This window comes from Enhydra lutris, unplaced genomic scaffold (assembly GCF_002288905.1).
Source record: "Enhydra lutris kenyoni isolate GAN:26980312 unplaced genomic scaffold, ASM228890v2 scaffoldscaffold11, whole genome shotgun sequence".
NCBI lineage: Eukaryota > Metazoa > Chordata > Mammalia > Carnivora > Mustelidae > Enhydra > Enhydra lutris.
This window is the reverse complement of record NW_019154095.1, coordinates 34,756,366-34,826,687: the sequence shown is the minus strand read 5'-3', so window position 1 is coordinate 34,826,687 and position 70,322 is coordinate 34,756,366. Positions and strand designations below refer to the sequence as shown.

General features: G+C 46.2%; 3 protein-coding genes across 6 annotated transcripts in view; 2 read left to right on the top strand and 1 right to left on the bottom strand.

The window, feature by feature from the left end:
- Positions 1 to 25,963: 25,963 nt before the first annotated feature.
- Positions 25,964 to 57,307, top strand: LOC111144519 (RAB11 family interacting protein 1). Of its 2 annotated transcripts, XM_022498837.1 has the most exons (6): positions 26,010 to 26,386; positions 40,400 to 40,842; positions 42,023 to 42,827; positions 43,806 to 45,665; positions 46,426 to 46,534; positions 54,135 to 57,307. In XM_022498837.1, the coding sequence occupies exons 1-6, from the start codon at positions 26,010 to 26,012 to the stop codon at positions 54,351 to 54,353; spliced, it is 3,813 nt and encodes a 1,270-aa protein (XP_022354545.1). In that variant the 3' UTR covers positions 54,354 to 57,307. The 2 variants fall into 2 exon arrangements, with proteins under 2 accessions (XP_022354546.1, XP_022354545.1); XM_022498838.1 differs by lacking the exon at positions 43,806 to 45,665 and having other exon boundaries at positions 25,964 to 26,386.
- A 7,375-nt stretch (positions 57,308 to 64,682) lies between these two features.
- On the top strand, positions 64,683 to 68,807 carry LOC111144493 (BRF2, RNA polymerase III transcription initiation factor subunit). Its single transcript, XM_022498798.1, has 4 exons — positions 64,683 to 64,952; positions 65,654 to 65,713; positions 66,174 to 66,495; positions 67,332 to 68,807. The coding sequence occupies exons 1-4, from the start codon at positions 64,799 to 64,801 to the stop codon at positions 68,047 to 68,049; spliced, it is 1,254 nt and encodes a 417-aa protein (XP_022354506.1). The 5' UTR covers positions 64,683 to 64,798; the 3' UTR covers positions 68,050 to 68,807.
- Positions 68,808 to 68,812: 5 nt separating this feature from the next.
- Positions 68,813 to 70,322, bottom strand: part of LOC111144492 (adhesion G protein-coupled receptor A2) — a 33,883-nt gene continuing 32,373 nt past the window's right edge. For all 3 annotated transcript variants that reach the window (XM_022498794.1, XM_022498797.1, XM_022498795.1), the window contains one exon: positions 68,813 to 70,322. This exon is cut by the window's right edge and continues 1,149 nt beyond it. In XM_022498794.1, coding sequence (XP_022354502.1) covers positions 70,208 to 70,322 — 115 coding nt within the window. In that variant the 3' untranslated portion in view covers positions 68,813 to 70,207.

The window sequence follows — 70,322 nt, the reverse complement described above, 5'->3', positions numbered from 1 at the left end:
TGTCCTGCTGAGCATCCGTAACCTGCCCAACTCAGGCCACACAGCTAGTAACGGGTTGCAGGGATCCACGCGCATAGTACCTTGACCTTTGCTAAGGGTGCTGCCTTCCCCCACAGGCTGCTCCCATCACTCCTTCACTCTCGCCCTCCCCCCGCCCCAGAGCTCTTGCATCTAGCTCTGAGGAGGTAATAAGCCCACAGAACAGGGCCCAGAGGGACACTGGTCCCGGGCGAGAGGAGCCTCCAGGCTTAGCGCACCCAGAGCCAGCGGTAACCTGCGCCCTACGGAGAATGAGGAGCTGCACAGCTGCGTCCCCTCAGAGCAGATAAAATCCTCTGCGCGGGAGGAAAACCTGGCGCTCAGAGGGACTGATAAGGGAACAGGTAGGAAGGACGGAATGGTCGACAGCCTTTCTTCTAACGTGGAAAGCACGGCGAAGGGACGCGCGGCGCCACCAGCTGCTAGGAGCGCCCGGAGGGCGGGCAAGGCTGCAGAGTAGCCAGGGTTCGCCGCGGAGACTCGAGGCGGTGTCTGCACACACTCTGCGACTCCGCTTTTTCTCGTGACGGCCAACGTGGGCCACGCTAGCCTCTGCTGCTCGCATCTGTGCGTACGTGCACAGCGCCCCAGGGGATGTAATCCAAAGTGCAGTCATCTGCGCCCGGCGCTGAGCCCCGACCTGCCACCGGGGAGCTGGATCTTCAAGGGAATCTGCCTCTGAAGGTACCTGGCAACTCCGAGGTTCTCCCTGTAGGGGCGCTGAAATTCTAGAAGGTTCCGTGGCATCCCAAGGACGTGCGCCCTCGTGTTTATTCATGGGTGCTGGCTCCCAAGCCCAGCAGTTAGTGGGTGCGCGCGCTGAGCTTTACGCAGCATTTCTTGGGCTGCCTTCTCCCGTTTTCCGTCGGCCGTGGGTCTCAGCAAGACCTCGTACATAGTCAAAGAAAAGGAGGTGGGGCAGGTAGGCCTGCCCTGGTCAACAGATGGCTGCGGACGCACAGGAGGAAAGCCCGGCGCTGGGCGCTTTTTCCAGCCTGGGACCCCGCTCTCCACTCTCTGCAAGCAGTGATGGCTCCAGCCTCGGGGCCCAAATCCCCTGTGTGTGTGTGTCTGTGTGTTGGCTGGGGTGACCCCTCGCTTCAGGGTGACCCCGAGAAAAGCCGTGGATGGGGTTCTGGAGCGGAGCAAGGGCACGGCCTCCAGGGCTACCAGGACCGCACGGACCGCGGGGATGAAGGCGTGACTGCTGGCCGCGCTTCACACCTCGGGTGCTGGGGCGGACAACCAGCCTGCGGGGTAGGCGGGAGCCCAGGGGTGGGAGGAAGGCGTTTTCCACACAGGCACCTGCTTGGAGCCCGGGGCTAGCCAGAGCTGGGGCTCCTGTTTCCGGACAAGGACTGGAGGGCGAACCGCGGAGGAAGCCCCACAGCGGACCCGCGGAGGAAGCCCCACAGCGGACCCGCTTAAGGCTGGCGGTTAGGGGTGCGGATGGAGGACGGACTTGAGCGCCCCCAGCAGGCCTTCGCCTTTGCTCGAGGTTTCCATCCTGTCCTGGCTCTAGGGTGGTCCTGGGCAGCCGAATCCGCGTACTCGCCTACCCTTCTCCTTGGACCCGGAATAGGGATCCTCACCGTACTCTGTGATGCAAGATTTAAGCGCCTTCTCTCGCTTGTTCACCACACTGCAGCCACACCGAGCTTCTTTCAGTTGTTGGAACAGGTCTTCCTGTCTCAGGCCCTTTGCCCATGCTCTCTTTTATGCCGGTAACACTTTCTCTGCTTTGGGCAAGATCAGCTCTTTCTCGTCGTGTGGGTCTCACTTCTCAGCTGAAATGTCTCCCCCTCAGAAAAGCTGCTATGTAACCCTCCTACGAAGTAAGGTCTCCACTCCCCACGAACATATTTATTTCCTCTTTCTTGTTTCCCTTTATACCTGTTTGTGTACACTTTGTGTGTCTTTCATTTTATTCTCCGACTTTGACAATATAATGCAACATAAAGCAGGGAACATTTTTTGCCTTGTCAAGCCTGTGACGGGCACATAACAGGTTCTGAAATTTTTTTGTGATCGCACTTTTATTAATGAATTGGCTCCTTGCTCCATAGAATACTAGAGCCGGAAAAATGCCTCCTGGGACGGGGCAGCCTTCCCAGCTCTGCAGAAACCTGCTCTTCCGCGGCAGCTGCAGTCTATCAATATGTAAGTTTGGCTCGCAGGTCCAGTCTTCATTTTCTTAGAGACCTAAGTCAGCTACCTCTGTAGGGCAGTGTTCCTGGGACCTCATACAGGGTCCAGCACTCAGGAGCTCAATAAATATGGGACCCTGAGTCTGGGTGGGCCACCCACCACCCCCAGCCTTGGCTTTTCACCATTTGCCCTTTGAAGCAAATTCAGCATATCACCCTATTTCTTCAAAACTCATCTTACACCACAAAGCTGAAGCTGTCATGGGGACAGAGAAGTGAATTTACCCCATATGGAAAACTTTTTTTTAGGGGGGTGCCTTGAAACGCCAAGATATAATTGAGTAGCATTTTCTTAAAATCAAAAAATCGTTGATCCACCTAAAATCCTTTTCATCTTTTTGTGTTTAAGTTCACAGACCTTTATGTCTTTTTAAAATTAGTTTTGAGTTTTTCTTTTCTTTTCTTTTTTTTGAAGATTTTATTTATTTATTTGATAGAGAGGTAGAGAGAGAGCACAAGTAAGCAGAGCAGCAGGCAGAGGGAGAGGATCCTGGAATCATGACCTGAGCTGAAGGCAGCCGCTTAACCAAGCCACCCAGGCGCCCCAGTTTTGAAGTTTTAATTCCGATATAGTTAACATACAACATTTTGTTAGTTTCAGGTGTACAATATAGTGACTGAACACTTCTGTACGGCACCCAGTGCTCATCATGGTAAGTGCACTCTTAATCCCCTTCACCTGTTTCATGCTCTTAATTCCCCATTCCCCACCCACCTCCCCTCTGGTAACCAGCAGTGTGTTCTCTATAGTTCAGAGTGTGTTTCTTGGTTTCTCTCTCTCTCTTTTTGTCCTTCCCTGAATTGCTCACTTATTTTGTTTCTTAAATTCCACCTAGGAGTGAAACCAAAGGGTATTTTTCTTCTCTGGCTTATTTCACTTATTTCACTTAGCGTCACATTATTCACTTAGCTATTTTATTTCTTTTATGGCTGAATAGTATTCATTGTGTATCTATAGATACTGCCTCTTCTTTACCCATTCATCTGTTCATGGGCACTTGGGTTGCTTCCTTAATTAGGCTATTGTTGATAATGCTGCTATAAACATAGGGGTGCGGGTATCTCTTTGAATTAGTGTTTGTATTTTTTGGGTAAATACCCAGTAGTATGATTACTAGATCATAGAGTAGTTCTATTTTTAAATTTTTGAGGAAACTCCATACTCTTTTCCGCAGTGACTGCATCAGTTTTCTGTCCCACCAACAATGCACGAGGGTTCTTTTTTCTCCACATCCTCGCTAACACTTGCTGTTTCTTGGGTTTTTTATTTTGGCCATTCTGACAGGTGGGAGGTGATAACTCAAGAAGTTTTGATTTGCATTTCCCTAATGATGAGTGACGTTGAGCATCATTTCATGTGTCTGTTGGCCATCTGGATGCCTTCTTTGGAGACATGCCTGTTCATGGACTTCTGTCCTTTTTTAAATTGAATTATTTATTTTGGGTGTTGATTTCTGTAAGCTCTTTTTATATTTTTGATACTAACCCTTTATCAGAGATGTCATTTGCAAATATTGTCTCTCATTCTGTAGGTTGCCTTTTAGTTTTGTTGATTGTTCCCTTTGCTGTGCAGAAGCTTTTTATTGTGGTGTAGTCCCAGTAATTTATTTTTGCTTTAATTTTCTTGCTCCAAGAGACATATCTAGAAAAATGTTGCTAAAGCTGATGTCAGAGACATTACTGACTGTGCTCTCTTATAGGATTTTTATGGTTTTGGGTCTCACATTCAGATCTTTAACATATTTTGAGTTTATTTTTGTTCATGGTGAAAGAAAGTGTCCAGTTTCACTCTTCTTCATCTAGCTGTCCAGTTTTCCCAACACTGTTTGTTGAAGAGACTGTCTTTTTCCCATTGGATATTCTTTCCTGCTTTGTTGAAAATTAATTGGCCATATAATTGTGGGTTTGTTTCTGGGTTTCTATACTGTCCCAGTGATCTAGGTGTCTGTTTTTGTGCCAATACAATATTGTTTTGATTACTACAGCTTTGTAATATAACTTGAAATCCAAAATTGTGGTACCTCTGGTTTTGTTTTTCTTTTTCAAGATTGCTTTGGCTAGTTGGAGTCTTTTATTGTTCCATACAAATGTTAGGATTATTTGTTCTAGTTCTGTGAAAAATGTTGTTGATGTTTTGATAGGAATTAAATCTGTAGGTTGTTTTGGGTAGTATGGGCATTTTAACAATACTCGTTCTTCCAATCCATGAGCATGGGATGTCTTTCCATTTCTTTGTGTCATCCTCAGTTTCTTTCATTGGTGTGTTTTATAGATTTCTGATTACAGGTCTTTCACCTCTTTGGTTAAGTTTCTTCCTAGATATTTTATTATTTTGGGTGCAGTTGTAAATGGAATTGTTTTCTTAATTTCCCTTTCTGCTGCATTATTATTGTTGTATAGAAATGTAATAGATTTACCAAAGGCAACCAAAATATCTGTGAACAAGTGAATGGACAAATTGTGCCATTATCTACAATTAATGCAATAATACCATGAGGAGAAAATGAACCACTGATACATGAATCAACATGAATGAATTTCAAAATTATGTTAAGTGAAAGAAATCAGACAAAGAGAATTCAAACTAAATTACTTATTTTACTAATCTAGCATCACAACAGCCGTTTCCTGGGATGGAGAACAGGGAGGGAGGAGTAGGAGGGAAGAATTAGAAAGAAAAACTTTTTAGGAGTGACAGATAAGGGCATTGTATTGATTGTACTGGTGATTTCCTGAGTGTTTATATATGTCAACACCTACCAAATTGCATACTTTAAATATGTGTAATTTCTTATATTTTGATTATTTTTCAATAGATCTTTGTTTTAAAAGCTTGTCTGTGCACAATTAGATTTTCTTTTATACTGTGAGATACATTTTTTAATGTTTTTAAGAGTGTACTCTGAATCCGCTTTGATGACCCTGAGCATTTTCAAAAGTGGTAGAAGGCACCTTCACAGACACCCAGTGGATGTGCTCTGAAAGGGACAGGGTCTGTGGGGTCAGAAAATGTTAAGTAGAGTCCTTCTAAGATCTATTTCTGGCCCCAAGGGACTAGGAAAATGTGTAGCCATAGCTTCTAGAAGGAGAGTCAACTAATGCAGTACCAGTGTTTTTCCAGCTGTACCTCTCATCTCTGAAAGTGTCCCCAGCTAAAGTGATAATGGGACTAGTATTTGCCATCTTTTCTGTCTTTGGAGCATTCCAGAATCACATTCTTCTGCTTCACTTGCAAAGTGAAGGAGCTGCTTGCCCTGATTCTAACTACTGTTCAAAAGAAGAACATGAAACCTTTATGTCCAAATCTCTTCCTGGGATATTGCATTTGACATGTAACTATATGATGATTTTTAATGCAATTTTTTGTTTGAAGTTTATATTTATGAGTTTATAATTGTGACAATAATTGTATATCTAGTTCCTATTGAGTTATCTAAAATGGTTTATACATATTATCTCATTTTAACCTTAAAACAGTTCTGTACATAGTATTGTGTTATTTTTGCTCCATATTACAGATGAGGAAAACATAAGGATTAAAAGGTTATTTGCCCAAGGTAATACTGTGCTATTTTTGGAACAGGGATTTAAACTCAAACCCAGCTCACTACAAAGCCAATGATTCAATATACTTTTCTACTGTGTCTCATTTATTGACTTATTAATTTAATCCTTTTCTACAAAAAATTGAGATGTCTTATTGTAAACATAATATAAACTAGTAAATCTTTCATTTGAAGTCATACCCCAGAGGAAGTATGTGTATGCTTCTTCCCATGGTTTGTGAGGGTTGGGGGTACCTCTTTTTTATTTTTATTTTTTTAAATCACGCATGATTTATTTTTTGCTTTTTTTGCCAAATTACCAATGTATTGCATTCATATTTTGTATTAGATTTATAAAACATTTCCTTACCAAAAAAAAAAAAAAAGAAAAAAAGAAATGCAACAGATTTCTGAACAACAGATTTTGTATCCTGTGACTTTACTAAATTCATTTACCAGTTCTAATAGTTTCCTGATGAAGACTTTAGGGTTTTTTATATATAGTATCATATCATCTGCAAATAGTGAGAGTTTTACTTCTTCCTTAGCAGTTTGAATGCCTTTTATTTCTTTATGTTGTCTGGAGTGGTGGACCTTAGGTACTATGTTGGCTTCAAGTAGTGAGAATGGACATCCTTGTCTTGTTCCTGACCTTGGGAGAAAAGCTCTCAGTTTTTCCCATTGAGTATGATGTTTGCTGTGGGTTTTTCATATATAGCCTTTATTATGTTGAGGTATTTTCTTTCTAGACCTACCTTGTTGAGGATTTTTATCATGAATGGATGTTGTATTTGGGCAAATGCTTTTACTGGGTCTATAAAAATGATCATATGATTTTTATCCTTTCTCTTATTGATGTGATGTATCACACTGATTGATTTGCGAATATTAAACTACCTTGGGATTCTGGGGAACAAATCCCACCCATCATGGTGTATGATTTTTTTTAAATGTATTGTTGAATTCCACTTGCTAGTATTTTGTTGAGGATTTTTGAATCTATGTTCATCAGAAATACTGGCCTCTTTTTTGAGGTGTGTGGTGTCTCTATCTGCTTTTGGTAGCCCATATGGAAAACTTATTAAATTCCCTATTAGACTTCCCTGTTGCTCCCTGAAAAGTCCCCAGCTGGTTACTAGCTGGTTCCTTTTCCTCCCTTCCTCTCTCCTTTTTACACGTCACAAATTTCTTAATGATCTTGAGCAGCTTAGTTCACACACCAAGCTTATATTCTCTATTCAGCAGAGTCCCGCCTTTAGAAGGCAGTTTAGAAAGTACCTCTTGGGGCGCCTGGGTGGCTCAGTTGTTAAGCATCTGCCTTTGGCTCAGCTCATGATCCCAGGGTTGTGGGATTGAGACCCACATTGGGCTCCCTGCTCAGTGGGAAGCCTGCTTCTCCCTCTCCCACTCCCCCTGCTTGTGTTCACTCTCTCTGTGTCTCTCTTTGTCAAATAAGTAAATAAACTCTTAAAAAAAAAGAAAAGAAAAAGTACCTCTTGTTGGAGCACCTGGGGGTGTACCTGGGGGCAACTTACTTGTATTTCCCCAATGAAAATGGATTTCCATGGAGGGTGTGGAGAGGAGGTTGACTGTATTGTGCACTTAAGAGAAATGAGCTTTTCTCCATTTTATTACAATTAAAAAAAAAAACAACCCAAGGGATAGCCTCGTGATCAGGAGGATGTGCTTAGAAGTGAGGCAAACCTGGGTTCAAATCTGTGCTTTGACCTTGGAAAAATGACCTATTAGGCTCAGTTTTCTCCTCGGTAAAATGAGGATTAAAATACCCACTTATATGGGTTGTGGTGAGGATGAATAAGGTCATGTTTGTTAAGAGCGTAATAAGTGCTCAGCAGAAATCTTCCAGAGGTTCCTATAGGCACTAAAGTCACTAGGTGAGAACTCAAGGAGCCACCCAAGGCCGTGTGAGGTATGAAAGGCCTCTGTTTAGCCTCCTTACCTCTCTGGCTTCCCAGGAACATCTGCAGATTATAACCTTCCCCTTGTGATTCCACTTTAATCTTTCTTGCGAGTACTCTGCTGCAACTTTCCTTCTGGGATGTCCTTGCCACTCTTTGATGTCCTTACTCAGCCCACACTGGCCCATACAAGGCAAGGATACTGTTGGGCATCATGTGGTTCACAGCCATTGATTGTTCAAGGAAGGAGCTGGATAAAATGAAAGCTCCAGACGCTAATCTCCAAGGGTGGTGGTCGGTGGGTGGCTCCTAGCTTTTTCTGGCTTTTCCTAGCTTTCCTCTTTGAGAATCTGAGGAAAGGTAGAGAATGTCTCCCTAAATATACATATCTATATGTTCCTGGCAGGCTCATACAATCTGCGCACAATACTCAGGGAAGCCCAAGGATCCAGCGCCCCCTAGGGGACTAGTTCTCTAGCTCCTTCCCCGGGCCCAGTCTCTCAGAGCTGCAGCAGCAGAAAAATGAACAAACCTCTTTTCTCTTGTCCTGCCTTTTCTTTGTCAGGAGGTGTCAAAACAAGGAACTGAAACTGCTTTAAGAGGGGAGAAGGAAAAACAAAATAAACTAGTGTTTAAAGACAGCAGGTGGGAAATTGAGAGATGGCTAAACTAATGGAGTATATTTTGTGAGCTCCACGAGGATTCGAGAGATCAATTTTAAAATTATATGGCAATGAAGAAGAACTTGAGTTAGGGGAGGGGCAGGAGGGGTGGGAGTGGGGGGAGAATGGTGTGGAAAACGGTACCACGGTCAAGATGAAGAGTTGTGGACACTGAATTACCTGCCCCTACTGAACTGCACATTTGAAAATGTAAATTTCAGGGGCGCCTGGGTGGCTCAGTTGGTGAAACACCTGCCTTTGGCTCAGGTCATGATTCCAGGGTCCTGGGATCGAGCCCCACATCAGGCTCCCTGCTCAGCAGGAATCCTGCTTCTTCCTCTCCCCCCTCCCTCATAATCTCTCTCTCACTATCTCTCACTCTGTCAAATAAATAAAATCTTTTAAGGAAAAGAAAATGTAAATTTTGTTAGGTGTGCTTGACCATGATTAAAAAAAAAATTACTGGGGGCGCCTGGGTGGCTCAATGGGTTAAAGCCTTGGCCTTCAGCTCAGGTCATGATCCCACGGTCCTGGGATCCCTGGGATGGACCCCATGTCAGGCTCTCCGCTCAGCAGGGAGCCTGCTTCCCCTCCCCACTCTCTGCCTGCCTCTCTGCTTACTTGTGATTTCTGTCAAATAAATAAAATCTTAAAAAAAAAAATTACTGGGCAGCGTGTACCCCGCAAGAACATTTAGGGGTCTACCGCCCTACCAGACCCTAAGCAGTTAACCACCCCTTCCCACCAGGAAATGCTGAAGCCAGGGACAGATTTTGGGTCCAGGGCCTGCTTTATCAATGGTTAAGTGGGTGTCAGAGGGATGGTTGAGGTGGTGCTGGTGGTAGAATTAGCAGAAAGCTGTGGGAAATTGGTGGGTTTTGACAGGGGAGGACTGGTGTGGAGGAGGGAGGCAGGGGCCGTGGAGGAGAGGGCATAAATCGGGCCTGCAGGGGTGTCCTGCCTTCCCCCTGCTTTTCTAAGAGTCTTACAGGCCCTGTGAGGGAGAAACGTGTTCCATCCCAAGTGTTCATCTGCAAGGCTCACACACAGTGCGGCCCTTGCCTGTTACCTGACTTAGGAAACAGCAGGTGGTGCTGTTGAGTAAACTTGGGAGCCCGAGAAGGGGAAACCTGAACCTTGAACTGGAGAAGTCAGGCGTCTCTACCCTGGTAAGTCTCTCCTTTCCTGGGGCTGCAGCAGAGGAGGGTGTGGGAGATGGGAATCTTCCTTTCCAAGCTCTTCAGGGCTCCTCAGCTGGCCCCGGAAGGAGGGAGGGCTGGGATCTGTTCTCCAGTGTGGTTCCCACCTGTGCTGGTATCCCAAATGTCTTTGGAATGCGGCTCAGGTGAAATCCTGGGTGGTGGCCACCAGCAGTTTGGGAGGGGTAAAGAAATTCAGAGGCATTCTTCCACACCCCTCCATCAGCCGGGCTGACTCACCCTGGACCCAGCTTAAGGTAGCTTCCATGGCTTTGCCCGCTCCTCCAGCTCCTGGGATTCCCCCCTCCCCACTCTTTAGAAAGCTCAGGCTGCTCTGAGGAGTCTGGGACTCTGCCGTAAAACAGACCAAACCCTTGGGAAACCTCTCCTTAATTGTAGTTTTAAATGTGGGGCTCATATCCAGTGAGCTCAGGTTCCAGAAAGCATCCATGGGGACTAATTAGGGAACTGGGTGCTTTGTGCTTGGTTATGGCACTGGATGAGGTTGGAGGTCTCCCTCTATCCAGTGAATCTGGATTTGATTGTGTCGCTGGGCTTTGTCCCCGACAATGACAGGATTCTGGGGAATGCAAACACAACACTGGTTTGACAGCTTCAGCAAGTTTTTAAAAAGCCCAACATGCCAAAACCCAGTGTGCCTTTGGAACTCCACGCTTGCCTGTTTCACTCTCCATGCGTTCATGTCCCTATCCTTGTTTTTCTCTGCCTCACCTTTCTCAGGGTGTTCTAATTTATGCTGTTTGACCTCACTTACGTGATTTTGTAAACAATCTTAAATCCTTCTGGAGACAGGGCAGGGTACAAATAAACAGAAAGAAAAACCTGACTCCGAAAGGTCAGATGTTTTGATATTGGCTAAACCTTGTGCAAATGTAAGAAAATGACTGCACCCCTTAGTGACCATAGCATCCAGAATCTTCCACAACTCACAGTAGAGAAAAGATCTGTCTCCTCATGGAAAGAGTCGACAGGACCACAGACTTGACCTTAGACTCCTGGCATTCCCTGTGCCTCCCCCTGGGCATCTTGCTAGGGTTGCTGCTGTTACCCACCAGCTTTAGTGTGGGGTGAGGGCTGGGAATGCTGTGCCCCTTTAACCATTTGTTACTATGAACTCATGACCTTTCCCTAATGCTCCCTGCAGAGCTCTAAACTCATAGACCAGACCGTTTGAAATGACTTCGAAAAAGACCATTAGATGAGCAAAACATAAGTAGAAAATAACATGAAACTAGGTCATCTAAGTGGTAGCTCCAGATATTTTATTTTCCGTTACGCACCACGTGGTGACTTCAACATTCATATGAAAGCTGACCAGGCTGGTGGTCTTATTTATTTATTTATTTGAGAGAGAGAGGGAGAGCGTGCATGAGCAATGGGGAGGGGGAGAGGGAGGGAGAAGCAGACTCCCTGCCCAGCAGGGAATACGATGCAGGGCTCAATCCCAAGACCCTGAGATCATGACCTGAGCAGAAGGCAGACACTTAACGACTGAGGCCCTCCCCTTTTTAAAAAAGATTTTATTGATGTATTTGAGAGAGAGAGAGCACTGAGGGAGAATGAAAGGGAGAAGTAGGCTCTCTACTGAGCAGGGAGCCCTATGCGGGGCTTGATCCCAGGACCCTGAGATGATGACCTGAGCCAAAGGCAGATGCTTAATCAACTGAGCCACTCAGGTGCCCCAGTTGTCATATTCTTACACTAGGTACAAACTGAAACAATTGTCAAAGTGCAAGACTTCATGTTCCCCTTCCTCAACAGGGTGGTCCTTCTAGCACCCCTTCCTAGAGCAACTTCCAAACCACATGATGCTTTATAACTCCAGCACCAACGTTGGCTTTCAGTTTTAAGTCACACATTCTATACTCCCCCCACCTCCGCCCCAGCCCTCCTGCAATCTTAGAAGATGAATGTAGCCATACTCAATACTTAGAAGCATTTACTGCTTCCTCCGAGGTATTTCAATCAAAGGTTTGCAGTCGGAGGCATCGAAGTGTTGAAAAGCCATTTTTTACTATCAAATTGGATTTCAAAGGATCTTGGAGATGTAAGAGACCATAGAGACCATTTATCGCCATTTGTGCACAGTATTCAGGCTGGAAGAGATTAAATTACTTGCTGATGGTCCCAGAGCTGAAGAACATAAACTGAAATTTATGCCCGTTGTTACCCAGACCACTCCTTTTGTCACTGCACTACCCAGATTGGCCTCTTGTACATCTGAATAGAAGTATAATTGTGATTGGCACTTTCTTTAACAGAAGTAGATATATATAGATGTAAACACATACACACACACACACATTCTAGAATATGTGTATATATGTTACTTTAATTCCTAATTCTATTACCTTGAATGTTCACATATATATATTTTTATAAATAAATAAATGTTTATATATATAAACATGCAAGGTAATAGAATCAGGAATTAAAGTAACAAAGGAATGATTATTTGTGCTGTGTGCACAATTTTAGCTGTTGTGATGAGTGTCTTAAGGTATGCACAGATGCAAATCTGGACTCCTAATAAATGGAATGAGTGAATGAATCTGAGGGAGAAAAAAGTTTTAATTTTATCCATTGAATACAGAACTCGAGGGCAAACGATGAAATTTCGGCAAGGTCCTATCGTCCAGAAGTTCGTGATGAGTAGGCATAGGCTTAAATAATTCTAATATAAAGCATTGATATAATATAAACTAATATAAATATAATATATATTATGTATTATATATAATACATGATATAATATAAAATTTGATCATTATTGTCACAATTTAGGAAGTTTAGGATCACTAAAGAAAAAAATAGTAACACAAACAGGAAAACTTATCAGAAGTATAAGCAAATTACCTATGTACAGGTATGTCACAGGTATATATATACATGGGTACAGATGTGTAGCAACTGACCATTCATATAATGTGATTTTTCAGTGTATTGCAAGTATCCAGTAAGCAAGGATGGTGTCATTTGAGATGAATTCTTGCACAACTTCTACTCAGCTTTATACGCACAAAGACCCTTCCTTCATGGTGTGTTTCTTATCTCTTGGTTTGGTTCTAGGCTCAATGGAGAAAATACACTTATATTTCCAGGTCAGACCTCTCCTCTGAGTTCCAGACTCAAATTTCCAACAGTCTGTTTGCCATCCTCTTGGGGTATCTTAAAAGGACCTAAAGCTATATGTGTCCAAAATAGCCCCAATCCTTCTTCCAGGATTCCCTATCTCAGTCAATGGCATCATTGTCCGTGCAGTTATGCAAGCCAGAAACCTGGAGCCAAAACATCATCTCCCTGAGGGCAGCAACCTGGTCTGTCTTGTTTTCTGCTGTGTCTTCGTGACCCAGAACAGTGCATGGCCCAGAAAGGGTACTGATTATGTCCTGTGGAATTACTGTCTGCAATCTCGGGATTGCATTCATTTTCCTCCATCTCTACCATTCCCGTTCAGTCCAGGCTGCCATAACCTCTCACTGGCACTACTGCAATAGCGTCCTGACTAGTCTTCATCCAAGTTCAGCCCTATTTCTATATACCTTCCACTGTAGCCAGTGATCTTTTCAGAACCTGAGAGAAGTACTCTTGCTGTGGCCTCTGAGGTCATACATGGTCTGTATCCTATCACTCTTGTAGCCTCGTTTCATATCATGATCACCTTGGCTCTTTAGATTCCAGCCAGGTAGGCTTTTTTACAATGCCTATAATCACTTGCTCTGTCTTGCCACAGGGCCTTTGCACACACTTTCTCTGCTTGGACCATTCTTCTCCTCTTTACCCACTTAATTTCTACTCATCTTCCTGATGTTACTCTCAGAGCTTGGAGTACTAGTTCCTGTAGGTCCTGATATCAGATGTATTTGACAGGAAAGTCATAGTCAAAATAACTTGAAAAATACTGAAAAGAGATAGCTCTGTAGCACTTGTCATGGTTTAATTTTTATATTTGTTTGTATAATTGTTTTCTGCATAAAATTTTTCACAACTTGTAAGATGTTTTTGTCTGTCGTCCTTTATGAAGTCAAGGATCTAGTCAAGGACCATTAAAACATAAGTCATCCTTTCTTTCTTCATGTGTTTTTGGAAAGTACCACTGAATATATTTACCTGTATTCTTCTTTTCTTCCTATTAGATATAAATCCTCAGAAAATTACTAATGTTTGATAAAAATATCCCAGGTTGTTGTCATTTCAGTGAAGTCCTCCTTAGTTCATGAATGCCTTAGGGGATTGTTTAAGTGTAGTTTAGCTGGGGAGAGTGTATGGACCTTTAGAAGATAGTACCTTTTCTTGTGATATCAGAATTCAATAAAATCAAGCAAAGAAGTGTTTATCCAGGTTATCTTCTCCAATGTATGTCTTTTTTTTTCTTGAAAGTTCCTGAAATGGGTAAGCTGATGGGATCTTATATATTAAGATGGTTAGAATCACTCAGGCAGGGTAGGTGTTTCAAACAGACCTTGAAATACAGGAACTTATTACATGATAAGAAAGGATTATAGATCCAATTAGGGAAGGGTCAGTTTATTCAACAAATTATCTTTTAATATGTAATTAATAGTTCATGGGAAAAAGTAAAATTTATCTTTAAGCTACGTCATGTACCAATATAAATTCCAGAAGGGTTAACATGTAAAATAGTAAAAACTCAAGCCAAAAATGGCCATGTGAAAATGTAAGTGAATATTTATCTCATATCCAGAGGGAGGAAGACATTTTCAGCTTAAAGGCAATGGAAAACATTATTCCTGCCCCCCCAAAAGAAGATGTTTGACCACATAAAAATGGAAAATTAATGACCAAGTTAAAAGGTAAACAATAAAATGGAGGAAAAATAGATTATCAGAAACTATACAAAAGGTCAATGTCTGTATTACCTTAGGATGTTTATAATTTAGTAAATAAGTGCTAAGACCCCAGTGAAGAAATTGAACAAAGGATACGAACAGACACTTCATATGTAAAATATAAAGATTGACACATGAAAAAATTCAGTCTTGCTAGATATCAAAGAAATGCAAATTACACATTTTATAATTGCATAATGCAAAAATCACTCTTTTAATCTATCAAATTAACAGAAATAAAAAGTGTATAATACTCAGTATTGGAGAGGGATGGGGGAAATCACTTTTCCAATACATTGCTGGGGGAGGGGGAGTGATATTTGTCATTATGAATAATGAATATTAAAAATATACACAGCTTTTGACCTATTTCCCAGAATATATCATCAGCAAATATGTTAAGGAAATAAATCTAAGTATGGGCAGTGTTTTATGCACACTTTCATGAGAAGTATTACAGCATAATGTTTAATAAAAGGAGATCGTTAAAAAACTAGTATACATTCACATGATGAAATTAAATAACAGTTAGAAATTAAGTATATGAAATTTTCCAATAAAATGAGAAAACATGAGAAAAATAGGATACAAAAGTGTGTGTACAGTATAATCTCAACTGCGTGTAAAGACAAGTGTGTCTATAAAAACATTGGTTTTTTTGGCAGGGGGGTGCCTGGGTGGCACAGTCAGTTAGGTGTCTGCCTTAGGCTCAGGGCATGGTCCTGAAGTCCCAGGATTGAGCCCCCCATCAGGCTTCTTGCTCAATGGGGAGCCTGCTTCTCCCCCCCTTCTCCCTACTTATGCCCTCTCTCTCAAATAAATAAATGAAATCTAAGAAAAAAAACTTAAAAAAAAAAACTAAAAACTTCTGTAAAAAACAAACAAAGAAACATGCTTTTCTGTTCCTATTTTTCCAAGACAGAATATAAATTTTTTTGTTTGTTTTATGTTTTTCTACTTGTCTTTGCTTTCCAGATTTCCTAGGAACCAATCCTTGCTCCTTTCCCATGTGAGCACAGAGACAATGCCATAAAAACAGATCAAGTACTGACACGCGCTTGACTTAGATGAACCTTGAAAACCTGAGGGTAAGTGAAAGAAGCCAGACCCAAAAGGCCACAGACTGTATGATCCCACTTATAGGAAATGTCCAGAAAAGGCAAGTCCATAGAGACAGAAAGCAGGTTAGTGGTCACCAGGGGCTGGGGAGGAGGAACTGGGACTGAAGTCTCAGAGGCGTGGGGTTTCTTTTTTGGGTGATGGAATATTCTGGAACTAAAAGGTGGTGATGGTTGCACAATATAGTGACAATCCTAAAACACCCTGCACAGCACACTTAAGTGGTGAATTTCATGTTATATGAATAATAATATCTCAAATAAATACATAAATAAAGGGGGGCGCCTGGGTGGCTCAGTGGGTTAAGCTTCTGCCTTTGGCTCAGGTCATGATCCCAGGGTCCTGGGATCGAGCCCCACATTGGGCTCTCTGCTCAGCAGGGAGCCTGCTTCCTCCTCTCTGCCTACTTGTGATCTCTGTCTGTCAAATAAATAAATTAAAATAAATAAATAAATAAATAAATAAATAAATAAAGGAAGGAAGGAAGGAAGGAAGGAATGCTTGGTATTAAAAAAAAACCTGAAGCGAATGAAGGTTTTAGGTTAGGAATTTAATATGGTCCGTTTTCAAAGGGTCATCTCTTTGCATTCTCAAGGGAGCCCTCTTTTTCCTAGTCGGCCCCAAGGACCTCACTGGCTGGCGTATATGTCAGAGAAGAGAGGGAAAATGAAGGAGAAGAACTGAACATTGATTTTATTTTTGAATAATCTCTACATCCAACATGAGGCTTGTCCTTACAACCCTGAGATGAAGAGTTGCACACTCTACCAACTGAGCCAGCCAGGCACCCAGGATCAGAGAGGTCTTACAAATTATTACTGGCTATTAAAAATGAAAATGTATGGACACCTATGTGGCTCAGTCAGTTAAGTGTCTGCCTTTGGCTCAGGTCATGATCCCAGAGCCCTGGGATCGAGTCCCACATCAGGTTTCCTGCTCAGCAGGGAACCTACTTCTCTCTCTGCCTGCTACTCTTCCTGCTTGTGCTCACTCTTTTTTTCTGACAAATAAAATCTTTAAAAAAAAAGAAAGAAAATGTGAAATGATACTGTTTACAATAGCACCAAAACTTCAAATGCCTAGGAATAAATCTAACAAAAGATATATAAGACCTACATAGAAAGCTACAAATATTGAGAGAAATTAAATTTAAAAAGAATCTATCTTGTTCATTGTTTGAAAGATTCTATTATAAAGAAGTGAAGTTTCCCCCAAATTGATCTATAAATTCAATGCAATCTCAATCAAAATTTGAGCACATTTTTGTTGTTTTGTTTTGTCTTGTTGTATCTTAGAAATGAACAAGTTGAGGGTGCCTGGGTGGCTCAGTCACAGTTAAGCATCTGCCTTTGGTTCGGGTCATGATCTCAGGGTCCTGGGATCGAATCCTGCATTAGGCTCCTTGCTCTGTGGGGAGTCTGCTTCTCCCTCTGCCTCCGCTCCTCCCCCCATTTGTGCTTTCTCTCTCTCAAATAAATAAAATATCTTTAAAAAATGAACGCAAAGGGCCAAGAATAGCCAAGAAATCTGGATGGATGAAGGACAAAGCTAAAGTCTTTACATTAGTAGATATTGGGAAGTATTAGAAAGCTAAAATAATAAGTCAACGCGACATTGGCTCAAGTACAGACCAATAGAGAAATGGACCGGAATAGAGATCAGAAACAAACCCACACATAACCGTGATGGTGAAGAGCTAGTAGGGGGAAATTGTGTTTTTCAATAAATGGTGCTGGGTCTATGGGATATGTTTGTGAAAAACCGAAAGAATCCTGATTCCTATTTGATACTATATGTTGGGAAAATTTATGCTTCCATGGAAAACTGCATTTTTGCAGCACAACCTCTGGGTTATCTGATGGTGATTTTATGGCAACTATTTTATAACTCTGTAAATTGTAGATAGCTGATAGCAAAATTCATGAAAATAAATTCTGTCTGGTGGAGGGACACCATCCCCCCCACCCTCATGGAAAGACTTATTTTGCCTCAATTTGCATATTCATTTCAATATTCCTGACCTATGAATGTGTCTGTTCTTTGGACTCACTTTTGAACAGGTTGAAACACCTTGCGAGTTTTTCTTCTTAATAAGTTAAATAAATTTTTAACTTGTTCATTTTTATATCCGCGTGAGAGTCATGATTTTCTTTTCTGCTGCTCTGTCTACTTGTGATCTCTCTGTCAAATAAATAAAATAAAATCTTAAAAAAATATACTCAGTGGGAAGCCTGCTTCTCCCACTCCCACTATTTGTGTTCCCTCTATCACTGTGTCTCTCTCTGTCAAATAAATAAAATTTTTAAAACTAAAATTTTTAATTTTTTTTAAAGATTTTCTTTATTTATTTGACAGAGGAAGAGAGATCACAAGTAGGCAGAGAGGCAGGCAGAGAGGAGGAAGCAGGCTCCCTGCGGAGCAGAGAGCCTGACATGGGGCTCAATCCCAGGACCCTGGGACATGACCTGAGCCGAAGGCAGAGGCTTTAACCCACTGAGCCACTTAGGCGCCCCTAAAATTTTTAATTTTTAAAGATTTTATTTATTTGACAGAGATCACAAGTAGGCAGAGAGGCAGGCAGAGAGAGAGGGGGAAGCAGGCTCCCCGCTGAGCAGAGAGCCCGATGTGGGACTCCATCCCAGGACCCTGGGATCCATGACCTGAGCCGAAGGCAGAGGCTTTAACCCACTGAGCCACCTAGGCACCCCTATCTTTTAACAATTCATACAAATTAATTCCAAATGGATTGCTAACCTAAATGTGAAAGGTAAAGCAATAAAGCTTCTAGAATATGACAAAGGAGGGTATATTTGTGACTTTGGGGCAGCAAAGTTTTCTTAAACAGGACACAAAAAACACTAACCACAAAAGAAAAGACAAATAACTTAAATTTCATTAAACTGAAGTACTTTTCACCCAGGAAAGCCACGGAGAGTGAAAAAGAAAAAAAAAAAGCAAGCCACAGGGTGGGAGAAGGTATTTACAACGCATTTTTGGACAAAGGTATTTAATATGTATATAAATATATGTTGTATATATAATGGAAATATAGAAATTATATATTATATGTAATACAAATCTATAAATATTACAAATCAGTAAGAACATAGACAATAGAAAAGAAAAACAGACAAAAGACCTGCATAGCACATCACAAAAGACCAAATATCCCAATGGCCAATAAACAAGTGCCCAGCCTCACTAGTCATCAGGGAAATACAAATTAAAATTGGTACACATCTACCAGAAGGGCAAAATACAAAATTGACAATGCCGAGGTTGACAAAAATGTGGAGAAGCTGGATTTCTCAAACATCGCAAGTGGGAGTATAAATTGGTATAAATGTTTTGAAAAATTATTTGGCAATATCTATTAGCACTAAACATATACCCAACCCGATCCAGTAATCCCATTCTTAGGGGGTGTGTGTGTTTATGTATGTGTATACGTACAAAAAGACATTCGAGAATGTGCAGCAAGTTATTCTTAATACCTCTGTGTTAGATTCCTGTGGCTGCCGTAGCAAACTACCACAAATTCAGTGGTTTAAAAGAGTAATTTATTCTCCCGCTGTCAGTTCTGGAGGTCAGAAGTCTGAAATCAAGGTGTCAGGGCTAGACTCATTCCAGAACCTCTGGGGGAAATTCAGTTCCTTGTCTCTTCCAGCTTCTGCTGGCTATGGGCTTTCATTGGCATGTGGATCCCTTATTCCAACCTTTGCCTCCTTCTCTTGGTCTTGTCCCCTTCTGTGAAACCTCTGACTCATCCCTTTAAGGATGCCTGTCATTGGATCTAGGGCCTCTTGGACAATCCAGGATGAGCTCCTCATCTCAACATCTTTAATTAGATCTGCAAAAACTAACTTCCTTCCTTCCTTCCTTCCTTCCTTTCTTTCTCTCTCTCTCTTTCTTTCTTTCAAGACATACTCATTTGAGAGGGGGAGAGAGAGAGAGACTGGAGGGCATGGTAGAGGGAAAGAATCTTCAAGCAGCCTCCCCACTGAGCATGGAGCCCAACATGGGGTTCCATCTCATGACTGGTGAGATCATGACCTGAGCCGAAACCAGGAATCAGACCCTTAACTGACTGAGCCACCCAGTGCCCCTGCATAAACTTGATTTCTAAACAAGTAGCATTCACAGGTTCCCGGGATGAGGACATGCATATATTTGTGGGGGAAGCATTCAGCCCCCTACTAGCCCCAAACTAGAAGCAACCTAAATGTCTATCAGCTGTAGAATGAAAAATAAATTGTGATAGATGACTCTAAAACAGTAAAGATGAACACATCACTGCTACATGAACACCACTGTTGACTCTCATAACACTGAGTGAAAGGAGCCAGACCCCAAATAAATACCTAGTGTACAATTCATTTAGATAATGTTCAAAAATAGCAAGACTAACCTAGGGGACAGAAGCTGGGATGGTTGTTGCTTCCCAACGGAAAGAAGGGGGGCCTAGTGACCGAGAGGGACGCAAGCATGGTTTCTGTATGTGCCAATACTGCCCTCTTTCCTGATATGGGTGGTGAGGACTCACCACACCAAACATTTCTATGCACTTTTCTACAGATGATGTTTATAGCACATTTTCCTCTTCACCTTCTTCGCATTTTCTTTTACTTCCTGTATATATTATATTTCAATACCTATGTTTCTTAAAAATTGTGAATGATTAACACTATTTTCTTTCTCATTATGGGTTTAGGGACTATACCATCTCTCAGGACTGTCTCTTTGGGGATATATATATATATACACACACACACACACACACAGATACATACATACATATTAGTGTAACGGGTTTTGATGGAAACTTGAATGGGGGGGCCCAATGGTGCCAGAGACTGTGCTGTTCCGTAATTCCTTCTCAGACCTCTCTATAAGCCCTTAGTGTCACTGACTTTCCTGGCTGAAGGTGTCCCCCAAACTTGGAGGGCTGGTGGTTGGGATGGCAATGGGAAATGTTACTCCAGGGTGAATGATTAGGCTTAGGATAAGGGCTTAGACCTAGGAAAAGCATTATGCATTCCAGGATAGGTAAGGGATAGTGTTTCCTGAAGTCAGGCATTGATTTTTCAGAGGGACTATAAGGGCGGGTAAGAAGAGGGTATTTAAGGAAACTGGTTGGACCTGGGTTGCCTCTTAGAGGGGACCTCTCCGTAAGGAGTCTGATTCTTGTTGTGCCCACCTAGCCCCACCTCAGCCTTAGAATTGGTGAAATGTCAAACACTGGGCTTGCCTTGAGGCTTCCAGGCTTATATTATAATTCCTTAGGGTCAAAAGTCAACATACCCATCAGCCTCATGCTGTGCACTGTGGTGTCAAAAGGGAAGAGAAGAAAGGGGGGTTGGGGCTGCTCATACCACCTCTTGGCCAGCTCTGCCTCTGTGGCTCTGTGTTCAGAGGTCCCTGCAGTTGAGAAGGGGAGGCTCGTGGCTTACATGGAAGAGGCCAGAAGGAGAACAAGATCCTGAGGAGTGGTCTCCAATGGGATGATTCAAGGAGGAATAAACGCTCAGAGCTTCTGCTCTCCTCTCATATGTCATGAAACTGGTTCTGGAAAGGTGAAGGACAGCTAGGATCGATGAGGAACACATCTTTCTTTGATAATCAGAAAAAAATAAAGTTTTGAAAGGTGCTTATATCAGGTGGTGCTAAAAGGCTTCAGAGTTGTCTATGTCTCTCCCACTTAACCTGACCTGCCTTCTGTTTGCAAGGCCCTGGGAGAGCCGGAAATGGTGAGGACCACGTTTCCTGCCTTCGAGATGCTTACAGGGGAGTAAGTGCTGAATCAGAGTCTAAGAAAGAAGCTAGGAAACCAGAAGCCATTCTGAATGGGAGGGGCACAGCGGAAGGCTTAGTGGAGAAAGGGGAGGAAAATAGGGGTCCATATTCTCCCTCTACAGTCTGTAGTAGTAAGCTCCTTCTCTGGAGAGACTCGGCAAATTGGAAAGATAATATCTTTGTGTTATCTATGACGCAAGTCTTGTTAAACAGAGTAATAGGGGGAAAAGGGGAAATGTTAGCCATTGGCCTCTTGAGACCATCCTCTGTTCAGTGTGACTATAGCTGTTTTTTGTTTTTTTGTGTTTTTAGATTTATTTGAGGGAAAGAGAGAGGAGAATGTGCATGCACATCGGGGGAGAGGCAGGGGGAGAGATCTCCAGCAGACTTCCTGCTGAGTGTGGAGCCCTACACAGGGCTAGACTCCACAACCCATGAGATCATGACCTGAGCAGAAACCAAGAGTTGGACGCATAACCAGCAGAACCCCCCAGGCCCTCCAGTTTGGCCATAGTTTTAACTTCCACATTGCCACATCCACTGGAGCAATGGAAAGAGACCCAGATGTTGGGGACTTGTTCCCCTGGCTCACTGACCCCTGAGGTAGGAGCCCCTTGCTCCCAGAGCCGGCACCCGGAAAGTGGTCTCCTTGGTCAGCAGAGTGGGCAAGAGTCTGAGGCAGCTGGACCTGGAGAAGCCAGAAGACTATTTACAAGCACTCCAGCGAATGAGTCATGTGTGTGGACATTTGTCACCACACCCCAGAGTCCAAGGTAAAGGAGAAAGACAAGCAACCATTACCAGCCTCTTTCTGCTCCTCCCTTGGGACAGTACATTAGCCTGTTCAGAGCACCCAGAGGTGGTTTATTTATTTACTTTATTGTTTATTTTGAGGATGGGGAGGAGCAGGGGAGAGGGACCTGCAGACTCGTGCTGAGTGCAGAGCCTGATGCAGGGCTTACTCTCATGCCCCTGACATCATGACTCGAGCTGAAACCAAGAGTCAGAAGCTTAACTGACTGAGCCCCCCAGGTCCCCACCTCCAGGCGGTTTTTGAGTGAGTTCTCTTGCAGTTGGGGGTGTACTGAGGAGCTGTGGGCAGGAGTGATTGGCAGGGGCAGGGTGGTAAACATTTCTCCTTCTGCTGGCTCTTCCTCTTACCCCCAGCATGGCTCTACACGATGTCTTATCCTGCGGGACTGTTCCTGGTTGCTTCCCAAAGCAAATCTGCACTGGTCTTCTAACCACACAGCTGGTGTCTGGGAGTCCCGGCACGCTGTGCTCTGCTGCTCTGGGAGGAGGACAGGTGGCTAACCTGGCCAGTCCAACCTGCCAGGCACCTTGTCCACGTGCTCAGAGCCAACAGAAACTCTTTTCCTCCTTCAGTCAGGGCTAGAGGCGGGCCGGTGAGAGGAACCAGAAGTCAACTTGCCGCACCCTGGTTGTGGGAGGTGTCTATAAACACTCCCGGAATGCAGTGAGGGGTCAGCTGCGAGGGGTCAGCTGCCCCAGGACCGCCTGGCCTGTGGGAGAGGGTGGGAGGGATGCCCAGGTGTGTTCTTCTGAGGGCAGGTAGGGAACAGGACCTTGTGGAGCGCCAGCCCTCTCGTGCTCCTTGTCTTTACACCTGCACACCCCCCAGCCTGGACTGTGGGGCTCTAAAATTAGGGGGAAGACAGACTTACTTCCGGGCGGTCAGCAAGTGAGGTTGGAGGGACAATGTGCTCCGGCTGGAGGAGGGGAGAAAACAGCCACCAAGGCACTCAAGCACCAGGTACATCTGGGGATCTGCCTCCTGGCTTCGCTCTAGCTCCTGAGGTTATTTCTAATTCCAGCCTCTAGTGAGCCCCCACACCTCTGAGTTAACCCCTGCCAGCGTCCAGTGTCTGGAGAGATCTTGATCTTGCTTTCCTGGTGGTTGGGGGGGACAGCCTTACCCTCCCCCAACCCACCATCTCTGCTTTAACCACAAAGCCTGTGTGTGTCTGACAGAAACCCAAACACATGAGGTCACAAGGTACTCATAATTTTTCCTTCCCCTTCGCCCCCCCCCCCCTTGTCCTCTAATCCTTTCCATGAATAGAAGGATGCTTGGTGTCCTTCTCAGCCTGTGAGTCTGTCCGGCTAGGTGTCATTCCTTGCTATCTTTATTGTGGGGCAGCCCTAACCATGTGAGTGTGGGGGCAGACGGGAGAGCAGAGCTGAAAACCTTTACTCCCAGGGTCACGTTGGACCTCAGATCTCTGACTTTGTCCAGCTGGGATGTAATGGAGCAGTGCACAGGTAGGAAAACCAGGAGGGAAGTCAACGCCTTATTGAATACAGAACCAGCTAGGAATAGACAGCAAGTACGGATAAGGGGCATGCTGGAGTGGGGCCAGAGGTAGACAGGCCCCAGGTGAACATGAAGGCATCTGGCTGTGACCTGCCATGACACTGGCCGCTGGGTGACTTCTGCTCATACCTGCCTTATGACGTGAAACACAGCCTCCTCACACCACTGCTCAAAACCCTCGGAAGGCTGGCTCACCCCAGCCTAACGCTGTGGTATAACCTCCTTAGTCTGGTGTTCGTGATCTACGGGATCTGGGCCCACCTACCTGGGCTGTCTTATCTCTACCATCCACCCCAGTACCCTCCTAAAATAGTCCACATTCCAACCCAAGGGGGTACTCATAACCCCTAAACATGCCATGAACTTTCTTTCTGGCCACCATACTATTGCTTAGGCTGTTCTGTTCTCTCTTGCTGAAATGCTCCCCCCCCACCTCGTGTCCCCCTCTCTGCCTGTCAAATCTGGTATATGCTTCAGAGCCCAGCATAATGTCATTTCCTTCAAAAAAAATCCACCTACTTAGAGAAATAACTCCAACCTCAAAATCCCCAAAGCACTTTATTGGTATAGAACTTCCTCTTTTTTCTTTTTCTTTTTTTTTTTTTTGAAGATTTTGTCAGAGAGGAAGAGAGAGTGCACAAGTAAGGGGAGCAGCAGGCAGAGGGAGAAGCAGACTCTCCACTGAGCAGGGAGCCCCATGCGGGATTCCATCCCAGGCCCCCAGGATCGTGACCTGAGCCCACGCCAGACACTTAACTGAGCCACCCAGGTGCCCCTGGGACTTCCTTTATAGCATTTGTCATGGTGTGCCTTGGAACTGGATCTTGTTCAGAGGGCTTTGTGCTTTCCGTAGCTCTTAGCATGGGCACCAAGTAAGTTCTCAGTAAATCTTTATGGTAATGAATGGACCCATGAGGTTGAATGACACCAATAGATGGTCAAGAAGCAGAAGTGGCCCCAGAACAGCACAGTTCTTTTAGGGCTTGCCATCACTTACCTGTCTGATGCCTCCTTTCTTTCCCTTTTCTATCACCATTACATATTTATAACATACTGGGTATCAGGTCTTTCCCACACAGGAGCTACCCTCAGTTGCAAACCTCAGGCATCATGCCTCTTCTAACTTCCTCCATGGGAAAAGGATACACTATGTGCTCATGGTTGGCGGATGCAACCTGCACACTTTTCAATTCCATAGCAGTCCCTGGGGACCTACGGTGTACCAAGGTTTCTGCCAGGGGTTACGGAAGGAACAAGTTAAGTAAGTTACCACCTGGTCCCTGCCCTGACAGGGACTCCTGGAAGCTTACCCATGGGGTAAATGTGAATAACTCACCAGGATTTGGGAATGAAAGGAATCTGCCAACCCCATGGACATCTGGAATAAGGAAGTGAACGACTGGAAGCCCAGAATTAAGGAGCAGGGAGAGACTGAAGAGGATCCAGCTCGGGATAGCTGGGGGACTAAATGGAGAGGGGGTAGCACTCGGTTCTCCTGAAGTCTGGTTTGGCAATCCTATTTTCAGTTCCTCTTTTATTCCCCTTCCCCAATTTAGCCTCTTAGCCTCACCTTATTTGGCGAGGGCAGGGCAAAATAGTAGGACACTCCCACATCACCTCCTGACCGCCCCCCACCCGCTTACGTTCCCCTTTTCAGGCCCTCAAATGATCCTCCTCCCTCCCCACCCACCTGGCGCCTTCCCAGAACGCGCCAACCTCCAGAGTAAACTACTGCCTGGCTAAAATCAAAAGAGCAGTGAATTTGGGATCGCATTCATTATCGCCCTCACAGCTACCCCTGATTAAGAGCTCACCGTGTGCCGGGCTACATTATCGTTTTTACAGCAACACTAGGAGGAGATTGTTATCTCATTTTATGGGTGAAGGAACCGAGACCAAAAGATGTTGAGTAATCTGTGCCAGCTCACACACCTGCCAGTTGGCGGTGCCAGACTGGGAATGAGGTCTGACTCCCCAGGCAGTGCCCCGGTCAGTTCCGGTTGGGCCGTACGACCTTTGGCAGTTGGGGACCCCATCCCTTAACCAACACCCCTCGTACCGGAATTCTCCAAGCCCCGCCCCGCTCCGGCCGCGCCTGCCTCCGGCGCCCTGGTGCTCGCCAGCCTGAGCCGCAGAGGCCCGCTGGGCGCTGGCAGGTGGGGTGGGCGGGGCCGGCGCGGCGGCGCGGGTGGGGAGAGGCGGGCCCTGGCGGGGGCGTGGCCGGAAGCCTTAAAGGGGCTGGGGCCGAGGGGCGGGCCGCAGAGGTCGGTGATCAAGGCGGTAGCGTTCTCGTTTTGTAGCCGCCCGCGGCGCCGTCACCATGTCCCTGGCGGCCTCGGCGGGCCGGGGGTCGGGGTCCGTGTGGTCCCCAACGCATGTGCAGGTGACGGTGCTGCAGGCGCGGGGCCTGCGGGCCAAGGGCCCCGGGGGCACGAGCGACGCGTACGCGGTGATCCAGGTGGGCAAGGAGAAGTACGCCACCTCGGTGTCGGAGCGCAGCCTGGGCGCGCCAGTGTGGCGGGAGGAGGCCACCTTCGAACTGCCGCCGCTGCTGTCCGCCGGGGCCGGGCCCGCGGCCGCCGCCACCCTGCAGCTCACCGTGTTGCACCGCGCGCTGCTCGGCCTCGACAAGTTCCTGGGCCGGGCCGAGGTGGACCTGCGGGAGCTGCACCGGGACCAGGGACGCAGGAAAACCCAGTGAGTGCGGGCCAGAGGAGAGGACAGGGGGCGGCGGGCCGGGGAGCGGGGCAGTGAGGGGCGGGGAACGTGAGGCTAGCCGCTGAGATTCTTTTAGAGCGAGCGCGGCAGTCACCGCACCGCTGTGTCCCAAGGGGACGGACGGAGAGAGGCCTTTGGTCAGGGATCCCCGTGGACGATAATCATAGTCTCACCGAGGTTCAACTTCTCCTTGGGTTGTCCCGCCCCAGCTCTCCCAGCGCGTGGGCTCTTTGAAGCCGGCGCTGGGGGTGGAGGTGGGGGAGTACCTGGGGTATTTTTGAATCTGTAGGGACGTCGCTTAGCGCCCGGAACTTAGTAAGCACTTTATGAATTTTCGATGAATTGGAAATACATGTGGGCTGCCGAATTCTTCTTCCTAGTGTGGGTAGTGTGGATGTTTGAAACACTCATTGGCTTATGTGGAAAGCCTCCTGGGTATTTCACTGTCCTAAACAATGAGCTGGGATGGCTGAGTCCGGGAGCAGGGAGGATCAAGGTGGAGGGTGAACCCCACTGACACTCTGTGGCCTTAGAGGCTCACCCAGGGACAGAGCTGGGGCATTAGAATGCAGGGTGGAGGCCACCCAGAGATGTAGAATCTTCACCCCCACCTCAACTACTGCCTAGTGGTTAGTGAAGAGAATCTGCCTCTCCCTCTTCCCCTTTTTTCTCCCCACCCCCCTGGGCCCCAAAGCCTGCTAGAACAGCTTGGTCTTCACTTTCACACTGAAAATTTTTAACTCTGTTTCCCCTGAGCCCCAAGTTAGTAAGGATTTCCCAGCGCTGGTCAGAGTCTGTGTCTGCCCTTGGCCCAGCTACAGTAGGAGGTAGACATTGTTTCTTCTCCGCCTTTGTCGGGTTCTCTCTGGTCCTATTCTGAAAGGGTGGCTGCTCACCTGTAGCTTCTCAGTCTAGAGTTGTGTGCTAGGGTATCTCACTTCCACAGGGAAAAGCTGGGCACCACGCAGTTCACTTCAAGGTGTCACCCATTTATTTGTTCTCTTTCGCAGGTGTTTGCCATGGAGCGTTTGATTATGGAACATTTGATTATGCTCACGTACTGTACCAAACACTGGCCTCCTTGGCTTAATTGGTTACTTTGCTGGACCTTACATATGCAAATAAGTCATATTACCACAACTCCTACAGCTTGTGAAGCACATGAATTCACATTGGGTGTTTTAGATATAAATGGTATTTTAACTTTCCCTGGTGGAGGGGACGGAAAAAGCCAGAGGGTTTGAAGTTACCAGACTCCCTTTTCTGCATCGTGGGTCCAATTTCAGCTTGCATGCTTGCAAATGCAATACCTGATTCACTTATCTGGCCCAAGATGAATAGGCATTTCTGAATTCAAATCAGATAAAAATAGCCTTGAGGTGAGGATGGATAGGGTATCTCTTGGCATTAACTTACAAGCCATAAGGTGAGCAGTGCCTTTGCTGAGGAGGCGCCGAAGCAATGCTGATTTTCCATTTGACTGACATTTGGGGCCTTGGATTGGCTTCCTTTCCAGCTTCAAGTGGGCGCCATTTGGCCATCCGTTGTCTTGTTCTGTCCCAAGATGCGCGGATATTATCATCTGTCTGCCGTCTGTTTCTCGGGTGAACATTTTATTCCCTTGAAAGACAGTGTGTCCCCGCCAGAGAGGAGGATTCCAGATTCCTAGGTCTGATGCCCACTGTGGTCCTGACTCACTGTTAGGCTTTGGGCTGCTCCGTCTCTAAACACCCAGATTTCCCTATTTACACATGGAGCTTGTTGCCAGGCTTAATTGATATTTATAAGATGTTTCTGGGCTCCTGGATTACTGGGGCCGGTGTGTAGACTCAAAAGGTTCTGTTACTGCTTTGTGAGAAACAAAAATCTTAAGTTCCCTATTTTAGGAAGGGTTCAGAGGTCTGCAACTTCATTTCTGTCCTCCTCTCCAATGTAACCCTGAACCTAGATGGTTATTCCCATCTCTACGGTATGGGCTGATTACCACTTAGTCACAGTATCAACCTGTAGGAAAGTGATGCTTAGTTGATGTGTTAGGTTTCCCCCCCACCAATAATTGCAAACAAAGTCTTCTTTGCCACCTCAACAGTAGGTGAAATTGTAAACTTTCCACCTGCTGCTTCCTGGGACTTTCCAAGGGGAACCTAGTTAAACCAAGCCTCTCAGCTGCCCCAGTACGTTCCTTGAGATTTGAGAGATTGAGATATATAACAAGAAGCGGAAGTTTACCAGAAAGAAACTGGTTGGGTTAGAAAAGTCATTTGAACTAGTTATTAAAGGTTTGACTCCACCTTAGATATAAAAAACCAGCAACAAAACAGAAGCTCAAATTTTGGTCTCCGGGTTTGTGTGTGTGTGTGTGTGTGTGTGTGTGTGTGTGCGCGCGCACGCGCGTGCATGTATGTGTGTTAATCTCGAGCAAAGAAGAGTTGCTGCTGTAGAGTATGACTCTTGTCATGGGTCCAGAAACTCAAGACGTCAAGAGCTAACTGTGCTAGAATTTGCCTTGGTTCTCTTGATAAGCCCTCATCTGTCATACATTTGGAGGCAAAAGAATATGCTTTTCGGGGCTCAGATTTTGCGGACCTCAAATTTAGTGTGATGACACATCTTTTAAAATGCCACGCAGTGGATGACCTATGGTATAGGTAGGCATAGGTAGGATACTTTCGATAGGGAGGAGTTTATAGCGCCTGTCTTTAAGAGGCAGTTGAAATGCATTGATTTTGCACTTATCCTTACCTGTTAAAGACCCAGGGTCAAAGTTGGGCCTAGGTTAAATGGGAACCAGTTTAGTCTCATGATCATAAAACAGATATGAATCTGTGAGGCAGAAACAGGTAAGCAACATGTGGGATTCTCTGCTCAGCTCTCTAGTCCCAGGTAGTTTGGGATCCTAGACTGATCTAAGGGGATTAAAAAAAACTTTTGGGGGTACTAAAAGCAACAAAATGTGGGGAAATAATCTGTTTGGGGCAGATTAAAAAACAGCCATTCAGGCTGACCACTGTGTAACTAATATCGTGAAACTTAATACTGCCCTAGTCTTTCAGCCAGGAAGACAGAGTGAGTGATGGAGAGTCATTTTCTTAACACCTCTTGAAGATTCAAGAGGGAATTTGGTTGCATATGAAAGGATTTGGATATTAATAAAGGTTAGAGATTTTGAAGAACTGTAAATATAGTAAGTATAAGTGTAGTAAGTTGTCAAAGGAAATCCAGGTTATTAAAAAGAAATAAGGGCTCAATAGTTGTTTTTCTGGATGGGTCGGAGGCAGAGAAATGATTTAGATGCGCAGAGAGATAGATAATAAGCAGTCAGTGTTTGTGCCTGTACTGTGAAGCCTCCTCAGTGCATTTAGGATTTTTTGTAACAAGTTGGCAAATTGGAGCAGTGTTACTGATTAAGTTTTTCCTTTCTTGGGATTCCCCTTAAAGATAACATTGGGCCCTGCTGGAAACCATTCCTCAGCTCAGGGGCCCCAGTCCCCTCCCACTCCTGTGTAGGAAGCTGAGATCTCCAAACTGGAGATGCCCGGGGACTGAGACTCTGTCATGCTCTGGGAGAAGTAACCCTAACTTGCTTGTAGCCATGAAGTGAAGTGACTAAGAGGAGGGAGGGGACTCGAGAGTCATGGTTCTGGTGATGGGCAAGAAGTTCCCCCATAGTATTATTTGATTATGATTTCATCTCTAAGACATTCAGTTAGCTTCGGGAAAGTTTCAACTGCCTTTTTTTTTTTTTTTTTTTGGTCTTTAAAATCTATGTTTTTAGTACATTGTTTTAATTGAAGTAGAGTTGCCACACAATATTATATTAGTTTCAGGTGTGCAACATAGTGATTTTATGCGGCGCTCACAAGTGTAGCTGCCATCTGTCACATACAATACTATTACATTACCACCGCCTGTTCCTTGTGCTGTGCCTTTCATCCCCATGACTTGTTCATTCCATAACTGGAAGCCTGTACCTCCCACTGCCTTTTACCCATTGTGCTCATCCCCCACTTCCTCCTCCCCGGGCAACCACCCACTTTGTTCTCTGTATTGATGAGTCTGTTTCTGCTATTTGTTTTGGTTTTTAGATTCCACGTATAGATGAAATCATACAGTATTTGTCTTTCTCTGTCTTACTACACTTAGCGCTATACCCTCTAAGCCCATCCATGTTGTTGAAAATGGCAAGATCTCATTCTTATGTTTTTGGTAAATATTTTTTAATACCTCTATGTGCCAGGCACTGGGGTATAAACAGTGACCCAAACAGACATGATCTTTACTTTCAGGAAGCTCAGAGCCCTGTGGGGAAGATAGACATTAAACAAATGAATACATAAATAAATAATAATGTATTATGATAAGCACTGTGGAGGAAGAGAACAGGGTGTCATTAAGAGAATGGAGGGGGAAAGACATGACTTAAAGAAGGAGATGGCAAATAGCTTCTCTGAGGCTATTTATAACCTTAAGTACAAAGAGATTTTTCTGGTGAAAAGGAGAGGAGGGGGACCTGGGGGAGAGGGAGATGCCTATGCAAAGGCCCTGAGGCAGGAACTCCTGAGAAGTTGGAGAGATTGTGTAGATTGAGGCTGAAGAGGAGGGCAGGGCTTTATTTAAGAGCAGTGGGAAGTCCCTGAGTATTAAAAGCAGAGGGGTGTTGTGATCCACATTTTTAAAAAAGTCACTGGCCACTGGGTGGACAATGGATCTGAAGTGGTCCTCAGCTGGAATCAGACAGCCAAATGGGAGGCAGTCGCACTAATCTAGGCCACCAATGGTGGTGGGTTGCACTAGGGTGACGGCCATGGAGGTAGACAGGTGGTAGATTTCGGAAATATTTTGGAGGTTCAGTTGGCCTGATTTGTGATGGGTTGCGTGTGGGTGGGGGTGAGAGAGAGGAAGTGATAAAAATGAACTAATAAAGTAGGGAGAGTTTGCTGCTGAAAATGAACCAGGAAGTGGTGGCGATTTCTTTCCCCAGCAGCCTCTGTGATACTGGAGTGAGGTCACCATTACAAAGACTGCTTTGGGCCGTGACACCTGTGACTCCACAGTCTTCTGTAGGAAGCACCACTGAAACCAGGGTGTGTGTGTGTGTGTGTGTGTGTGTCTCCAAGTATTTACAATTTTAATACAGGCCAAGTCTTTGTTTTGTAATAGCATACATAGCTAATGAAATCTCCCTGGTGTGCTCTAACATAGCCGACGAAGTCACTGCTTCAAGGAATACAGGACTAAGCAAAGGAAAAACTCATATATAACAGTAGGGAAAACAAACCCATAAGTGAAAAATAAAACTCTGGAGGCAAGTAAGTCACCCATGTACATGTTTTGCACATTAGGGAAGGCAAGTGTACAAAGGAGTCTTGTGCCTTTTTCACTTTGCTTAAACTTCCCTTTGATTACAAAGACTCTATTTCTGTAACTACCATCAGAGGGAGGTTTTTAGAAATAGTATCTGATAGTCATTTAATTGTAGTGATTAACTTAAAAATGTTCTAATTACTTTAAAAGCAATACATGTGCTTATTAAAATGTCACCTACCCCAACACGGATTTGTTGACTTTACTCTTTTCCCCCTTAACAGTAATCTCAGATATCTATTAAAATACTACAATTTTAGTTGCCATACATCCTAGAGAACTGTGGTCCATGCTCTATAATCTTGGAGACCCTAGCTCTGGTTTAGCTCCAGAGGGATTAAGAAGCCCTTGCCTACTGGAGAAAGTGATAAGAGGTCATTTCAGGCCTTATCTTCCTCCCTGAGCAGTCCCCTTGGGTGGCCTTTGATTGTGCGTTTTTTTGCAGATCTCTAAGCCTCAGGGCCTTTGAATTCCAACAACATCAACACCCAGATCCTTGTATTGGTCTTTGAAGAAAATCAGTCCCCTGCCAAGATCATATGTTTTGGAAGAGACTTGGCAGCAAGAACTGCTCCCCCAAAGGTGTCCTGATTCGGATCTTGTGGCCCGATCCACAAAAGCACGCAGGCTCAGGAGACCAAGCCTGGCTTCGCCTGCTTTTCCCTTGGCTGGGCGGGGACCACTTTGGTCCTGTGCTGTGCCGTGTGACCCAGGGCAGGAGCTCAAAACATCTATGTGAGTGAGCGGGGTAGTGAGTGATTGGTTGAGGTCTCTGTTCGCACAGGGCCGGTGGCGGTTTGCTGGAAAGATGTGGAGAAAGGTTTAATCTTAGGTTCAGCCCAGTGGGTTAAAGACCAGGGGCAACTGAGGTATGAAGGCAGAGTTCTGCTTCTTAACAGTTCTTAGTTTTGGCTGTGACTTGTTTGTCAGTCCTTTTCTTAACACTGAAGAAGCAGGTTACCTTCTGCTAACCATGCCTTTGGCAAAGGAGCTGCTTTTAACTACTAATGAGATGAGAAATTCCTTTCCTGCAGGGAGAAGTCTGTAGATAATCTGTTAGAGAAAAATCAAGGATTTTAGTCTCCAGGGTGTCCCCAAGGGACACATTTAGGAATGTGGCTTGGAGAGAAAAAAAGGCAGTGGTAATTAACTGTCCTTTCCTGAAGGCTGGCCTTTGTATGGAGTAGAGGGGAGGCATTTATAAGGAATCCCAGAAAAATTTTTCTAGAGGTGTGGCTGCTATGCACTTCACTTTTTAAATACTCTTTTATGAGAAAGGAGGTGGCTAAGCTAGGTAGAACAATTAAGGCTTCCAGAAGGCCTGGTCTGAAAGGGCCTCTTGTGATCATGAAGAATGGGTGTCCTGTGCAAAGGGCCCAGCGCAGGCCAGGTCCCTGGATACGTCTTTGGGGTGTTGCCCCCTCTAACACTGGTATTGTGGGGTTTTCCTGGTACGTCGGTGGCCCTTCTCATTTTTACTAAGCCTTGGTTGTTAAAACAGAATTTAAAAATGTGGGTTTTTTTCACCTTTCCTTCTTGGGTCTTAGCTTGATTACAAGATAAATCATTGGTACTCTGCTTCCTTGCCAGGAAATCTCACTGAAGGAGTACGAATCTGTCTGTGCTGGGGGAGTGGACTGGTAGGTCCCTTATGCTAGGATGTGTTTGTTTCCTCTTGTCCTGGTCAAGATATGGGGAACCAGGCCACTTCATTTTTGTCCCATTCTTAAAGTCGCTTTGTGCGGGTGATAAAGGACCCTGTGGTTGCCAGGAGATTGTCTTTGACAGACCCATTGAGCAAGAGGTGAGATATGGGATCTGATGGTAGAATATTAATATTTGTGGCTTTTTGAGATATGATCAAGTAAAAAAACAAATTGACAAGGAAATGATTATAGGAGGGGTACTCGTCCATGTTTAAAAAGATGTTGATTTTTTCTAATTTAAAAATCATTTTATTAATTAAAATTTAAATTATTAAATTTTTTTAGAGATTCTGTTTATTTGATTTTTTTCCTTTTCTTTTTAAGATTCTGTTTATTTGAGAGAGAGAGCACAAGGGAGCACGTGTAAAAGGGGTGTGCACTCTCCTGTGTGCAAAAATAAATTTAAAAAATTTTTTAAATTCTTAAAAAATAACGCTTATAAAATAAAATAAAACAAAACAAAACACAGGTCTTGATCCTGATAGTTCAGTCAGTCATACCGTCCTGTCCTCTCTCCACAAAGGTTTGGAAGCCCTCTATTTCTTGTCCATGCTGAAGAGTTGTATCTGAGGGTCGGTAAATCTCTCTGTGAGTTACAGAAAATATATACCGATCCTGGTGTTTTTTAAACTCTTACATACTTCTTAATTTTAGAAATGATGTCATAAAGACTGATTTTGTAACTTTTCCTCCTCCCTACACATGCATACCGTTGCTGTTCGGATTTGATGGATAAGTTCGGATAACAAGGAGTACAGCCAGTCAGAAATGTTAGTATCTTAAATTACCTTCTGAGAACTCTCTGAATGGGTAAACCACGGTATACATGCCCTTCAAAGAAGGTCTTGCAGCCCTTAGAAGTGGCAGGTATGAAGACTGGAGGGCAATAATGTACAACACACTATGAATAAAATTGCACGTCTGCTCTGGTTACAGCTGAGTAAGGGTTGTAGCTAACACTTAGTGAATGCTTACTAAGTGCTGGGCACTGTTCTCAGCGCTTGACATACATTAGGTGGTTTTATCTTCATAATATCCGGATGAGGCAGGGGCTTTTAGCCCTGCTTCAGAGGAGGTGCCTGAGCCACAGAGAGGTTAAGTAACTTGCCTAAAGTGTCTCAGCTAGTGATTGTTAAAATGTCTAGGAAAAAAGGCTTCGAGATGATACATAAAAAGGTTATAAAGATCAGATTAGTATGAAAGTGAGTTCATTTAAAAAATTAACAACAATTTTTCTTTTTCTTTCTCTTTTTCTTTTTTTTTGAAATTGGCTGCCTGCCCAGCATTCCCAACATGGGGCTAGATCTCACAACCCTGAGATCAAAACCTGAGCTGAGATCAAGGGTCAAATGCTTAACCTAGGCGCCCTCACAAAAAATTTTCTGTAACCTGTTGTGCTCACTTTCTAAGAGAATTTCCATAGAGCAAATAATATGGAAAGGACCTGAGGCATTTTCAACCTGCTTTTCTCTCTCTCTGTCCTGGAGCCTGGCACTTACCAGCTTTTAGGATTCAGTTTGGTGGCTACAGATAGCCTTTCAGCGCTGCCCGAATGACTGTTTCAGGGATTGGGGTAAAAAAAAATTAGCCATTTGCCTCTCTCATGACTGACCACAAATTCTTCCAAGATGTTGACAATGGGCAGAGGGGGCCACCTGGGGAGGCAAGGTTGGCCCATCGGTCATTAGGTATTCTGAGTTAGGCAATGATGACCAGCTACTGAGGGGCAATCACAAAACTTGTTAAACTACTTAGCCTCTGTAGGGTACACACCACACACATTTTATAGGTCATAAACGTTTCCGTCCCTGTTTGCTCTGCATTGCTTCTAGGCTTACCAAGCGAAGTTTCAAGACATTTCACCCATCTGGACTCACCCCTTTCCAGAACACCTTTTAGATGTTCTCAGCTGCTAACCCCACGTGATTTTCAGCCTTATTTTGATTCCCTGGCGGAGCCAACTAATGAGTTGCTTTGAAAAAATTCTTCACCTGAGAACGGTTGAGAGTGTCCTTTGTGTCAAACATCACAGCAGGTGCTGTTCTGTTCTTCCTGCTTCTTCCCTCACCCGAGGCAATAATCCCCTGTGTCACAATGCTTGGTTACCACGCAGGTGACTCACGCTACAAGTCAGATAGAGATTTGGCAGGGGGAGGGAAATGGGTAGCCCACATCTGACCCTGGGGTCCCGACTGGACCCACAGACAAGGAGCCCTTGAAATTTATACACATGAAAATGTTGAAGTCACTTGTAGAGCTCGTGGTCTTTCTTCCCCTCCCTTTCCGGAGCCCCCTGTGTCTAATACAATAATACAGTATTCATTTTACTGGAGCCCCTAAGTAGGTGGTTCACAAAGGATTTAATTTTGCTGAGGACCCTGATTGTGTGCGAGTCCTTATTTGGGATGAAATTGTACCCTTTAGCAGGCATATCTTCCCATGTCTAATTATTTTCTCAGGTTTCAAAGTCAGAAAAGGCACCAATGGTTCCAGTGTAACACTTGTGATGTTTGGTGAGCCTGAGCTCTTGCTCCCACCTGAGGGTATGGTATGCTTTTTAGGGCAGAATCTGGCCCTTTTGTATTTCCAGTGCCTGCTATGTAAAAATGTTTGAACTGTATCTTTGAAGCCATCCTTTCCCTGTTCGTGTCTGCCCTCTGGAATGGTTTTTTTTTTTTTTTTTTTTTAAGATTTTATTTATTTATTTGTCAGAGAGAGAGAGGGAGGGAGAACACAAGGAGGCAGAGAGGCAGGCAGAAGCAGAGAGAGAAGCAGGCTCCCCACTGAACAAGGAGCCTGATGTAGGACTCGATCCCAGGACCCTGGGATCATGACCTGAGCCAAAGGCAGCGGCTTAACCAACTGAGCCACCCAGGCGTCCCCCTCTGGAATGTTTTAAAGGAAAAACATGTTTGCTTCAACTGCAGAAAGATTATTTTTGACACATACCAGCCAGTCCCTTACGAGTATAATCCCGAAAGTCTGCACTGCTGTGAGACTTTCCATTTCCCAAGAGCAAGAACTGCGCTGCCTTCACCCTGCCACATTCCGATGGAAGGCCCCCTGTGATCAGCTTTCCTTGTATTTGAGCCGTACCGGGAGAAACGGTGTGCTCTGAAGCCGACTGGTTGAGTCGATTGGCCGTGGTTGGATAATTTTAGCTCTTCTCAGAATGACTGCTTAAAAGCCTAAAAGCCCAGGAGATTGGACAATGCAGATCCAGGCGATAGAAGACATAATTGAATTTTTCTATATTTTGAGCTATTACCTTGTCTTGTGTTTGACGGCCCCCCAAAAAACTCAAAACCCCAAAAACAACCCTAAACCCAAAAAACTCTAAAACAGCAGGACAGCCTATTTGGATAATAGGCATTTTTGCCTATATATGCCCAGAACCATCACTTGAGTGAGGGAGTAGAGGGGTAGGAAGATTGAAGTTTTCATTCTGTACTGTTTTGCATAATTTGAATTTTTACTTCATGCCTATTATTACTTTAAAATATAGTTTATATATAAGTCTTCTGTTACTTTCCGTGTATTCAGAGATCCTTTTGATTTTTGAAGAACTGGGTTTTTAATTATAAGTTAAAATAATTATTTGATTATAGAAGGGACTGCTTGATTTCCTTGATTGGTTGCAGGACTTTTTCCAGAATATGGGCTTAAAAACAAACTCACTACCTTGGGATGATGGTTTTCTTCCTGTACTCTGCCCTTTGGACTAGGAAAATGAACCCAGCCCTGATTTCTGAGATAATTCCAGCTTTCTGGGCCTTCATGAATGGTAATGCTGGAACACACCCAGTCTGCCATCACAGGCTGTGTGGCTATGCTGGGACTTCATTATTTATGAACTACTTCTATGAGGTGGTAGAATTAAGTGAGTTAAAAAAAAAAAAAGCAAATTAAAACTCAAAAACAACAACAACAAACCAAATGGATAGAAACACTTAGAATCAAATTGATGCTTGAAGGTCAAAACCCACAAAGGTGTCTGGTTTGGGATTCCTTAGGGTGAGCCATTCATGAATTATAGCTTTCATTTATCATTGAATTATGCATGTGCCGAAAGAACCCTTGCTTAAACAGTTTGAATTTTTAATGACGAGGGTAATACTATTAGAAGAAACAATTCCTGTCTTCTTTTCCAGCTTTAATAAATCCGGCATGGATTTTTAAAAAATTCTGAACATTTGCATGGGATGCTTACCTGTGCTTCAGTCTGCTTTTCACATCCTTCAATAGGCCTGTGCCCCTTCCTGGCTACCTGGTATTTGGTTTTAGGTTTGCCTGTAAAAATAAATTTTAGGAACAGTTGATGAAGCATCTGTTCTCACCTCCTAGTGGTTTTAGAGGTTCCCCAAACAAATCCCACTTTAGTGCCCAGGACTGAACCTATGCATCAGGTAATAATAGGTCCCCCAGGGAGGATTCAAGAATTGGTTGTGGCGTCACTCAAAACAAACAGACTGGCGCTGATACTTTTGGAGAGGCAGGCTGGTCCCAGGAGCTGTCGACAGCCTGCTCTGAAGGTCGTCTCTGCATCCCCTGGGAGACTAAGGGACTGAGTTGCAGGGAAGAGCTTGGGGGGCGGCCTGACCCACTGTTTCCCCAGGGTGAAGAGGTGAAACTGCCTGTGGCTAGTGTGGTCATCTGAGCTCTGCAGTCAGCTTTCAGCAACTTCCCCTTTCCAGGTGCCTGCAATGCGCATTTACAAAAGCTAGCCACCCTTCATCACCAGGGCGACCACTGAGCCACGTGACTGTCCGAAGAGGAAAATACAAATGATTCTCTGGTGTCTAAATGACAAACATGCAATCGCTTCCAGGCTAAGTCTTAGAAAATAGATTGGAAAGACACCAGACTGGCGGGGGTGACGCTGTGTAGAAAGACCTTGCATCTGCCCCCCACCTCCAGCTGTGGCCTGTGGTTTTAAAAACCATAAAAGATTTCCCCCTAAAGGTCCAGAATCATAGCTCACCTCATCTTCTCCGATGTTGGCTGTGTTTTTTAAAAATCCAGTCTAAGTTCTTCTTCATGACTTGGCACACTGGACTTTCTGTGTAATCTTATGATTTATGATGGGTGGCCAGCCATGACGGGTTTCCCCCTTTCTTCCGAGAACACTTCGTTTTTTCTTCTGATAGGACTCTTAAATGAGAAGCTTAAACTTGCCTCAGAAAGAATTTAAGTTTGAACCCTCCTCTCGTATGTTGCAAAGGGGAGGTGAGTCAAAAGAGTGCAAAGCAGGAATTTTGGTGTAAGAGTAGGGGCTTTGGAGGAAGGCAGAACTGACTCAGAATCTGCCCATGCCGTTTACCAGCTGCAAGACCTTGGACAAATCACTGCACTTGTGAGCCTCAGTGTCTTGTGAGACTTGGATGAGGGTGTCCCTAAGCGTGCACAGTGCTGGGTATGCTGTAGGCGCTGTTTAAGTGTTAGGTGTCTGCTTCGCTCTGCCCCTTTGCTTTCAGTTTGTAATCAGCTGAGCTAGTGGGGCAGCCATCGCCCTGCGAGCAGACTGGCTGAGGGTGAACGAGGAAACAGCTCGTTTGAGGAAACCTATCATTTCCTTAACGTCCCTGGCCCTCAGCTCTTAAGTAGGTCACGACACAGAACATCCAAATGTGGTTTCTCGGTCTGACGGTAACCCTAGGGATGGCTCTCAGTGGGCCACGCACTCAGACTTTTCTGCTCTGTAGGGGTCGTGCTACTCATCAGCCACATGTTCTTGCAGTTCCCCAGATGGAAAATGCCCAGGGGAGATTTCCTTTTTCTGACATCGTCTTTCAGGAGAGTTGGGCTGATGGAATATTGGCCATATCTTCAAGCAGTTTGCAAATGACCAGTTGAAATACTTGATAATGTTTGAAATATTCTTTTTTTGGATTAATAAGGTAGGAAAGAATGCTTCCTTTCAGTTTCTAATTTTTTTTAGGGTGGTAAAATATACATCACAAAATTTACCATTTTCATCATTTTTTTAGTGTATAGTTCTATGGTATTAAGTACATTCACATTGTTATGCCACCCCTCACCACCATCCCTGGCCAGAACTTTTTCATCTCCCCAACTGAAACTATACCCATAAATACTAATTCTCCATTCACTGCTACCCCCAGCCCCTGTCAACCACCATTTCCACTCTATGAATCAGACTACTGTAGATACCTCATATAAGTAGGATCATACAATGACATTTGTTTTTAAAGATTTTATTTATTTATTTGTCAGAGAGAGCACAGGCAGAGGAAGCAGCAGGCAGAGGGAGAAGCAGACTCCCCACTGGACGGGGAGTCTGATGTAGGACTCGATCCCAGGACCCTGGGTTCATGACCTGAGCTGAAGGCAGATGCTTAATCGACGGAGCCACCCAGGTGTCCCACAATGTTTGTCATTTTGTGACTGGCGTAGTTCATTCTTTTTGGAAAAAAAATTTTCTCTGTCTTATATTTTCTGTTATTCCCCAACAGGGACTGTTCTATAAACGCTTGCTTTTTTTTTTTTTTTTTTCTGAGATGTATGTGTAAATTTGCATTCTGCCTTCTTAACTGTTTGTGTGTGATCTTTGCATTTTTACCCTGTTGGCGGAAAATACCAGTCACAGGAAATGACTGGATGGAATATTTGCTTGACTTATTTTATTGTTAGAAATAGCTATTAAATCAATATTTTAAGTGACTGTACATTAAGTACAGAATCAGATTTTGTCTTTCCCTAGTGGGTGTCTTCTCAAAAACGAAACTGCAAGTTCTGCCCCCATTCCCCTACCCCACCCTCTCTATTCCAAAGAAGAGAGCCCAAGAATGTATATATGTGAGAGGTTGGTGGTAACAGAGAAGAAAAGCTGGTTAATGGGGATGCTGAACGTTGTTTTAGGCTCTTCGATTCAAAGATAACCTCTCAGCCTTTCTCCTTGTAGGTGGTATACCTTGAAATCCAAACCCGGAAAGAAGGATAAAGAGCGAGGAGCAATTGAGGTTGACATCCAGTTTATGAGAAACAACATGACTGCTAGCATGTTTGACCTCTCCATGAAAGACAAGTCTCGGAATCCATTTGGGAAACTGAAGGACAAGATCAAGGGGAAGCATAAGGATAGCGCGTCGGACACCGCCTCAGCCATCATTCCCAGTGTGACACCCTCCGCTGACAGTGATGATGAGTCTCCTTCCAAAGACAAGAAAAAGAAATCGAAGATCAAGACCCTGTTTTCCAAGTCGAATTTGCAGAAAACGCCACTTTCCCAGTCCATGTCCGTCCTGCCTACTTCAAAGTCAGACCGAGTGCTGCTTCGTCCTGGAGGCTTTCAGTCCGGGTGGGAGGATGAGGACAATGAGGATGACTCCCCCTCTGCCTCAGATGGTAAGTTTGCTCCTCCTTCTTACTTGGGCTCTCTCTCTCTTAGCCCCTTTGCATTCAGAGAGAAGAAGCAAATCTTAAAGAGAAGGATTTTAATTCAGTTCCTCGATTACTGAAATGATGATGGTGGTCATGATGGTCATGATGGTGGTTAGTCTTGGTCAGAAAGGCTTCTCTTTTTAAGCCCTCTGGTTCCCAAGAATGTACAAATTCCTTTTCTAAAATGCCTGGCTCAGTCGGTTAAGCCTCTGCCTTTGGCTCAGGTCATGATGCCAGGGTCCTGGGACCCACCTCGGGTTCCCTGCTCATTGGGGAGTCTGCTTCTCCTTCTCCCTCTGCCACTCCCCATGCTTGTGCTCTCCCTCTCTCTCAAATAAATAAGTAAAATTAAAAAAAAAAAAGACTAAAAAAAGAATTTTTTTTTAAAGATTTTATTTATTTATTTGACAGACATATCACAGGTAGGCAGAGAGGCAGGCAGAGAGCAGAGGGGAAGCAGGCTCCCTGCTGAGCAGAGAGCCTGATGCAGGGCTCGACCCCAGGACCCTGAGATCATGACCCGAGCCGAAGGCAGAGGCTTTAACCCACTGAGCCACCCAGGTGCCCCAAAAAGAGAATGTTTTATCTCTGTAACTGATGTAGATTTAAAAAGCTTTTGGAGTTAACAGAATGAATGTATCCAGGCCTTTTCTTTCTTTTCTTTTTTTAAATTAAGGGTAAAATCATGGAACCTTGGAGTAATTCTGACATTTTATTAACTCATCAGGTATTTATTGAGATCCTGTTAATGTGTTAAACCCTCATGGGAATTATCCTTAGTGAAAGCTGAGGAATCTAGTTCCTTTATCTGTGAATTAACTGTGGATTTGAACTTCAGTTTCAATGACCAAACCTTACTGTTGGCCAGATCCTGCCCTTCTCATTGGTTTAATGCAGGGTTTCTCAACCTCCGCTCTGCACTGTTGGTAGCTGGGGCCAGATAATTCCTCATTTGTAGGGGCTGCCCCATGCCTCATAGGATCTCTAGCACTATACCTGGCCTCTCCCCGTTAGATGCCAGGAACACATTCCCATGCTGAGAACCAGAAATGCATTCAGACACGAGAGATGGGCACCCCCTTCTGATTGTGAACCAGTCGTTTAACTTCTTGTTTCCTTTTAATCTTTGTTTTTCTTCCCACAGTGATGTCTCACAAGAGAACAGGAAGTGCGGATGCTAAGCAACTGAACCAGATCAATTTCAGCCTTCCCAAGAAGGAAGGACTCTCCTTTCTTGGTGGCCTTCGGTCTAAGAATGACGTCCTTTCTCGCTCTAATGTCTGTATCAATGGGAACCATGTTTACATGGAGCAGCCGGAAGCCAAGAGCGAGACCAAGGACAGCACCCCCTCCTCCTCCCCGTCCCCCCAGGGCTTCAGGAAGAAGCATTTGTTCTCCTCCACTGAGAACCTGGCTCCTCGGTCTTGGAAGGAGCCTGGGGATGGAGGGGCGGTGTCTTCCGACCCGTGGTTCTCTGAGTCTTCCACCAAGGACTCTCTGAAAACCATGTCTCTGCCGTCCTACCGGCCGCAGGGCAGTGGGGATATTCGGGAGAGCGCGGCTCCTGTGAGCTTAGAAGCCACAAAAGAAACCAAAGAGAGCAAGAAGCAGGAGAACAAGAAGTCCTCGTTGCTTTCTCTGGTGACGGGAAAGAAGGACGTGGCTAAGGGCAGTGAGGGCAGAAGTCCGCCTACCGTCCTGGGGAAGGAGAAGGAAGGCGCGCCGCTGCCGGAGGTCCGACCAAGGGATGACCGGCCGGGGCCTGACGAAGGCTTACCGAAGAGAACTGAGAAGGACACTCTGGCTGTCGTCTCTGGACGGGGTAAATCCCTGAATCCCTTTGAGGAAGTGCAGGTCACAGAACCGGAAGCCGACCGAGAGCCCAAGTGGGAAGCTGCACCATCCGTGGGCTCTGCACGGGCTCCGCAGACCAAAGCCGTCAAGCCTCGGTGAGTTTCAGCCTTCCTCATGCGGGGCTGTTCGTGGCGATCAGAAAGGTCTGCTGCTGGAGCAGCCCTTGCCCGGGGATCCAGGGTGGTACCTGTGTATGGCAAGCATTCAATGGTCTGAGTTATTTCTACCAGCCCGTTGGCTGGCCCGCCCTGCACAGATTGCAGCGATGGGCCCCTGTGTCCCCCCCCCCCCAGCCAACAGGTACAGTCTGCCCCCTTTCGGTAGGATGATCCGCCCGCATGGAAAGCCCTGGTTTGTAGCAAACTCCGAGTATTCCAAGCGGGGCATACCAGATTCTGGTTGTTGTGTGTGGAGAACATGTGTTTTTTTAGAGTCCTCATCACGGATTTCCCTTCGAGGCAGATGATATCTTTCCTCCTTGCAATTTGGCATTGGTGTGCTGGCGCGGGGGCCCCTTGGTCCGCTCCCAAGCGTGCCCGTTCTCTGTGTGGCCATTGTACATCTAGTTGCGAGAGCCTGAGTGAACACTGGGGGCTTTCTGCTTTCAGCCTGACTCACAGTCACACTAACAATATTTCTGTGGTCTTGGGTGGGAGAGACTTTTTTTGAGATTCTATGTACTCTGATTTCACACACACACACACACACACACGCGCGCGCACGCGCAGACTGTTCCTCTTCAGAATTAGTGCCCATTGCCCGGAGGGGCATCTTTTACTGCTTCGAACTTTGTAGATGCTTTTTGTTTATCACCAAAAGCAGCCGTGGACTGTTGCTTTACCTGGGGCTTTCTGTTTCTGTTGCAACAAGCCCTTTGTGTGGCAGATGTGTGGTGATAAAAGTGTCCCTTTCCTACCTTAAGTAATTGATGTTTCTTCTTTAACTTCTTAAGATATTGCCCCCCCCCCCCCCTATAAAAGTGTTTGCCCCTTTGGAACAACTTTATTTGTGTTTCTTGCCTCTCACGATGCATCTGCAACTGACCTGCAGATTTTATTTTGTCCTTTTTGCAGACTGGACGTGTCTCCAGAGGCTCAACCTACAGCCAGGCTTTCTTCTTCCCCTGAGTCTCCTGTCTTCTTTTCTGCTCTTCTTTCCAGTTCTGGCCAGACACCTGTCCCTTCTAAATTGGGGCATGGTGCAGAGACACCGTCCTCTGAATCTCCCTCTGTCTTCTCTTTCCCATCTCCCATAGTGGCTCCCATTTCCACATCCACGCCGGTTGAGAACTGGCCTTCCACAGACAAGGGCCAGGCCAGTCCGGAAGAACCATCTTTGCCCCTTAAGGCAGAATTGCCAAGGGAGAGTTTAATACAAGTTCCAAAGACCGTTTCTGGTGTCTTGGGGTCACTTTCCAGAAAGCTACCCACTCCAGCATGTAAAGGGACGGAAGATTCTCCCACGAGGAAGACCAGTGAGATAGGCCCAGACAGCACTGTTGGTAACGACTCAGAAAAGTCTCTTGTGAAGCAGTCTGAAATGGGGCACCAGGAAGAAATTCTGGGGTTTCCTGCCTCAGAACGAGACTCTGTCCCTTCATCTCAAGAGGCCCAAGAAGTAACATTCGGCCTTTCACTCCAAAGTGGCCAGATTGAAAGCCCAGCGGGGAAGCATCCGATGAGGACAAGCACAGACTCGGAGAGTCCGTCTGTGTCCTTTGGGGAGACCAGCCTTCGGGAAGACAGCATGACTTCTGCAATGACGGAAGCGGTGCCCCCTTTTCAGATGGGAGAATCCGCTCCCCCTCTTGGTTCCGTGATGCGGAGACGCGAAGAGAATGTGGGTGAGAGCCGAAAGAAAATCAGGAAGCACGTGTCATTTTCTGAGCAGCTCTTTACACAAGGGGAGGTAGAGCAGGCCGCCCAGTCAGTGGAAGAGGACAGAAGGCATCCCCGGGAGCTGACACACGAGGGAGCCGCCGCTGGAAATGCGTCAGACAGGGAGTCTGCTGAGGCCGCAGAGAGGGAAGCTGTGTCCCCAGCAGCGCAGTGTGGTGTGCCAGCTTCCGTGGCAGGCCCCCTTCCCGGCCCGTCTTGCGAGGAGAAGGGCTCAGAAGCCCCCATGAGTGAAGCAGGCTCAGGGAAAGACATTCCGCTCTTGAGGATTGAGCCAGAAGATACACTCATGGCCCCAATTCAGAGCAAAGCCAGTGATCACGAAGGTTTATTGTCCGAGCCCCTGAGTGGCCTTCACTCTACCCCAGGGGTTAACTCTCCAGTTGTGGCTGATCTGGGCTTAACCCTTCCTTCCATTCCTGAAGTGGCATCAGATGATGAGAGAGTGGATCAGGTTGAAGACAATGGAGAGACAGCCCAGGTGGCAGCCCCAGAAGGAGGACCTTCCTCCTTGAGCCTGTCCCCTGCCCGTCCTGAGATGGAAAAGGGGCCGAGGGGTGAGGCAGACGGCTGGGCGGCGCCTGCAGAGGGTCCACATGACCCCGGGTCAAAAGCACCCAAAACATCTGCGGCAGCCTCTCCAGAGCCAACGGCCGCTTCAGGAATTCATAAGCCAGATCTTGGCAAGAGCTCATGGTCGGATGAACAGCTGCCACGTCCTGGCAGCGGCGAGAGGGAAAAGCTGATGGGAAATGGGAGGCCAAGCCCGCCTCCTGATCCAGCCCTGGATTCTCCTATAGCCAGTCCCTCCTTTTCTGAGAACTTTCCTGTTACACGCTCTTTCCCCGGCTACCCACATGCTGACACTCACCACACCAGTACAGCAGAATCTCAAAAAAAGGCCACAGCAGAGGGTCCCGCTGGTAAAGTGGAAAGTTCTGGCAAGAAGAAGCCGCTTCTTCAGGCCTGGGTCTCACCCTCAGAGACACTTCCTATCTCAGCTCAGCCGAGCGTGGGAACGGGGTCAGCCAAGCACAGGTGAGAGTCGGGGAAGGTCGTTTTGTCCATGGGAGTGAGGCCCACCCCATAACCCAACCCTTTGCCTTTTGCCTGCTGAGGTGGATGGCTTTCTAAGTGCACGGCTATCCCGATGGCATATGCCACGCAGTTTGCTGGTAGGGCCTGTTTGCAAAGGGTCTCCCCCCAACCCCCAGGGTGGGAATTCCTCCTCAGGACACCCCTGCATTTGTAGGGAGAACACTGGGACAGTCTTCACAGATGGTTTAGGAACTGTTCTGCACAGATTTGGGGCTCTGAAACTGCATCTTCCGGTATCTTCCCAGCATCAGAAACCAGCTGAGGCGGAGTGGTAGAACGGAGCAGTGTTGAGAGCTTGCTTTGAGGTGAAGCTGGCATGTTTGTTCCTGGCACTTTCTTTACTGTTGAGGAACGGGAGGCTCTGTAGGACCCCTCGCACTGGTGTGGGTCCTAGGCTTTAGCTGCCTCAAGAATAAGAGGCTGGCTTTAGTGTTCTTCTGACGTTGATAATGAGACCAAGGGTATGGTGAGAACGTCAGGACACCTGACTTTCCGGTGCGCATGGTGGGCCTGCACGTGGCTGCCTCGTGCTGACCGCCCTCATTTCCGCAGGGACTCCGGCATCTGCCGGACTGGACATACGGAGAGCGCATCACCACTCTGCCCTCTTGTCTGTCTCACCGGCTGCGGTCCGTGAGGTGGACGGTGTCTCGGTTTTGTCACTACCGAAGGTCTAAGGATCCTTTCCCCTTCTCTTTAGACTTCACCCTGTGAAGCCAATGAACACAACAGCCACCAAGATTGCCAGCTCCAGCTTGGGCACCGCCACCATCATCAGCGAGAACTTGATCAATGAAACTGCGATGAAGGTATGTCTCCTCCAAGAAGTAGGTGTGCTAGCTAGCTAGCTATAAAAAACCTGTTTCAAGAGTCACCATTATGTAGACCCTCCTGGGCAGCAGGTAGGGCCAGGAACGACTTGACCATATGTACGTCTATGTCTTCGTATAATCTTTGGAAGCCCCTACATTTCCCAGGGACTATTACTTCTCCCCTTAGAGTTAGTCATTGTCGAATTGCTTGGGTCTCCAGCAACAAGACTGACACCGGGGCCGCTTTTTAGTGAGAAGAAAATGTCACCCACTGGCTGGTCCAGTCTAATCAGATATTTTCATTTGCCCATGTATCCTTTTTTATCTTTTGGCAAAAATGTAAAATTCTTGTGCTTGTCATCATTGCCTAGATACACTTTTTTGAAACTTTATTCTGTTAATCATTGCAAATTAAAAAAAAAAGTTGCGAGTATAGTACAAAGGACTGCTATTAACCTTTCATCCCAGTTCATCAGTCGTTGACATTTTACCACATTTGCTTTATCGTTTTCACCCTCTCTCTCCCCCTGTCCCTGTCTGTTCTCTCTTTGTATAGACATACTTCTTTTTTTTTTTTTTGTCTGAGCCATTGGAGGGTAAGTTGCCCACCTCATGCCCCATTTACCACTAAATACTTCAGCGTGTAATTCCCAAGAATAAGGACATTTAATCAAGATCAAGACATTTGAAGTCCTGTGTACTCCTCTTTTCTCATCTGTAGCCCATGCTTGAGCTTCACCCGTTGTCTCGTGAGTTTTCCTGTTTCTCTTTCCATTCCAGGATCCAATCTAGAATCTCCCACCGTTTTGTTGCCATGTCTCCCTAGGCTCCTTTATCCTGGAATCGTTCCCCAGCCTTCTTGACGTCTCTCAAGACCTTGACATTCTCGAAGACTTTAGATCAGTTGTTTTGTAGAAATTTTCCTCTGTTTGGATTTGTCTACTCTCTCCTCCTGGTTTGGTTGAGGTCATGCATTCCTGGCAGGAATTAACCGTGCAAATCACGCGTCCTTCTCGGTGCATAGTAGAAGGAGGCACATTATATCCTCTTGTCACGGTAGTGGGAGCGTTAACTCTGATGACTGACTTCAGGCGGTGCCCATGAGGTTCTGTAATATAAAGTTCCTGTTTCCCCCTTTACAATCGATGCTGTTTCCCCCTTTACAATACAATACAGTTTGTGGGGAGTTAATGTCAGGCCATGTAAGCATTCTGTTCCTCACCGCCCTTTTGTTCCTAGTCTTTCGTATCCATCAGTGAATATGGCAGTGGCGAAATGGTAGTTTTCCAGCTCCATCCCCCTCATTGGAAACACTGTTCCAGTCTGTTTTTCATTTATTAGTAGATCATAAGCATTTTTTGCTTGTTGCTATGTAATTATTCTTTGACATGGTTATACTCATATTTACTTAACCATTTCCTTATTATTGGATATTTGGGTTATTTTCTGTTTTTCAATATGAGTAACGCTACAGTCAACAATTTCTTGCATAGAACTTTTCCCCTTCCTAAGCTAAATTTCCAGGAAGAGTGTTTCTTTTTTTTTTTTTTTTTTTAATATTGTATTTATTTATTTGACAGAGAGACACAGCAAGAGAGGGAACACAAGCAGGGGGAGTGAGAGAGGGAGAAGCAGGCTTCCCACCAAGCCGGGAGCCTGATGCGGGGCTCGATCCCAGAATCCTGGGATCATGACCTGAGCCAAAGGCAGACGCTTAACGACTGAGCCACCCAGGTGCCCCCAGGAAGAGTATTTCTTGATTAGAGGATCTCTTCTCTTCAAAAGCTTGGGCTAACTTAAAAAAAAAAAAAAAACTCCTGCCCACCAGCCAAACCAAACCAGCCCCTCAGATGATCTCTGCTTTGGAGCATCTCCATCCTGCCCTTTCTGGTTCTAAAATCAGGAGAATCTAGAACACTGCCTCCTGGCAAACCTCTGGTCTTTGACTCATTATCACTTGGGCTAGGGAGAATGATTTACAGATGGTCTGGTGGGCAAGGCTGTGTTGAGTTTCAAATATGTGGAGAGGAATTTCCTGACTGACTACTGGGGACCACTGTCAGTAGAAATAAACTTTATTTCTATTTTAGTCCAGGACATCTAGATGCTTCATTCAATGAGACATTTTACAGTCCAGTGCACTATAAGACATCAAGTAGTCTTTGTGGTTTTAGAATAAAAATTTCTTGCTCACTTCTCTTTTACTCCTGTAGGCATTTTTATTTTATTTTAAGATAGTATTTATTTATTTATTTGAGAGAGAGAGAGAGTGGGAGAGAGAGCATGAGCAGGGAGGAAGGGGAGAAGCAGACTTCCTGCTCATCAGGGAGCCCAGTGAGGGACCGGATCCCAGGATCATGACCCAAACTCAAGGCAGACGCTTAACCTACTGAGCCACCTAGGCACCTTCCCTGCAAGGGTTTTTAAAGTACTGATTTGTTTGTTATCACCTGGGCTCCATTGCATCTCTGCCATCAGGAGCTGGGCAAAAGGTTTCCTGAAAGCTGGACCCGAGGTTCAGGGAAAGAAGCTGAGCAGTGGCCACAGATGGTTACTGCGAACAAGTTAGCATCTTCTAGCCTCTTTGCCTTCTCTTCCCTTGTACTGTGTGGTGCTGGGGCCAGTGGTAAGTGAGCATCATTTTCAGATGTGCCTGCTGTGTATTAATTAGCCCTTACCTAGAAATGTTCCATAACTTACCCAGCTCAGCTTGGTGGGCCTCTGAGGGTGTGGGGAAGAGGCAGCACATACCTTCCTGGGGTTTAACGATATTTATCAGGAAACCAGGCAAAAGAACAGTATAAAAGGGACAGTAATGAAAGCTAGGGTCATGGAGCAGCCTCCCATCCCCTCTTCCTTGTACTGTGGAATGCAGCTGGGCTCCAAAGAGAAACAAACAGCCAGCTCTCGGGAAGTGAGCAAGACCCTTGGCTCCCATTTTATTTATTCTTCAAAGCTCATTTAATCAGGGGCTTATCTCCTGGCCCTGACTGAGGGAATAACTTGCCTTAAAACAAAGGCAACTGCTGGTTATTTTGCTTATGATTTGTAAGCCCGGCCACTGCCCCCTCTGGCTGCCTGCTACAAAGCACTTGGCCATGGACCATACCTAATAAATACTCTTGAGCAAAGAGGGAGAGTTTCTTAGAGACTCTTGTTGGCCCCCCATATAACAGGTGCCTTGTACTAAGCCGTAAATAATATTTACAAAAGTAACTACTCTTTGGAATGTGGCAGAGTGAGAGAGAGGTTAGGGAAAGAAACTGCCTGGCTGAAGTTATGAAAAGCTAGCTGAATCATTACCATAATGGGTTTTGGGTTTTGTTTGGGTGGGTTTTTTTTATTGTTTTTTTGTTTGTTTGTTTGTTTGTTTTTCGGTTGCTGTTTCAGGACCTCCATTGCTTTTAGATTATTTGAAACTTAAGGGAGTGTATTATTTACCCAGGTGGCTTTAATACTTCCATTTAAAAATAATACAGCCAACTAGATCCAAAAATCATCTGTCCTGTTAATACGGAAACAGTGAGACACGGATCTGAATATACGTCATTATTATTGCAACCATGGTGGGAACATCCAATATGAAAATCCTGGAAGGAAATATGTGACAATGGGCACTGTTTTTTCTTGAATTAATGGTTATTTTCCTTGTACCTCTTCCTCGCCATGGCTGTTGTTCACTTTCTGTAATGCTGGATTGTTTTATAATTTTTAAGTCATCACATGTGTAGGATTGCCTAATGATTTCAAAGCCTCACATACTTTCCTCTTTGGATTATGAAATCCAAATTGAATAGCTGTTTCATAGTTTGCAAGGTATGAAGCGTACATCCCTTTTCAACCCCACGCATTTATCCTAAGGAACTATTTTAGAGATGTGATCCAAGATTATGCTCATGCATCTTAATAAAAATGTTATATATAATTGTGAAAACTGAAAAAACCTAAATAACAAAGGAGATGGGTAAAATATAATGAAATTTCAAGCATCCATTAAAAATGATTTCTGCTAAACAAACAAACAAAAACCAACCAAAAAAAATAGGTGGTGCCTGGGTGGCTCAGCCATTAAGTGTCTGCCTTCGGCTCAGGTCATGATCCCAGGTTCCTGGGATTGAGCCCTGCATCAGACTCCCTGCTTGACAGGAAACCTGCTTCTCCCTCTCCCACTCTCCCTGCTTGTGTTCCCTCTTTCTGTGAAATAAGTAAATAGTCTTAAAAAAATGATTTTTGTTAAAATTTAGTGATGGGAAAATGCTCAGAAAGTAATAATTTTAAAATACTTGAAAACCATATTCTGCATGATGCTTGAAGTTGTAAAACATACCATAAAGAAACCAAGGAAGAAATAAGAGACCCGGGGCATCTGGGTGGCTCAGTGTGTTAAAACCTCTGCTTTCAGCTCAGGTCATGATCCAGGGTCCTGAAATCGAGTCCCACGTCAGGCTCTCTGCTCAGGCTCTCTGCTCAGCAAGGAGCCTGCTTCCCCTCCACCCCACCTGCCTCTCTGCCTACTTGTGTTCTCTGTCAAATAAATAAAATCTTGGAAGGAAGGAAGAAAGGGAGGGAAGGAGGGAGGGAGGGAGGGAGGAAGGAAGGAAGGAAGGAGAGACCCAAATGTTATGTGTTGGAGCTCTAGGTAATAATTTTTTCCCTCTTCTGTATTTGAGATTTTCCATTATGAGGAAATATTCCCCTTATAGTGAAAACAATTCTGTTATTTTGGGGGAAAATTAATTTTTTAAAGATTTTATTTATTTGCTTGAGAGAGAGCGAGAGCGTACAGAGGGAGAGGGAGAAGCAGACTCCTCACTGAGCAGAGAGCCCGACATGGGCCTCAGTCCCAGGACCCCAGGATCATTACCTGAGCCAAAGGCAGATGCCTCACCAACTGAGCCACCCAGGCGCCGCGGGGGAAAATTAATTTTAACTCGTTTTCAAAGTCTAGTTGTGGTATCACTGCTCATCTTTGCAGTCTGTCCCAGTCCCCTGTGTAGCAGAGGGCTCCTGGCTGTCCAGCTCTCTGGACTCCCACGCCCCTAAGCCCTTGTGTGTGAAGCGCTGTAAGGACCTGGTCTCCACTCTCGAGGAGCCCCTGCTGCTCCTGCCTCCAGCCGACAGCTTCTTCATCTCTCGATCTCACAAACTGCCTTGCACCGTACCTTATGTGCTCCACGATTTTCAATTTCAATTTTAATTTCAATTTTCAATAAATAAAATCCTTGTATGATAGAGATACAATCTAAAAACGCTCGAGGACATTTTTCTTGGGCTATTGTTCCCAAAGAGTACTTTTTCCTTGATAGACTCCATCAACAGACATGCACCTCCTTTTTAAAAAATTGGGGTCAAATAAACATCACATAAAACTTTTATCATCTGCAGCATTCCAAAATTTAAAAAAATGTTTTTCAATTCAAGCATAGACAACAGATAGTGTTATATAAGTTTCAGGTGTACGATTTAGTGATTCAACAATTTTATATACATTACTCTGTTCATCATAAGTATGTTCTTTGCCCCTTCACCTATTCCATCCATCCCCCACCCACCTCTCCTGTGGTAACCATCTGTGTGTTTCCTACAGTTAAGAGTCTGTTTCTTGGTTTATCTCTTTTCTTTATTTGGTTTGTTTCTTAAATTCCACATATGAGTAAAAGCATATGGTACTTGTCTTTCTCTGACTGACTTATTTGGCTCAGCATCATACTCTCTGGCTCCATCCACATCATTGCAAACAGTGAGATGTCTTTTTTTTTTTTTAATGGCTGAGTAATATTCCTGTGTCTGTGTGTGTGTGTTTACCACTTCTTTATCCATTCATCAGTCAAGGGACGCCTGGGCTGCTTCCATAGTTTGGCTCTTGTAAATAATACTACAACAAACATAGGGGGTGCATATATCTTTTTGAATTAGTTTCTTTGTATTCTTTGGGTAAATACCTAGTAGCAGGATTACTGGATCAATTCTGGTTTTTTAAAGATTTTTTTATTTTTATTTTTTTATTTGAAAAAGAGAGAGTGAGAGAGCATGAGCAGGGTGAGGGGCTGAGGGAGAAGAAGACTCCCTGCTGAGCAGAGAGCCCGATGTGGGACTGGATCCCAGGACCCTGATCATGACCTGAGCTGAAGGCAGATGCTTAACTGACTGAGTCACCCAGGCGCCCTCAATTCTGTTTTTAATTTTTTGAGGAACCTCCATACTGCTTTCCACAGTGGCTGCACCAGCTCGCCTTCCCAGCAACAGTACACGAGGAACCGTAAGCATTTTTAAGTGTACAGATCAGTAATGTTAAGTGCATTCACCCTGTACAACCTGTCCCTAGCGTCCTTTTCCAGACGCTCAACTTTCTGGTTGAAGATGGTTTTAGAATTACTAATGGGATGATTGAGGTCCAGAGGAATGTGTACCTTCAACAAGTTAAGAAACTAAAACAATAAAAAGATTAAGGGAGAAGTGGTTTCTCAAAAAAGTAGTCCAACCTCTCGCCTGTTTCTGTGCAGTCCGTGTTAGGTGCACACCTGCTGTGTGCATGGAGATGTCGGTGTGTGCTTCTAAACCGGGGCTGTGAGCACTGTGCTTTCCTTACGAGCCAGGATAAGAGCGATGGGGTTTCTCTCTGATATCTGGCTAGGGTATAGGCAGCCGATGCGCCACTATACTAAGCAGGGCCTTCTATCATGTTGTCAAAAGAGTGAGTGATGATTCCGCTCTCGACTTAGCTTCTCCAGCTGGAGGCTTGGTACGACATGGTACTTTTCCATTTAATCCTTATCTTGGTTTCCTCACGGTTCGGGCCTGGTCACTTTGCAGCTGGACTCCAGTCACCCCGGATTATAAATGCTGATGGAGTCATTCTTTAGGGCTCCTGCTGTTGGCAAGAGCGCGGCTGCTAAGCCCTGGCTGTGGCCACCGAGTGCCCAGAGGGTGCGCCCTGATGTCTGAGTGTGCTGACTGCACGATGCGCCGTCATGGCTCTTAGCTCTGATTCTGCGTATGTCTTGAGGATGACGTGACTTCAGGTGGGCTCTCTGAGTGGCCAGTGCCTCAGCATTCCTTGGACCCCTTCTGGGTGTCGCAGAGGAAGCAGCAGGCGGTCCGGGATGAGCGGCTGCCTGGGGAGGGGATGGGTGAGCGTCATCTCCCGCACCTTCTGTCGCTAGGGTTTTCTCATGGGCCAGCTTAGCTTGGGTCTCTCAGCTGGTGTTCATAATTCGCTGTGCCCGCTCAGAGTGTTCAGAGACATCCAGGTGTTACATTTCCTGAAACCTCAAATCCAGAGTCTAACCCAGGGGTTTGTAGCCTAGGAGCCAAGTGCGGTTTGTACATTTTTATAAAGTCGTAAAACAGAAATAACAAATGAAACAACAGAAGAATGGTCGACACAGGCCGTATGTGGCTGGCAAAGCCTCAAATATTTACTCTCTGGTCCTTTACAGAAAACTTTGTCAATGACCCGGTTTCCCACCTGAACTGAAAACACATTCCTGGGAGACTCTGATTGCTAATAACATGTTCCTCTTTTAGATTTCTTTTCGATATTTGTCTTCTTTGCTGACTTTACCACTTTTTCTCCCCATTCTCTACCCTTCTGAAGAAATACAACCCCTCGGACCCCGCCTTTGCATACGCACAGCTGACCCATGATGAGCTGATCCAGTTGGTCCTCAAGCAGAAGGAGACGATAAGCAAGAAGGAGTTTCAGGTCCGGGAGCTGGAAGACTACATTGACAACCTGCTCGTCAGGGTCATGGAGGAAACCCCCAACATCCTCCGCGTCCCGGCTCAGGTCGGCAAAAAGGCAGGAAAGATGTGACTCGTCAGCCTAGGAGACCCAGACTGTTCTGTGAGTTCGTTTCCACCCGCTCCTGAGGTCAAGGACTCCGTAGGCCTGATAACCAGCACACAGGCTCGAAGTCACCAGCCGCCTCCCTTGCCTGTTATCTGGCAAGAGTCAGTTCCAGCAACTGAAGCCAGGTTAATTATTACAATGAATCTTTTACTGTACATTCCCAGGGTTTTATTTTTAAATGCCACTGTGCCTTTAACTATCTTGTAAATATTTTATGCTCTGACCGGAGATGTGGTCATAAGATCTGCTCCTGGCCCAGAGCTTCGGGTGGTGCTGGGTGATTCATGTATCTAACACTGGGATTTTCTCTCTTCGATATTGACATTTAAAAATACATACCCCCCGCTGCCACCCCGCCCCGTCAGTGAAGTGCGGGGTGAAATGAGAAGGACCGGGCACCTGCTTGCTTGGCTTTTGAGAGTAGCTCAGGGTGGCGTTTGGCTGGAGGTGCTAAGTTTTGATACCGTGTAAACCTCCCGGGCTTCTTGGACTTGGTCTTACTGATTTGACCAAAGCGGGGGAGGTGAACGAAAGCCTTGTGAGTGTGCCTTGCTAGATTTTGGAACAAGCTGCCTTTTCTAAATGCCACAACTCTTCAGCCTTACGGTGTGCTCCTGATGGGTGCATAGGGCCCACCTGTGGAGACGGGAGAGGCAGAACAGGGAGTTTGTCACTTCGCATTCGTTTAACGGGGGGTTGGTCGAAGTCTCACCGTAGCCGGGCTCCTGCTGGCTGGAGTGGCCTCATCAGTGCCTTGAGAAGGGATCAGGTGGCCAAAGCATTGACTAACTTGATTCCACCAGGTAGGGAATGATCTCAGTAGGACTCCTGTGGCCTGTTGCCCCAGTGCCTTTGCTTGGCTCCCTGATCTCCTCACAACACTTTCTGGCGATCCCCTACTCCACCCCCAACCCTTGATATAAAGTTATGAAGAGCAAGAAGGTAACACTTAGTTTGGTTGGCTGTATTTTTAAAGCTAGAAGAGCACACCTATTTTTCTGAAGCTAGGATGTTTCTGAAATGATAACCCCAGTCAGACTCTTCAGGTCGTTTCATTGTTCAGAAACTAATACTGGAATTAGAATGTTTCTGTGTTGCTCGTTTTTTTTCCTCCTGGTTGTGACAGAATCTTACCTAACCTTGACCTGTCTCTGGGGCGGGAGATCACAGGCCAGTGCAGAGGGCAGGGTTTGAGGCAACAACAGTTATTAGCTCGGGGCTCTCTTCTCTGTCTGTTCTTGTTCTGTGGAGGCAAGAGGCAAGACGGTTGGCAGCAGGGCCCTTTTCAGGATCTTATGCTAGCGGCAACGTTAGTTACATCAGAGCACTTCGCTCTGAAGGGTGATACTGTTACTTGATGAATCAGCTTTTGATTATCTATAGCTGCTTTATTTAATGCTCTTACAGTAGTGTGGAAGCTGTAAACTTCCCAGATGACTTGTATTTTTGTAGTGCTATGAGAGTTATTTACGTGCCTGGAAAGAGAATTGTATATTCGCCTCCACTCTGAAAATGTACGTGTATATATTCATTCCACAATAGGTTGTTTTTGTTTTGTTTTACTTAGAAATGTATTTTGACTGTGATAACCCAAGGGCACTGGGGGCAGGGGTGCTCTGAAGGATTTCTCCTTAGAGGAACTGGTGTGGAGACCTGCACTGTTCACAAGAGGAGCTTGGTCTGGACATACTATCTGCTGCTAGGACCTCGGGTGTGTAACTCGGTCAGTATTTGAGAGGGACGTCTGGGTAGAAGAGTGAATTCCTGTGTTCTGAAATGCCACTTGGGGACTCTGGAGAATGAAGGATAATTTACTTCAAGGGTGTCTGGCTTCTACCAATGCTGGGGAAAAAGAAATCCAATTCATAGCAGTCCTGTACCTCTCAAAGTAGCTAACCTGGAGGGCATGAGGTAATGACTGTCCGTGAGGGCTCTATTCTGGGGGAGGGTTTATGTCTCCCTGACCCATTAGCAGGGGTTGGTGAATTGGAGCGTTGGAGGGCACGTACCCACCTACGTGAGGAGTGTTGGGGCTTGGCTCCAGCTGCTGTAAATGCCAGCCTGATGGAAGCACGCTGGGAGGAGGCTGTGTTCTGGAGAAGCGGGAGCAGCTCTTTTCCTGGCCTCACCTAGCTGCCTCCAGAAAGAGTGGTCGGTTCTTTAGGGAAGCATCAGGTTAAATACCGAACATCTCGCAGTGAACTTCAGCTGGAAGTCAGCCTCCTGAAAACATTGTCAATCCTTTGCCTATTTCCTATCATCTCATTCCTTGGACTCTGACAGGTTTCCTGCCCTCTGTTTTATTCCTGTGTGTTAGCACATCAGAATGGAGGAACAAGAAAGCCTGCCCTTGACCATGCGGAAGAGCCGTTGACCCTGAGTGGGAGGTGTGTGCAAATGAATAGGTGTGTGTGTGTGTGTGTGTGTGTGTGTGCCTGTGTCTGTCTGTGTGTCTGTCTGTCTGTGTCTGTGTGGTTTCCAGCTTTGCTAACAGTGGGAACTCAAAAGGGCAGAGCGGGGGAGGACCCATGACAGCCACACACCAAATTGAAGGCCAGAGACAATTTAATGTTCAATTAGGCAGCATCTTCCCTCCCTGAGTCCCTTTTCCCAATCGATCGTCTTCGTTTCTCTTAAGAACTACGAATTAATGATCCCTCAAGGCTGACAGATTAATTGCCTTCAGTAGGGAACTTGGCCTCCTGGTAGTCATACCAACCTCGACTCTGGTTTCTCAGTATCTGTTATATGGGCTACTAACTTGACCTCTTCCACCCCCCGACTGAAAGATCGCCCAGCGTTTTTGGATTATAAAATGATTTCCTGCCTTTTGAGTTTGGGAGTTTTTAACTTCTTTGGTTTTGTTTTTAAGAAGTAACCTAAAATTTCTACAACACTAAATAAAAATGGTACTACCTTTCAAAGATGTGTGCCTGTGCCTTCATGGATGCAAGAAAAATGTCTTCTGTCTCCTGGAAAACCTCTCTTGGGGAGTGACCAGCGTTTCTTACCCCATGAGCATCCCTCAGCTGGATTCCTGTGGCTTCCACCTTGCCTCGTCCCCAGAGGTCCCCATGTCCTTTCTCCTGCAGGGGATGGGACATCTCTGATCCCTTCTGTATGACAACTCGCCTCATCTTGGCCTGCAGGGACCATGGCATTTACCAGAAGAACGTCAGTTGAATTCTCTGTCCCCACTGCGAAGAGCTGCCGCCTTTGGTTGGCACCGGGCACTTTTGGCTGAGCATATGAACAAGGTCCCTTCCTTGATCTCTGATTTCACCCTCACCCCTGATTTCCTAGAAAGTAAAAGTTTCATTGTGGGGACATGCTTTAAATTCAGATTGGCTTCAGACTGCCCCAGATCTGGGAGCCAAATCCCTGGTTCAGTCAGCTTAGTTTATTCATTTCGGAGCAGAGGGTATTAGAGAAGCACAGAGAATCTTCTCCTGAGCTCAGCTCTCTGGGAACTCTGAGTCTTTCCTGATGAGGTGAGAGGTCTGCCTGCCTCCCAGCCATAGTCCATGCTCCAAGATCCCCAGTGTCTTGAAAGGGAGGAGATGCTTTTACTTGCCCAGTGATTAAAGTCACACTGTAGAGGGACAGAGGCAGGCAGTGCTTGTGAAGCCCCCTGGATGGGATGGGGGAGCTCCGGCAAGGCCTCCCTGGTTATCCCAACTGGTCAAAGGTAGGGCCACCGTGTAAAGTGGTGTGAGAGCAGCTTCTCTTAAAACACAGCCCTCCAGATTCAGTTTAAGAAAAAGGAAAAAAAAAAAGCCCTCTGGAAGGAGTCTTGGGGAAGGAAAGTTTAATTATGCAAATGACCCTGACTTTTCCCTCAGAGATCACCCACCCTTGTCTGGTCCCTGCTGGTGCCCCCAGACCCAGCCCTCAGGGGCAGCGCAAGGAGGAACACGATGCCTCCTTTCTTTGAAGTCCCCTTTGGCCAGCTGGTAATAACAAAAAGTTAGAAAACAAAACAAAACAGGAAAATAAAGAAAATGATTATAGGGTATATGAACAGCATAGAGAGTGAACTTTCCCAAGTCTAGGATCCTGAGCTACAGGAAGTCAAGCCACCGGACCTTGGGAGCTTGGAGGGTGTCTGCCAGGTGGATTCGGGTTCTTGTCTTGGCTTCTCAGTTGGTGTCAAGGGTCACCTCCTGTCCCCCTCCACTCCCTTGTCCACCCACTTGGTCTGTAGATTTTTCAAAGCAATGTCATTCATGCTTATTCTCAGAATAAAAAAGAAACCCTAAATTCCCTGCTTCTACAGAGAGGTAACTAAACATTGTCATTTTGATGCTTTGCCAGGCACTTTTCCCCCCTCATGCAAATAGATACTTAATTTTTTAAAATTTAATTTGGATTTTTGAAAATAGAGGTGTAGTTGACCTACATTATTATATTGGTCTCAGGTGTACAACATAGTGATTTGACATTTACGCGCCTTAGCCACGTGATCACCACGGTTCGGTCTGGCTGCCACCTGTCCCCATATTCACCGTACTCCCTCCCCCTCCCCCATGTCTTATGTATTTAGATACACTTTCAAATGAAGATGGGAACAGGCGGTACACAGGACGGATTTCTCTGAACATTTCTGCATGCCTTTGGATACTGTTCTGCAACAAGGACAGAGAGTGATTCTGGGGGAGAATGTTCTCCGGGCAGCTACCCCTCCCCCCGAACCCCCACAATCCAGGTTACTTCTGGCCACCACCACCCCCACCCCCACCCCGCCACTTCCCAGGGAAAACAACCACTAACAGGGTGTGGTTAGGACTCTTCAGCTGTGGCCCAAACATCAGCAGTGCAGGCCCCCTTAGCCCCAGAGCCCAGTCTGTAAGCAGATGGACCCTGTTCCTTCGGCTTCTCTTCAGGGGTCATGTTGGGGACTCTGCAATCTTGCCCTCCTGGGAAGGCAGGAACTTTCACTCCGCATTTAAAATTGGGTTCCTTGAGCTCTGTGGGGCCAGCAAACTCCAAAGCCCCAGACACTCCTGAGGGAGAGTGTCCTCAGCCTCTCACTGTTTGACTATTTTACACAGAAAACTGTCTCAGCGCCCTGGAAATAGGCCCTGGTGCCACTGATAAGCGCCCCCCACCCACCCCGCCAGAGGTGAGAGAGAGCCACTCCTGTCCTTGCAAAAGGACAGTCTGCCCTGACTGCGAAAGGAAGTCTCATTTACTGCATTATTACCATTCCCTGAGCACTGCCATGTCCTATTTCTAATTCTTGTCAAGACAGACAGTATCTCCATTATGCAGATGAGGAAACTGAGTCCTAGGCGTCAGAATTTTAGCTCCCCACAGGTCACACGGTGAATACTTCAGAACGGATTTGAAATCTTCATATGTCTGACCTGGAGTTGGAGAACAGAGGTCAGGAAGTATGGCCTGCCTCCTGGCTTTGTATGGCCTTTGAGGCAAGAATGATTTTTACTTTTTTTTTTTAAACATCAAATGAATGAGTCTTGGGATCTAATGTATGGAATGATCACCATCTGTCAACACCACCACACTGAACACTGGAAATTTTACATTTTTTTAAAAAGATTTTATTTATTTTCTTTGACAGAGGCAGCAAGAAAGGGAACACAAGCAGGGGAAGAGGGAAAGGGAGAAGCAGGCTTCCCACTGAGCAGGGAGCCTAGGATCCTGAGATCATGACCTGAGCCAAAGGCAGACGCTTAACAACTGAGCCACCCAGGCACCCCTGGAATTTTTACATTTTTAACAAAAAAATCAAAATAACATGATACATGAAAATGACCTGAAATTCCAATGTCAGTGTCCACAAAGTTTTACTGGAATACAGCCGTACTCATTCATTTACATCATGGCCTATGGCTGTTCCCACATTATAAAAGCAGACTTAATTACTTGTAACAGAGACCTTATCACCTGCCAAACCTAAATGTTCGCTGTCAGGCCCTTTACAGAAAGAGATTGCTCACCCCTAGTCCAGGATCACTTTGGGAGTCGAGGAGATAATGTTCTGATTCTCTTGGAATCCTAGAGGTTTGGGGTAGGCAGGTGTGACTCAATTTCCCCTCAAGACAAGGCCAGCTAAGCCACAGCCTCCCTGAGGAGGGAAGTTCCAGGGAAGTAAGCTGACTGGCATTCACGCTCTCAGTCTGGGCAGCGAGTGGGGGCCAGTGATCACCTTCTTAGAGTTTTCAGATGCCTTTGTTCCTAGGAGTTCAAGAAATTGAACACATGAATCCTCAGCCCGGGAAAGGCAAAGGGGGTAGTGGGGATGCAATAAACCATGCAAATGGGGGAAGCGTATAGGAGCAAGGGAAGTTAGCTGGTGCCAGGACTCAGGTCTCTGTGTCACGGCAGTCTCACCATGAGTGGTGGAGAAGGAGGAGTATGCACCAAAGAGCTTAAGTGATGGGAATGAGATCCGGTCAGAAGGACTGCACCGCCTGAGCTGGGCCGGGATTAGTGTGACAAAGAGAAGAGTGTCCTTGCGCTCAGAGAGAAACTGGTTTAGAGTGACAATGTTTCAGTCAACTGAGCTGGGAGGAGCCCAGGGGTGAGGCCAGATTAAAGACCAGAGGTGGCCCAACTCTCTCCAGTTACTTATTTTAAATTAGAATCATCTTACCTCTGAGAAATTTAGTCTATTTGTTGCTCCTGACGACAGGCCCACTGGGGACAGATATCCCCAGGAGTTGACTAGCTCTTTGCTGAGTGCCAGCCCTCCCTGGAGGAGGGGCTCCCTGGACACCGTGGTCAAGAGAGCCACAGCATTCTCACAAAGACTTGCAAGCAAAGGGAGAGCCAGACAGACAAACAACTAGCTAGAGTACACACATCTGACTGAGGGAGGACTGGTGAGAGCTGCCTTCTGTCCCGCACTGTCAGTGCCTTCCTTATCCCTCAGAAAACCTTTCTTCCTCTACCTCTTTAGAAAGAACTGTGGCCTTAAGGTCAGTATTTCACATCTGGACCATGGCTGGGGCAGCCTTTCCAACAGTCTCCCCTCCCCAGGAGCCTTCTACTCAAATCCCCCACATTCTGGGCACGAAGCATTCCAAAAGCCTGCGTGCCAGCCGCCAAGTGGGCACTGAAGATACAGAGACAAGAAACATGATTCCAGTTCCTCAAGCTGTTGGGTGTAGCATGGGGGAGAGGGGTTTGAGGAGCATTTGGTAAACAGATCATCACTCACGGAACAAAGGAAACTCTTAGAAGAGTCGGTAGCGGCAGGAAGGGCACCAAGGATGTGTCTGTCCTGATTTCCAGGGGAAGGCAAATCCATTTCCTAAATAAATCAATTTCTTCCTAAGAAAGTAGAGAATCCCAGACTCACAAGTCTTTTTTTTTTTTTTTTTTTTTAATTTAAGTACAATCTACCCCCCCTCCCAAGATGGGGCCCCAACTCAAAACCCAAAATCAAGAGTCTTATACTCTACGGACTGAGCCAGCCAGGTCCCCTCGATATACAAGTCTTAATAGAGTGCGCCATCTTCTGGCCTGAGTCCTGCCTACCACCCAGGCTGTTTGCATCTGACAGCCAGGCTCCCTTAGGATAATATCACGTATCTGTGACTGGAAAAGAGAATCATTCCTCTCCACCCCTTAGAGGTGTTGGTTGGAGGATCATAAAACCACTCTTCCACTTTAAAATGAGTAATGTTGGAGAAAGCAGAATTCTAAGGCTCCTATCAAGGGTAGAGGATTCTAATTAAATCCCACCTTTTTTTTTTTTTTTTTAAACGCAGTTAGGGTCAAGGTCGGCACAAAAATGGGGATGAGAGTCTGATGCTGTTCTGTACGATAATGTGATGAAGCACTTCGAATGCAATTATGTTGCTTTTGGAGACATATTTCTCCACCCTAACCAGGATGTCGATGGTGTTGTCAAAAACTAACGGATGTCTTTGATGGGTGTGTATGTGCACACACAAGCATGCAAGTGTGTCTCAATGTTTATTTGCTGGACCCCAGAAGTAAATCCTTATCGCATCCCTCACTCTAGTGGGCGAGTCTAGAAGAAAGGGGACTTGGAATGCCAGTGCCCACCCAAAGCTATTGTGCTGATGCCCCTTGTGGTGCGGGGCTAGAGTGAGGAATTCAGATGTAAGGGTACGGACTGTTGGGGCTTACTGAGGCCCTTGGTTTTGGGGAGGGGATGAATGCTCCAGCATGATCAAGTCCTGTAGTAGTAGGTGGGATTTCTCTAGAAAGGAGAAGAGGTTTTATGTCCTAAGAATTCTCTTGGGGATGAGGTGGTGTCTTTAGGTCTCGATATCAAGGAAAAACTGGAAAAGAAGGGGCTGGCAGGCTTTGAAGGTACTTTGTTTGTTTGTTTTTGCTTGTTTTCTCTTTTAATGCTTTCCTCTTGAGCTGTAAGGAGAGTCTTAACGAAATTTCCCATTTTATAAAAATATTCTTCATTTCTATTATGATCACCTAAGTTCCTCAACCCTTCAGCAAGGTGCATTAACAGTCTCGTGATACAGGTGTGGAAAATGAGAAAATGGAAATCTCGCTGCTGTGACCTGTGTTCACAGGTCAACTAACAGCATCCTGCCAGCCCACTGAGGTTGGAGGTGTAGGAAATTCTGTTGAGCAGTAGCAAAGAAGGGGAGGTTTGTGGAATAGCTATGAGCAGAGGGGAGGAACTGTGAGCCAGGGGCTTGTGTTGAATGGACATTCCTTGTAAGGCAAAGCACCTCCTTCCCAATTTATACTAAAGATAAGTGACATCTGAAGCAGAGAAAGTTGATGCTTCGATTATAGATAAAATGCAATCTTTGTGTCAGAAATGCCCTTGTTCCCCACCACAGTGGGAATGAGAGTCTGATGCTGTTCTGTATGATATGATATGACTATGGTCCAGGGAACTCAGTCCCGCTATGCATACAGGGAATCCTGTGTACCTGACTACCGATTATAGCTTTCAAAAGAACCTACAGCTTTGTCTGATCAGATCCCTTTCTTTTTGAGGCTCAAATCCTCTGAGGACTCTCTGGGTACATGGTCATTGTGCCCCTGTCTCTTCAGACTAATAAGCTCCATTTTTTATTTTGGAAAAATTTTCAGGTCTGGAATGCACAGTTTATTAGTCTTCAAAGGAATGCAGCCATAACCTGTATCTTATTCCTCAAGGGAGTATCCCAATTTGTTAAGTTCTGACAAAACATCCTTATTCCTCAATTCATTCTGCATAGAGCTGTCCAATCATTTTCTGTGCCTATCTTACCTTTCCATTCTCAACCCCAAGTATAAGTTGAAATTAAGCCCACAACAGTTCCTAAAATCTGCTAATGCCAGGAGCCTACCTGAAATTCCCAACTGTCAGCTTGAGAAACAAATTCTCCACACACACTTTAGGCACTTGCTGTGCTGACTCCCATCTGCTTCCTTGGAGTCATAAGGGACAGACTTCTGGTGGTACCTGTCATTTAACTCAATGTTCTTGTTTTTCAGACATGGCTGATTCTAAAACTTTCAAGCATTAAAATCCTTATTCTTTACGAGTGCAATTAGGATTAATTAGAAATACTCTGTTTGGGTGACTTCTAATTTATAAATATAACAGAATTTTAAATGTGTAAGCTTGGTTTCTGTGATAGCATCACTGGAGACACAATTTTGCTCAGCATTCTTTGACCTATACTTGTACCAAGTTAGGAACTTTGGAGCCAGAATTTTGGAGTACCTTAAAGCTCAGGTTTTAAAAGCATATAAATCTGCCCGAAGCCTCCAGTTTGTCCAAAGCCTCACCACCCCCATATTCCTTCCCTCCCAACTCCCTTAGCTAGTCTCTGAAAGCATTTGTGTTTGCCACTCTGTATTTTTCAATTCAACTCCCTCATTCTACAGTTGAGAGAAACGGCCTGAAGGAGAGGAAAGAACTTGGCTGGGAAAGCCGCTCTGGAGAGTGGAACACAATTTCCTGTTCTCTCACGGCAGTATTCTTCCTTTTAGGCAAACTTTGTACTATGGCCAAAATCAACATTTGTTACCAAAAAGAAATGGAGAATTCTATGACTTCCCTAGCGTTTCAGAAAGGAGAGTTGTATGGAAACGGGAACATTTTCCTGTGTAGTGTGTCCACGTAGGTAGAAGTTTCACTCAAATTCAACCTGCAAACCGACCGCAAATAATGGAGAACGCGAAGACGGAGTGAGTCCACAGCAGGAACCTCTGTTCCTGGCTCGCGTTTCTACCCGAGGCCAAACAGAAACGGACCGGAGTGACGCGCAGCCGGCGGACAGAACTACCTACGTACACCGCGGTTGCTCTGGCCGGAAGAGAAGGGTGCAGCGCTTAGAAGGCTCCGGTCCTGGTTCTTGCTTCTCCGCTGTTGCTGCTTCTTGCTTCTCCGCTGTTGCTGCTGTGGACGTAGGAGTGGATACCCGAAAGCTTCCGCGCCTCTGGGGTGTGAGATGCCTGGCGAAGGCCGCTGCCCCGATTGCGGGTCCACGGAGCTCGTGGAAGACTCGCACTATTCGCAGAGCCAGCTGGTGTGCTCAGACTGTGGCTGCGTGGTCACCGAGGGGGTCCTTACTACCACCTTCAGCGACGAAGGCAACCTCCGAGGTATCTGTGCCGGCCTTTCCAGTGCCGCGGGTATAACCTGGGGTGGCGAGAGATTGACGTCGGAGTGCTCTGATTCCTCCGCGCCCTCGTCCCGTGTTCGCTAAACTACGGGAGAAAGTAACCGAGGAAGCTGCAGGAGGTCAGGGACTGCCCTTCATCTGTTTTTCCAGCACCTCGTACGGTATCTGGCATCTGTCTATCTGGAGAGAGAGAGAAGGTATAATAAACGTTGACCAAATGAATCAGAGAAACAGAGTTCCACTCAATTTACCTAGTCTGGGTGTGATGGAAGGATTGTGGGTCAGTTCTTTACAGATACGGACAGATTATTACCTTCAAGTAGTCTTTAACACTAATTAGCAAAAATATCGTTTTTTTCTTTGCGTTCTGAGTTCCTGGCCACTGCAGCCCTCAAAATCAGCAGTCAGGAAAATTACCTGGATTGCATATGCAGGAGGGAGGCCAAAAAACTTGGAACACTCGAAGCCACTGTAGTGCATTCTTAACCTTCTCAGTCTCTGTATTTGATACTGCTGTGGGCATAAAAACCGGATAGACTTTTAGCGTGCAAAAATGGGTGCCTTCTGTGAGACAGAGAGCACAGCCTAAGGGTATGAATTCTCCCCGGTTTTGTGTGGTGCGAGGCCAGGGATCTGGTGAATAAAGGCTAAACAAGCTGTTTCTTGTCCATTATCTTACAGAAGTAACCTATTCCCGAAGCACAGGGGAAAATGAACAAGTTAGTCGCAGCCAACAACGAGGTGAGAATCGACCTTTTGTGATACGGTGGCCTTAAAATTCTCCTGATGGTCCAGCCTACCCTCTTGCTTTCCCTGTGTTCGGCATTACTGTGTAAGGTAGAGTAGGAGACGTTGGTAATTAGAAATAAAGAATGGAGGTGGTTCTAAGAGCGTATACAGTTCTGATTCAGTATACAGTTTGGGTTTGTCAGGGCTGTGTTAGAGGTCGAGCCATGCATTCCAGATCATACTTGGGCCTAGCTCTGAATCATGCCAGCCCCTGAAGAATGGTGGGTTGAAATGTGACTTTTTCCACGAATTTCTTTGTGTCTTTAGAATGACCTCACCAAGTGTCACCCTGGTCACTGTAGAAAGGTACATTATTTGTGCATCTGCTGTCGGAGACAAGTTTAGCAAAAATTGCTAGGAGCTGCACAGTAGCACCTTCAACCTCTTTGAGTCCTGCTGTTGGCTTTCTTAGGTCTCCGCCGCGTGAGAGACCTCTGCCGAGTTCTGCAGTTGCCATCGACATTTGAGGACACGGCAGTTGCCTACTACCAGCAGGCCTACCGGCACCCTGGCATCCGCGCCGCCAGGCTGCAAAAGAAGGAGGTGCTGGTTGGGTGCTGTGTCTTAATCACCTGCCGGCAGCATAACTGGCCCCTCACCATGGGAACCATCTGCGCCCTGTTGTATGCAGATCTGGATGTGTTTTCTGGCACCTACATGCAGATAGTGAAGCTCCTGGGGCTGGATGTGCCGTCTCTGTGCTTGGCAGACCTGGTGAAGACTTACTGTAGCAGGTACCTACCCGCAGGGAAACCCTGGGATGGGATGGCTCCTTAGATCTGAATCCTTTGACCTTTGGCTGTCTCTTTTTACCAAAGCTCCTCTAAAGGGATTCGAGAAGAAAACCTATTCTCCCTCCCCTGTGCCTTGTACTAATAAGGTTAAGCCCATTTTACAGTTCTAAACTGCTGTCATTTCCAAATCCCTTTGCCCTTACTGCAGTCTAATGCTGTAGGTAAAGTAGGTGTCAGCCTTGGCCCGGGGCTGCTGAACTTTGCGCCTCTTGTGTTGTGCGTGACCTGCTTGACTGTATGCCAGAGCCCTGCCTTGGCTCATCTGTGAAGGATCATCTGTGAAGGCAGGTGAAAGGAAGTTAGTGATGGGGCAAGAGGCAGAAGCTGAGGCTTTTTTTTTCCTAAGTAGCTGTGTTCTTTTCTTTTTTTCCGAAAAATAGGGGAAAAAGCAAAGGCTCTCAGTGACAAGTGGTGTTGGGTTTGCTGGGTTACTTCCTAGCTGGCTGACTCTGGGCCCGTTTTTTCTAACTATAAGTGCACATAAAGGGGTATGGAGGAGATGAAAGGAGAACAATTGGAAAGCACTCAGAATACGGCTGACGGGGAAGCTGACAAACGTGAGCCTCCTTGTGGGTTCTCCTGCCCTTCACTGTACAAGCAGGACACTCCACCTGTCTTCTCTCTGCACCTGTAGAGAGTCGCTGCCCAGCGAGCTTGAGTATTCCAAGAGGAGAGGATAGCTTGTCCATCACGAGTGGACTGCTTTTCCTCCCTTTGGCAGAGCAGCCCCCTCCCCTATAGGCATGGCGATCAGACTCTTATTTTGGTTCTTTCAGCTTCAAACTGTTCCAAGCTTCCCCATCCGTGCCAGCCAAATACGTGGAAGACAAAGAGAAGATGCTCTCTCGAACACTGCAGTTGGTGGAGCTGGCGGATGAGACCTGGCTGGTGACCGGGCGCCATCCCTTGCCCGTCATCACTGCGGCTACCTTCCTGGCTTGGCAGTCGCTGCAGCCTTCAGAGCGTCTGAGGTGCTCCCTCGCGCGGTTTTGTAAATTGGCGAACGTGGACCTGCCCTGTCCTGCTTCCTCCCGCCTCCAGGAGCTGCTGGCTGTGCTGCTGCGGATGGCCGAGCAGCTGGCCTGGCTGCAGGTGCTGAGGCTCGACAAGCGGTCTGTGGTGAAGCACATCGGCGACCTCCTACAGCACCGCCACACGTTGGTCCGCAAGGCCTTTCGAGATGGAACGGCAGAGCTGGACGGCGAGGGGAAGGAGCTGCAGGGACAGGGTCTGGGGCCAGGGCAGGGAAAAGCAGAGGCAGCGAGTAGTTCCTTAGATCTGCCCGAGGGCAAGCGGCCAGCCAGTCCTGCCCTTCTCCTCCCACCTTGCATGTTGAAGCCCCCGAAGCGGATCTGTCCCCCACCCCCTATCTCCACAGTCACCGGCGACGAGGACATTTCCGATAGTGAAATAGAGCAGTATTTGCGTACCCCTCAGGAAATGAGGGACTTTCAAAAAGCTCAGGCTGCCACCGGGGTTCCTAACCCTCCCTGATGTGCACCCGAGGAAGCACTCCCACCACTCTGGCAGCAGCTTGACCACAGGCCTGTGCGACCCGGAGGAGTGAGTGTACATGAGTCCTGAGGTGGCTGGTTTTCTCTTTTTTCTCTTGTTTAAAGGAACTAAGGGACTCTGCAGTTAATTGGAACCTGGGTCCTGCAGTAGAAGTTGGGAGCGATGCAGGAACAACTGGGTTGGAGAGAATCCCGTCCCTGAGAGGGATGGTCCGAAAGGGGAAGGCACACATTCATACTGTGAGGGATGGCTTTCCTCCTAGTCGGGTTGGAGGATGTCGGGCCTCCTCCTGATTTGGATCAGTTGCGCTGCTGCTGCAGGCCTGATGGGCCCTCCCCGCTGGTGTGGCAGGGTTGGCATTTGAAATGGTATCAGCCCTCAGAGGACAGGAACTGGGCCATTCTTGGCCCTATATCCATCTGCAGGCATGGGTGGGTTCTTGTGTACGGGGTCATAAAATCCTGTACCTCATAACAAAAGGACCATGGGTGGACTAAAGTTATATAGCTCAAAGGGCTTTGCAAATTTTAATATATTAAAACAAAAGGCATCTGCTAGAAAACATTCTATTGTATAAAACCCGAGCTTTTAAAAACAGATTTTCTTTGGCACTTTTCATCCCCTCCCTCCCTTTTCCCCAGCGTATTGCAAAAAGCTCTCCAGTGCTAAGGCATTGGCACGGTACTTAAACAGCAGCCAGCATATGTGGAAGAATAATACGAAGCTTTTTTTTTTTTCGTGGTTTTTTTTTTTTTTAAGTCTAATATTGTCTGTGCAGCAAGCATAAATAACAGGATTCATCCCAAGGTGTGTGACTTTTCTCCCCTCCCTTTTGTCTTTTGCCTTGGTGATTAGACTGTGGGGATGTGGGCACCAAGAGGGGACCTGGACCAGGTCTGGTTTTCCTGTTCCTCTTCACCAGGCTCAGCTTTCCCTCCATTTTTCATTGGGTCCTGTAGTAAGGCTGGTGATTGCTTTTTAGGTTGGGGGAAATATGGGTGCTGGTGTTTAAAAAAGTAGTGAAGGCACAGGCCCCACGTGAGCTTCAGAGATCCTACCTGCTGCCCTGGGGGATTCAGCTTGGGCTTCTGTGAGGCAGGAAGGCGGTTCAGTGTTTGGGAGGTTTCTCCCTAATATGGAGCTAGAGATCAGATTTTTGGAATGGTTCTTGCATATGGCCTCATGGAGGCAGGGAAATGCTCTTCCATAGTCCCTCGGTGTTGGCAGGTGGAGACTGAGGCTATGGGGCTTGCCATTGAGCAGTTAAGTGCTCCTTTAGCACCACCTGTGGCCTTGTGGTGCCTCTCTTCAGAGCACTGTTCACAGGGCTGGGTTTAGGCCAGGACTGCATGGGGCTTGAAATCTAAGTACTGCTCTCCAGTTGCCTCCCATCTCTCCTGGGTGTCTGGTGGAGTCAGCAGCTCAGGCACAGGGCCTCGGCTTTGTCCTAAAGCACCACCTCTTAAGCCCTGCCCTGTGCTTTGTATACCACTCCTGTGTCCCCGATTGTGCACCCTTTCCCTAGAACGCCATCTCCAGGGCTGCCTTTCACACTGTTCCACCTTCTCTTGCATAGTTTATCTTAAAAGTAGCACCTATACACACGGCCGCCTGGCTCATCTGCAAGACTGGCCCCCTCCTTGCCCTGGAAGCTGGGTCGGGGAGAGGCCCTAGGACCTAGGCACAGATGGCTGACTGTAGAGGGCAGTGAGGAGAGAACATGGTTCTCGAGCTCCCGTCTGTGTTTTCCTGATATGGGCGGCCACCAGCGAGGCAGGGTGGATGAGATGTGAGGAGTACCGAAGGAGCCCACCTGGGAGCTGTGCCTGTGCCCACCTCCCAGGCCAACAGGACCTTCCCCCACTACCCTGGACGGCACAGTCTACTGCCCAAACTAGCCTGGGCTGGGAAGGTGTGTATCCTGCTGGCGGTCCTGGGATCGTCGCTAGCCCAGAGGTACGGCCCTCTTGGCAGTGGCAGGCCTTTGGCCTGTCCTTTTCCCCAGCCTCCGGGACTAAAGCCAGTGTGGCCCGTGGAAGCCCTGGGCACCTCTCCCTCAAATCTGCTGACGTACCGCTGGACGTCTTTGAGGGTCCCCGAGAAGCCGACATGTTCGGCAGCGTCGCCCACCTCCGCCCTAGACGGTGGTCTCGCTCTTCCAGAGACCTGTCTTCATGCAGGCGCTGACCGCGGCGTCCGCGCCCGCCCCGCCCAGGTCGTCGTACTTGGCCCCCTTGGGCGCGCCGTTGAGG

Coding starts and splice junctions, on each gene's coding strand:
- LOC111144493 (XM_022498798.1), top strand. CDS start 64,799: ATGCCTGGCGAAGGCCGCTGCCCCGATTGCGGGTCCACGGAGCTCGTG. Junction 64,953..65,653: donor CGACGAAGGCAACCTCCGAG/GTATCTGTGCCG, acceptor ATTATCTTACAG/AAGTAACCTATTCCCGAAGC. Junction 65,714..66,173: donor TAGTCGCAGCCAACAACGAG/GTGAGAATCGAC, acceptor TGGCTTTCTTAG/GTCTCCGCCGCGTGAGAGAC.
- LOC111144519 (XM_022498837.1), top strand. CDS start 26,010: ATGTCCCTGGCGGCCTCGGCGGGCCGGGGGTCGGGGTCCGTGTGGTCC. Junction 26,387..40,399: donor CAGGGACGCAGGAAAACCCA/GTGAGTGCGGGC, acceptor TTCTCCTTGTAG/GTGGTATACCTTGAAATCCA. Junction 40,843..42,022: donor CTCCCCCTCTGCCTCAGATG/GTAAGTTTGCTC, acceptor TTCTTCCCACAG/TGATGTCTCACAAGAGAACA.